At 40.2% G+C, this 72,089-nt stretch overlaps 3 protein-coding genes and 1 long non-coding RNA gene across 5 annotated transcripts in view; 2 read left to right on the top strand and 2 right to left on the bottom strand.

Moving 5' to 3' along the window:
• Window positions 1–5,836: 5,836 nt before the first annotated feature.
• LOC129855633 (regulator of G-protein signaling 5-like) lies at window positions 5,837–8,592 on the top strand. Of its 2 annotated transcripts, none has more exons than XM_055923500.1 (4): window positions 5,837–5,977; window positions 6,236–6,381; window positions 6,877–7,043; window positions 7,230–8,592. In XM_055923500.1, exons 1-4 carry the CDS (start codon window positions 5,937–5,939, stop codon window positions 7,428–7,430), a joined length of 555 nt encoding a protein of 184 aa, XP_055779475.1. In that variant the 5' UTR covers window positions 5,837–5,936; the 3' UTR covers window positions 7,431–8,592. The 2 variants fall into 2 exon arrangements, with proteins under 2 accessions (XP_055779475.1, XP_055779477.1); XM_055923502.1 differs by having other exon boundaries at window positions 5,844–6,072.
• Window positions 8,593–22,525: 13,933 nt separating this feature from the next.
• Window positions 22,526–39,351, top strand: LOC129855631 (regulator of G-protein signaling 5-like). Its single transcript, XM_055923499.1, has 5 exons — window positions 22,526–22,691; window positions 28,873–28,986; window positions 30,928–30,989; window positions 35,588–35,754; window positions 35,911–39,351. The coding sequence occupies exons 1-5, from the start codon at window positions 22,648–22,650 to the stop codon at window positions 36,070–36,072; spliced, it is 549 nt and encodes a 182-aa protein (XP_055779474.1). The 5' UTR covers window positions 22,526–22,647; the 3' UTR covers window positions 36,073–39,351.
• Window positions 32,365–39,906, bottom strand: LOC129855632 (uncharacterized). Its single transcript, XR_008759528.1, has 3 exons — window positions 39,754–39,906; window positions 35,825–36,060; window positions 32,365–35,046 (listed from the first exon to the last, which is right to left on the bottom strand). It is a non-coding gene; the product is annotated as an uncharacterized LOC129855632 (long non-coding RNA).
• Window positions 39,907–64,638: 24,732 nt separating this feature from the next.
• The window catches only part of LOC129855629 (regulator of G-protein signaling 4-like), an 8,807-nt gene continuing 1,356 nt past the window's right edge, over window positions 64,639–72,089 (bottom strand). The window contains exons 3-5 of the mRNA XM_055923498.1: window positions 70,152–70,213; window positions 68,992–69,155; window positions 64,639–68,593 (exon numbers count right to left, since the gene is read on the bottom strand). Of these exons, the coding sequence (XP_055779473.1) occupies window positions 68,357–68,593; window positions 68,992–69,155; window positions 70,152–70,213 (463 nt within the window). The 3' untranslated portion in view covers window positions 64,639–68,356. The remainder of the gene's footprint in view (window positions 68,594–68,991; window positions 69,156–70,151; window positions 70,214–72,089) is intronic.

The following is a 72,089-nucleotide window of genomic DNA, read 5'->3' as shown; positions in this document are numbered from 1 at the left end:
GCAACACCTCACGGCACAACGCCTCTTCCTATTTGACCTAGATAGTTTGTGTGTATGCATTGATATGTAGGCTACGCGTGCCTTTTAAAAAAGTATGTAGTTCTGTCCTTGAGCAGTTCTTGTTTAATGATGTTCTGCATTATGTCATTCTGTATTATGTTTCATGTTTTGTGTGGACCCAAGGGAGAGTAGCTGCTGCTTTTCCAACAGCTAATGGGGATCCGAATAAAATACCAAATACCAAATAGACTGACCAGGTGAATCCAAGTGAATGCTATGACTCTTTTCGATATCACTTGTTAAATCCTCTTCAATTGGTGTAGATGAAGGGGGAGACAGTTTAAAACCTCTTAAGGATCGTACCCTTTTTTTCAGTTTACGCCTAAAATGACGTACTAAATCAACTCGGCTGGGGGGAGGAGGGGGGGGGGGGGGAAGACTCAACGAGAGACAGAGAGAGACAGATTCTTCACAGCTTCTGGAGAACTTGTTTTGTGCTTCATCTTACACAACAAACACATTATTTCCCTCCTTGAACAGACTCTTCCTCCCTCTCTTCCTAACAGATTGATGGAGGAACAAACAGACCTTAGTGTGTGATGACAGTAGTGTGATGACTGTGTGTCTGTATGTGTGGGTGGGTTCCCCCAGGCCTTTCTAGGGACCAGAGAGACCTTTTATACGCTCGTATTAAATCCTAATCGAATGTTCTTTTGCATCGTGGTTAAGATACTGTGTTGTGGAGCCAGTGGCATCATGCCCATAGGGGGCACAACAACCAATGCCCTCAGATTTAAAAAATAAAAAATAAAATAAAATGTCATTATCATAATTATTTATAAAAAGATCTGTCAGTGGTATTTTGTGGAGGGGGCACACTGTCCAGCCCCCCTTCCCCCTATTCTCCCTAGTAAGTGGTTCCTTCCCAGGTGCACGGAGCAAAGATATGCTAGGCAGGATGCTAGATAGTAGTGTGTGCAGTATCATGAGTGGAAGAGGAGAGAGAGTGCAGACTGACACATACAGTGGTTGATTTGATTTTAGCTGACGGTGATAGGGAGGACTCGCAAGTAGGTATGTTTGTAAATTAATTTGATCAAGCTATATAGCCTATTGATTTCTTTTTGATGAATAATAAAATGAAAACGTTTTGTTGTTTCTCTGTAATACTAGCCACCTAGAAATGTTATGAAGTTGGCTTTAGCTAGACAGCTAGATAGGATCCCAATCTCCCAACCTCATAACTAGCTACCAAGCCATTTCAGACCATCAATCAAATTAAAGTAGCTTGTCTAACTATCTTAGCTGGCATGCCTGCTGGCAAGGCTGTTAGACTTTAGAAAAGCATGCAATTACTAGTATTTTATTATATTTTAATGGCATCCACAATAGCTGATGCTAAAGCAACAGCTACTCTTCCTTGGGTCCACACAAAACATAAAACATGACATAATACATAACATTAATAGACAGAATGACATCAATTTGAAAAAAGTGTACACATTTTCATACATTTATGTCTTCATAATCATGTGATACATACAGTGGTTCCTCCTTTAAAAGTTGCGAGCTTACACCGCGGGACTTAGAGGTACCTAGCGTCACGGCTTCATTGCTCCAGACCACCACCAGGGGGAGTTAGAGCACTCATTTTCAGCATTTGGATGCCAAGGTTTTTATATGACCAATCATATCGAGTGGTTCCAATTAAGAATTTGATGCGAGCCACTCGTCCCTGGTGGCTTCAGCAAAGATGGCTGACAAAACATTATGGTGGAAGCAAATGTAAGTAATTATAACATCATAACAAGTCAAGCAAAAAATGTACAATTGAGAGGAATATGTTAGTTAATGTAGAGACAAACGATAGTGCATATTTTTTTGACAAAAAGTTAATTTATGAAAATCGCTATTTTGCAAGGTTTTTTTCAGTCATATCCAATACAAGGTGTATCAAACTCCATTCTTTGAATGATGTATTACAATTGTACACTTCAACGTTGTTTACCACTCCTGCTCCTGGGACATCAATGATTATACATTGTAACTATGCAATAGACCAGAAACATAATTTAAGTAAAGGCTGATTTGTAATTCATATATACAGAATAAAAAACAGTACATCCTGCCAGCACACCCACAAGCGAGCCACTCAGGCGGAGAATGACGGCAAGGAACGAGATGGGAATAACAATCCAGGCTATTTGCTCTGAGACAGGCATAATAATGCAATGAAACTAGCAGGGAGCAGGTTTCGAACCCTCAACATTATAGCCCGAAGTCTAGCACGCTATTGACTCTGCCCAAATGTATTAATTGGGGTTGTGGCTGGTTGTGGCTAAAAACACTTTATCAATTGGAATCTTTAACGTGGAAAGGGGAAAAGGTATTATTATTAGTTTTTCACAAGCATAGAAGGATGGGCTATTAGCTGAACAATAGACTATTCATCCTTTACTATAGAATTGTCTAATAGCTGAGCTAGGTGTGAAACCCCCTCCCCAACTTGAGCTAGGTTTGAACCCCACCCAACTTACAACAAATCATTTCTGTCTATCTTTCCACATCTACCTACACACGTATCTACCAACACATGGTTAATGTTCTGAAAACATTATATACATACACAGTATATATATTTTGGCCATGGCTTCCAAGTGGCACAGCAGTCTTAGGCACTGCATCTCGGTGCAAGAGGCTTTACTACAGTCCTTGGTTTGAATTCAGGCTGTATCACATCCGACCATGATTGGGAGTGCCATAGGGCAGCTCACAATTGGCCCAGCATCATCCGGGTTTGGCCGGGGTAGGCCGTCATTGTAAATAAGAATTTGTTCTTAACTGACTTGCCTAGTTAAATAAGGGTTCAATTTAAAAAAACAACTAGCGATCAATAGGAGGTGAACAGTGGCTGGTGCTGAAAATAAGGCTAACCTTTTATGCAAGTGTTGCACACCAACAGATGGAAAAACCTACACTCAGGCTCTGAATCCCGGTACACCAAGGGGTCTGGTCCAGAAAGTGTGGTTCGACCGCCAGTTACATCTGGGTCAAAGAGGAAAAGAGGGGAACAGACGATTAAAGCTCAACTCATTCCTTATAAAAACAGACGAGAATGGTCTAAGGTATGTTGTTCATTGCCTGTTTGTGTTATTTCTAAGTTGCACTCATAATTAGGCTACTCGAAAACAAAACTATAACAATGTATTCTCTCTCTCAGATACGCCACTCTCGCATATAACAAGGTCACAAAGAATCGTCTGGGCCCAAGGGAGACACCCGTGCCAATATATCCAACAAACACTGGCTTCTCGGGCATTATCACTTAAGTCAGCTGTCGTGGATAACAAAGGGAATGTATGTTTTCATTTATTAAAATTAATTAAAATGAACATCATGGATTTTGTTTCTTTTGTCTGAACAGTGTCCTGACAAGAGAGCACATTTTTTTCTGCCAGGCAAAGTCACGCATCATAAGTGCATTGCTATGGATGTATCCAAATACATCTTAACTAGAAAACAGCTTAAACAATTGCAAATGCAGCTATTTTGCTGTTATTCAGTATTCACTTTTTGACGTGACAGTAAATTAGCCGTAGTTGGCTAGCTAGCAGGCAAGGGATAAGAACGTTGCCAGTCAGCATGGCAATGGAACATTTAGAACGAACGACTGGGTCGCGTCTATACATACAGAACAAAAAGAACGAACGACTGGGAACGAACGACTGTCCATAGATACAGAACAAAAATAACGATCGACTAGGTCGCGTCTCTAGTAACCCTAGATTTGTGTCGGGATTATATCTTGTGGAAGGATGAACTAGTACAAATAAATTAATACGAAAATTGTTTTTAATGAAAATATGTCGATCATTATTAGGTGATCATTATCCGGTGTTTCATAGATATATTGGCACAGTTTGCCAGCGCTCGACTTCGTCTCGGGCCTAACAACACCCGTGTCAATATAGCCAACAAACACCGGCTTCTCGGTCATTATCACTGATATAACCTATGCAGAGAAATGCACATATTGTTTACATAGAATTAGCCATAATGATTATGGTTCTAGATGGCAGGAAAAAGCTGTTTCAGGTGTTTGAAAAATGCTAAATTCTCCAACTTTCCCCTTCTACATCCTACGTAATTTGTGGCCCCTTCTAAAATAATTGGTGTATGATGCCCCTGTGTGGAGCGTTAGCTAACCCGAATGGTCCCTAGGGTCTATTCTATGAATCATACACTGATGATGCAGGTTGATTCATCCTCATCATCGCTAACTACGCTTTATTAATGTTCTGATTCATTATGTTTGTGTATTGCACAGTCATATGTTTTTTTTTCTCTCATGTAAGAAGGATGGGCAATGAAAATGATGCACCTGTCTCTGATGACATTATGATGATATACTGTACATGCAACTATATGGGCAGAGCTGTTGTGTAGAGAGTTTATTGAAAAGGGGCTCAAAACAATGGGTATGATGATGGGAGTTTCAGTTTCATTGTGGTGTGTGTTTGTGTTATTACATCTGTTTGTGTTGTATTTCCCAAATTAATATTTGTCCTGTGTTTTCTCCTGAATGTGAGGTGCAGGTACAACATTATTTATCTTAAGTGGTTCCTGGTTCCAGTAAACTTTAACATATACAGTATATGTGGCGCCACTGGAATGAGGTGTTTATCTGAGTCATTGTAGATCCTTGATTTTCCTAAAAAAAGGAAAGGTGATAGCATCTGCAGTCATTTACCGGAGATGCTATCAACCTTTCCATTTGTGGAATATCAAGGAGCCGTGTATATCCAATCAAATGTTATAATGATCATTAAACATGACTAAATAATCAAACCACATTTCCTTCCCTGAAACAAGCCCTAGGGCCTCATTTATCAATATTGTGTAGTTATTATAAAATACTACTTACAAATTAAATTTAAAACACATAGAAAAAGTGTGATTTATAAAACTTTCACACATGCCTCTAATTGAACAAATTACTGTACTTAATATGGATTATTATTGTAAAAAATGTGTGCCTGTGCATGATTGATAAATGAGGCACCTGGACTATTTGTATCTACAGTATGAGATCATCTCTGTTATGGGGTTATTACTGTATTCTCATTTTATCTCCCCTGTTGTCTCCTGTGTGTGTGTTTCCAAGCAGTGATCATTATTAACAACAGACAAAGGAAGAGCATCCTTGTCGAGGTGACGTCCAACAGGTGGTGGATATAACAGTGAACATGTTGACACCTCTTCCTTATGGTTAGTAAACACTGCCACACATACACGCATAAACATATGCATACAAACACATCCATGCATGCACACACACACACACACACACACACACACACACACACACACACACACACACACACACACACACACACACACACACACACACACACACACACACACACACACACCCACACCCACACCCACACACACACACACACACACAAACACCCACTGGCCCATGTAAGTGGGAGATTAATTTTGTCCAATCGGACAATAACATGTTTTCAGAGAGCAGAAAGAAAACAAACAACACAAAAGACTTGTTTGATTTCAGGGATGTTGAAAAGTAATTTCACAGCTTCGCCCTCCATCTCTCGCTCTCCTATATTTCCCTCTTTCTTTCTCTCTCTCACACCCTCCCTCCCTTCCTATTTTTCGTGCTCCTTCCCCATCTCTCTCTCTGTATCTCCCTCTCTCACACACGTGTGCGCGCGTGCACACACACACACACACACAGCCTCGAGGCCGTGTCATTGGCTGAGTAGGCTGATGACAAGTCTCAGGCTGGGGGATAAAAGCTCTCTGCTCCCTCACTGCAGACACACTCTGTTGATCTCAGTCCAACTGCTCGCCTCAACTCAAAGGATTTACTTACCTACACTACGTACCGCTTTCTGCCATCCACATCAACTATGTGCAAAGGACTAGCTCTGTCTTTCACCTGCCTAGAAAGGTACATACAACTCTTCACTGTCGCTCTCTCTGGCATTTGGATTAAAGGATTAAAGGGGATTATTATTTGGCTTTCCAGCTTCTGTAATGATGAAGGTGAAGGCGGTTTTAGTGGATTCTAAATTTAGAGCTTGTAGCGAGGAGACGCGTCTCGATTTGTTAATGACTAGTTAGTATCAAAATATTGTACTGAACAAGGACTCAATTCAAGGACTTGTGCATTATTTATCTTACCTATGATATTATTCTCTCTCCTTAGGGCCAAGGAACTGAAATCAAGAATGGTCAACTTTCTGCAAAAACCCAACTGGAGTCTATCAAGCTGCAAAATAGGCAAAACTAGACCTACTCTGGAAGAATGCATGAGGTGGAAAGAGTCTTTCGAAAAGCTGCTGTCCAATAAACGTAAGTAAACCTTACTCTTCACTGCACACACACATATACACACACACACAACTAGTTCTGCAGAGATGCGACGAAAATAAACCTTTAATTCTGCACTTAGGTTAGAGTAGGATATTTTGTCCCATTTAAAAATGTTTATATATATATATATATATATATTGTTTCATTTTAGCCCCAGGTGCTTATAGAGTATTACTGGGAGCTTGCTAATTACGAAGATAAGAGATTTGATCCTCACAACATCACACAGCCGCTGCTGTAGAATACACATGCTGGCACAGTGCTGGGGGTTATTCCACAAGATACAGACAAATGCATACACTTGTACACACATGTAGAGACACACACATGTACACACACACGAATGTACACACACATACCCACACAGTAGGTAATGCAAGGACACAGATGCTGGGATAGCCTACTACATAGCTTCCTTGTTATTGAACTGTATCAATATTAATCTCTCTCTCACTTTCGCTCTCTCTTCATCAGATGGACTGATAGCCTTCACAGATTTCCTGGTGTCAGAGTTCAGTGAGGAAAACATTGCGTTCTACTTTGCCTGTGAGGACTTCAGGAGCACTAAGTCTGCTGCCAAGCTGGCCGCCAAAGCCCAGAGAATCTATGATGAGTTCATCTGCACCGACGCACCCCGAGAGGTATGCATCCCTCAACAGCTTGCTTTATTCTCCCTCACCAATGACATTTCTTTGGCATCATAATTTCAATGATCTTTATTACAACTATAAATTACAACTTTATTACAACGATAAATAAGAAATGACACATCTTCATTCAGACTGCAGCAGCTGACTGACCTCTCTCTCTCCATTCTCTATCTCCAGGTGAACATTGACCACGAGACTCGTGACATCACCAGGGCCAACCTGAAAGATCCATCTACTTCCTGTTTCGACATGGCCCAGCACAGGATCTATCTTCTCATGGCAAAGGACTGCTACCCTCGCTTCCTCCGTTCCCCGGCTTACAAAGACCTGATCAGCCAGCTCTGTGCCAAGTGCACATCCACCTCCAAGAAGGCGTGAACTAGTAGCATTGGACCTAGTGTGGTCATCTAAAGTTTGAACAGAAAAGGAACTTATCGACGTAGAACGTTGACCAGGCGTGAAGCCTTAAGATGGGAATATCTAACGATGGAAAGGGACAGATGTCTCGTCATGAACGGACAAGAGATGGAGAAATTCTGATGCCAGCTATTTTGAAAGATGAAGACTGTCAATCACCATAGAGCTCTGAAGGAGGGAAAGAGAAAGAGAAAAGACAGACGGGGTGATACCCCATATGGAAAGAAGCTGGGACAAGAACCGAGATGGCAATATCACCACATGATGTGGCCTATCATTAGTGAATGTACGGAGATACAGAGTGGGCTGAAGGGAGTGTGCAAAGGATGCATTGACAATGAGTTGAACTTTAACAATCAAAGGTACACTGATATAGTGTCTCATTCTATTGCATCAATGTCTAACTGTGTTCGTAACTAGACATGTTTTCAAGGTTGGGTATGTTACTTTGTAAATGTAATCCATTACAGTTACTTGTCCAAAATTGTAATCAGTAAAGTAACTTTTGGATTACATTTAGATGACTTTCCCCTTAAGAGGCTTTAGAAGAAAACAAAAAGGATCCATCAAACGCATTTGGTGTGTCATCACAGTGGTCCTTGACTTGTGGTCAGACCCACTAAGGTGGAACAATTAAACTTGGCCTTTTTTCAATGCTGAATTGATTGTCATTGAGAAAACAGAAAGGTGTAAATGTATTTTTCCTCAAACATCCTTGCTGAATTTAGACGTAATCTGTGAAGTAATCATCGAGTTCTTACAAAGTACCTGTAATCTGATTATAATAGTTTTGCTGGTAACGTACTGTAACTGATTACAGTTGCAGTTTGTTTTTTTGTAATCAGATTACATGTAATTGATTGCATGTAATCAGTTACTCCTGAACCCTGCATGTTTTCTACATGCAAATGAGTATTTACACTGTTATTTGTTTCTACTCAGTTATGTTGTCTCTATGTGTTAAATAATGTATTTAACAAGACAAAGAGAGGAAGAAAAAACTGTGAAATATATTTCTACTGTTGTCTGATTTCTACTGTTGTCTGATACTGTTGTTGTTTTTAAAGGACAGAAAGAATATGCTAAGTTATTTGAATAAAAAACTAACTTTTGAATATTGAAACTGTGTCTTTGTCTTACTTTTGATTATATCACTTCCATACGCAAATAGTTAATATGAGTCAGTGACGGTCAAAGTTTGAGAAGATTTGCAGACACCCAATATTGATTCGGAAAATGAATAGCAAAGTCGAGATATATGATTTTGACAGTGTAGTACAACACTGTTTAAAAAAATACTAACATTCTCACTGCATAATTCATAAGAAGCATATACAGAATTATCCATTTATTTTAAACGTTTTATCCTTGGATACTAAACAGAGCCTATCCTTAGGAAGCTAGGCAGCATCCATCTCAATGCGATAGGATATCCGACTTCATTTAATAACACTATTTCCTCTCTCCGGATGATGATAGAACATGTTTGCTCATACTCTATCATTACTATGATTTCTATGAGCCTGTGATTATTTTTATTAAGCCCACTCTGCAGTGAGATGAACTAGCAGGTGTCACGCCATACACTGATTGGGTCACCAAGGCAACTGCTTGGCCTGTATTACAAAGCATCAGGAACACTAAATGTTCTTGTCAGCTAACGGACAATGCTTTTGTCCCATTGTGCATTGTATGTGCATTGTGTTGACTATGTGAGCTTTCGTTTCACATGGTTTGAAATGGAAGTTAGTTCTTGGAAACAGGAAATAAAAGGGAGATAGTGTGAGAGCATCTACGTAATAGAGAGTCATAAAGCCTTGTTAGTTATATTTGTTTGGACAAGTCATCGATCTTTGACAATAAAGGACATAAATCAAGCTAGCGTTGTGACAGGGCTGCTACAACCACAGTTGTAGCAGCCCTGTCAACCACAGTATTATCACTATTACATGTCAGCATAGCCCGAAAATAATGTGGGTACTTGTTTAGATTGTTATAGCAATTCTCACATAAAACTTAATTGGGAGGAACGATGTTTAACATGCTTATTACATGGATCACAAAAGAAAATCATGATGAAAGTGGCCATGTTAGGCCCTTTGTAGAGCTATTCATGCCTCCTGTAAGACCCTATCACCGGTGAACCATACATGGTGCAGACAACATCTTATTGTCATTATACTCCTTATAGTGTGCTCTAAAATATGGAGTATTGCTACATTATGGATAAACATTCAACATTAAAAAATATAATTATTAATATCTCAAAAGTACCCTTTTTGATTTTGCTTATTTTTAGACATATTGTTAGGAACAATATACTCTTAAAGCACATCAAACTGCCAGAGTGAGCTCCCTGCACTTTTCAATCAATTATCGATGTTATACATAGAAATTTACATTATAGGTCCTTAGCCAATCACAACCCTCCTACAGAATTGAATATTCAGCAAATCACCAGCAGAGGGAGTTCCCTTTGAATCCATTTTCCCATTGACTGTGTTGGTGGTGCTCATAAAATGTATCATCATTTTAAAAGTAGCAGAGAGCTCACTCTGGAAATTGTATGTACTTGTATAAATTAACAAAATGAAAAAGGGTACTTTTGAGATATTAATAGTTTTAATGTTGAATGAATTAATGTGTCAAATTGTATTTCATAATGTAGTGATACGCCTATTAGGAGTAGGTGTTGTCTGGTTCATGGAGGGGGGCATGTATAAGTCTAAGAAATGGCCTAAAATGGCCACTATCATCATGATTTTCTCAAAAATGGTTTGTGTTACAAATGTAAAAAGCATTTCAAACGTACATCCCAATTAAATTTCTATGTGAGAACTGCCAGACAATCTGAGATACAAAAACATATTTTTGGTATTTGCTTGCATGGAATCGCTCAATTACTTGGTACAAGTAAGTGCAATGTAATAACTATGTTGGTAGCCTACACAGTATTGCAAAGTACCTACTACTAATGTGATGAGGATAGTTCTGATAGATCTGATTTTGACCATGGAAATTTGAAGTTTTCTTTTATTCAGCCAATATCTTAATGATAAGTGTCCTAGTCAGTGATACCAGTTTTGTTATTTAAATGTTATCAGTGAGGAGTGGATCTAGTGCAGGTGGAACTCAGAGCTGCTGAATTTTTATCTCAGTTACATCTGATCTTCTTGGGAACAAAATGCCCATTCATCTCAGCCGATGAGTGTCGATAAAGCTGGTTTGTAAGCATATGCTGTTTGCCGAGACCTGTTCAGTGCAGTTGGGACTGAATATTGGTACTCAGGACAATTTTGATGAAGCCTCTTCAGCATCAACTCATTGTTGGAAATTCCCTTTAGTGGCGCACCAGGCAATGTTCTGACTGGGAAAGCAAGCTTACAAACCAGAGATAACGGTTATTTGACCTTGAAGGCAAATGCAACAAATATAAAAAGCTTGAAGCTTGAAAACTGGGTTGAGAAGAGACCTAAGAGGATTTTGCACCTGTGCAAAGGTTCCAAAATGTCGATCTGTAGGGAGATAGCTTACTTTGTATCTGGCCCTTAAGTATGCAGATGTGTTAGAGCATATGACAGAGCTCATCCGGACCCAGACGAAATGTACTAGTTTGTAGAGTGCTAACAGGTGGTGAGGGAGGAATGTCGAGTGTCCCCAGTCAATTAGGTACTCAAACCATGTTGGAAGTAGTATACTGGAGTAGCAAATTCCAGGTGAGATAGTTTGCCCTGGTTTTGGATAGCTGAATCACAAAGCAACTGTGGTCCACTTTTAGCTAACATATACACTTGCTAAATGTCTTGACTCTGATACTGAAATTAATATGTCGGTGGACATTTCCAATCATATTACACCATTTAAATACCTTGTAATGCTATTATGTGTTTGGAGAGAATACAACATGATTATGATATTTTTCTCTAACAACCCTGAGACACCGCTTTTCATTCTCTACCCTATTACCTCATCCTGTCTACCATCTCATACAGTAAACTGTGGAGGAGGAGGTGGACTGTTATGCAAGCCCACTTCCTCTGTCTGCATGGTAAATCATCTGCAAGATAGTGGAGAGAGAGTGATGCAGACCTCTGCGTCATCAACTTCCTGACACGACTGCCTGGACTTCTCTCAGTAATTTCATGAAAGAAAAATGCTAAATTACTCTGGAATTCATCCCCTGCTGTCTTTATAAAAATCTAAATTGTATAAACAAGAACAGAAAGGTACAATTCATCAGGTTTATAGATATTTACAGTGTGTGGTTCAAATACATTTTACCTTGCACCATTGTAATTCTCTATAGCTTCATTGTGTAACAATAAATGTATTGAGAAAAATATACTTTAAGTTGATATACATCATAGGCTACCTTCTGTACATCAGTGGAGGCTGGTGGGATAAGCAATAGGAGGACGGGCTCATTGTCATGGCTGGAAAGGAATAAATCAAACGGTATCAAACACATCAAACATATGGAAACCACATGTTTGACTCCATTCCATTTATTCCATTCTAGCCATTACAATAAACCCGTTTTATAGCTTCTCCCACCAGCCTCTACTTTTGTACATGTGATTTCTCAATGCCAAACCTCTTATTGCTAACACGTCAGTAGCTAAGCTATATAACCTCCTAGAAACTGCATAAGGCTGACCACTGGGAGAACATTTACAGGAGAGTACTGCCACCATTTGGGGATTAACTGATACAGCATATCCTATCACAGACTCAAGGGCAGGAGTCGCCAACCTTCCTCCTAGAGATGTACAGTGCCTTGTAAAAGAATTCATCCCTTTGGCATTTTTTCTATTTTGTTGCATTACAACCTGTAATTTAAATGGATTCTTATTTGTATTTCATATAAAGGACATACACAAAATAGTCCAAATTGGTATGAAATTAGCAAAATAAAATAAAAATGTAAAACGGGAAAGTAGTGCGTGCATATGTATTCACCTGCTTTGCTATGAAGTCCTTAAATAAGATCTGGTGCAACCAATTACCTTCAGACGTCACATAATTAGTTAAAGAAAGTCCACCAGTGTGCAATCTAAGTGTCACATGATCTGTCACATGATCTCAGTATATATACACCTGTTCTGAAAGCCCCCAGTGTCTACAACACCACTAAGCAAGGGGCACCACCAAGCAAGCGGCACCATGAACACCAAGGAGCTCTCCAAACAGGTCAGAGAAAAAGTTGTGGAGAAGTACAGATTACGGTTAGGTTCTAAAAAAATATCAGAAACTTTGAACATTCCACGGAGCACCATTAAATCCATTAATAAAAAATCAAAAGAATATGGCATCACAACAAACCTGCCAAGAGAGGGCCGCTGACCAAAACTCACAGACCAGGCAAGTAGGGCATTAATCAGAGAGGCAAAAAAGAGACCAAAAATAACCCTGAAGGAGCTGCAAAGCTCCACAGCGGAGATGGGAGTATCTGTCCATAGGACCACATTATACTGTACACTCAACAAAGCTGGGCTTTACGGAAGAGTGTCCAGAAAAAAATCCATTGCTTAAAGAAAAAAATAAGCAAACATGTTCGGTGTTCGCCAAATGACATGTGGGAGACTCCCCAAACACATGGAAGAATGTGCTCTGGTCAGATGAGACTAAAATTGCGCTTTTTGGCCATCAAGGGAAATGCTATGTCTGGCGCAAACCCAACACCTCTCATCACCCTGAAAACACCATCCCCACAGTGAAGCATGGTGGTGGCAGCATCATGCTGTGAGGATGTTTTTCATTGGCAGGGACTGGGAAACTGGTCAGAATTGAAGGAATGATGGATGGCGCTAAATACAGGGACATTCTTGATGGAAACCTGTTTCACTCTCCCAGAGATTTGAGACTGGGACAGAAGTTCACCTTCAAGCAGGACAATGACCCTAATCACACTGCTAAAGCAACACTTGAGTGGTTTAACGGGAAACATGTATTGAAATGTATTGGAATGGCCTAGTCAAAGCCCAGATCTCAATCCAATTGAGAATGTGTGGTATGACTTAAAGATTGCTGTACACCAGTGGAACCCATCCAACTTGAAGGAGCTGGAGCTGTTTTGCCTTGAAGAATTGGCAAAAAATCCCAGTGGCTAGATCTGCCAAGCTTATAGAGACATACCCCAAGAGACTTGCAGCTGTAAATGCTGCAAAAGGTGGCTCTACAAAGTATTTACTTTGGGGGGTGAATAGTTATGCACACTCAAGTTCTTTTTTTGTCTTATTTCTTGTTTGTTTCACAATGCAAAATATTTTGATCTTCAAAGTGGTAGGCATTTTGTGTAAATTAAATGATACAAACCCCTAAAAAATACATCTTAATTCCATGTTGTAAGGCAACAAAATAGGAAAAATGCCAATGGGGGTGAATACCTTCGCAAGCTACTGTACTGGGTGTGCAGACTTAAGGGGTAGTTATGTGAGGGAACCACCAGTGGGCATGCTAGTCTTTTAAATAAAACAGAAGCCTTCTTAACCCAATTCTTTGTCTCCCCTTCTCCTCGAAGTGTCCATTGTCCATTTCACACCGAAGTAGAGGGAAGATTCAACACTTGGAGTACAATGTAATTAAATAAACGCATTTCACTATCGTCAAATTTTTATGTGTTTATTTAATTCCATTGTCCTGAAGGAACAGGTAACATTATTACTTACAAGTATATGTGGTTCCTTGAGAATTACAGTACCAGGTAGTAAGAGAGCCAGTAAATGAATAAGCCTTGTTTTCAGACAAAACTGCAGTTGTCCTCATCCTCTGTAGCCTTGGTTGAAGTGTCAATTGAGTACGTATAGGATAGATGCTCACTCTCAGTACAGCCTGTCTGTTAGAGAAAGGCCAATTAAAAACTGCTGAGGTTTAATGTAGATTTAATTTGGTTACAACATCTAACCTCAACTAGGAAGGGAGAAAAAGAGAGAGGCAACTGCATGTTACACTCGAAGCGTGGGAAATGTCTTGTTGCGTGTCCCTAGCGAAAAGGGAAAACTGTGCTATCCCCTGACCTTGGTCTCCATGGGGTTTAGATGCTTTATCCTCTGTGGATCACAGAGATACCCAGAGAGACCAACTCCTACGTTATATCTCTTTTAGGTCATTCAACTCATCATCAGATACAAAAATATCCTCAAATATGTATTTATGACGTGCTACCCAATGCTTGTTTGTCACAGATACAGTATGTTCCATACACGCCTACTTATAAAATCTGAGACGCAAGAACCTTCTACAACAGTCAAATCAATAACCTTTGTATTTAATAAAAAATAATTAATACAAATTCCTATATTAACTTGAACCTTTTAGATAACCCTATCTCAATCCCCTGGCTCAGTGTTAGATGAAGAGCGGCAGGAGCCTGGACTGCTGTGACCTCAGCAAAGCTTTGACTTGGCCACTCCTCTCTAAGATCAAGTAACTCTCTGATTGAGCCTCCACTTTCATGTTCTCTGCTATTCATCTATTCATCCCCTCCTCTCAACTCTGTACCAGCGTGTGCATTCTGTTCCTTCTCTGAATCGAGGAGGCACCCTTGATGAGGAACACAGTGATGAATATTAAGTCAGAAAATAGTATTTTGCAATATGGTCTAGTAATGTGCCAAATTCTGGCACAGAGTTTATTTAGTTAAATATCTGTTTGATGCGTTCCTCTGTGTGAACTCCCTCCTTCTTCTCCTAGTCAAGCAGCCAAACACTATAGATTACAATGAGGTCCATAGTCTACTGGGTATTTATAATTTTCACAGAGTGGCTGTTACACAAGCATCACTCAGCCTTCCATTCACCTTTCCATCTCCAAGATCATAAAAGTGGTCACCTCAGACTGAAGCTATTTTCCATAATTGACTCAGTGTCATGTTTGGTTAGCCCATTTTTTAGGATACACAGTCTTAGGGTACACAGTTTTGTGACTTTGCTTTCATTAATCTGATGACTGTTATTTATCGAATCAAATAACCATGTTTGATTGTTACCCGATTAAATTATTCATGTAACAATTAACTCATTAGGAATTTGGGGCACCACGAGAGCGGTTGTTTAAAGAGTTACCATTTCCCGAATTTAACTCTAAAGGTCCTTACCTATCGCATCCTTAAAACAGTCTATTTATTAAATCATAACCTCTTATCATATCATCATTCTGAAGAGTCGTAACCTCACGCATCTGCAAAAAACCCAGCGGGGTGGGGGAGAGAGAGAGAGAGAGTCTCCTCTGAACAGTTGATGTTGAGATATGTCTGTTACTTGAACTCTGTGAAGCATTAATTTGGGCTGAAATTTCTGAGGCTGGTAACTCTAATGAACTTATCCTCTGAAGCAGAGCTAACTCTGAGTCTTCCTTTCCTGTGGCAATCTTCATAAGAGCCAGTTTCATCATGGCGCTTGATGGTTTTTGCAATTGCACTTCAAGACACTTTCAAAGTTCTTGAAAATTTCCGCATTGACTGACCTTCATGTCTTAAAGTAATGATGGACTGTCATTTCTCTTTGCTTATTTGAGCTGTTCTTGACATAATATGGACTTGGTCTTTTACCAAATAGGGCAATCTTCTCTATACCACCCCTACCTTGTCACAACACAACTGATTGGCTCAAACGCATTAAGAGGGAAAGAAATTCCACAAATTAACTTTCAAGAAGGCACACCTGTTAATTGAAATGCATTCCAGGTGACTACCTCATGAAGCTGGTTGAGAGAATGCCAAGAGTCGGCAAAGCTGTCATCAAGGCAAAGGGTGGCTACTTTGAAGAATCAAATATAAAATATATTTAGATTTGTTTAACACTTTTTTGGTTACTACATTATTCCATATGTGCTATTTCATAGTTTTTATGTCTTCCCTATTATTCTACAATGTACAAAATAGTAAAAATAAAGAAAAACCTTGAATGAGTATGTGTGTCCAAACTTTGACTTGTACTGTACACACATTATATCTATGGAACAAAGTCGATATTTATCTTACTGACAAATTGATCAAAGGTACAAATCAATCAGTGCCTAATGGCATCTATAAAATACGTACAATAAAAAGGCTTTTATAATAGACCCACTTATAATTCTTTAGACTGGTGATGTCATTTCATGTGTGGTGGAAACGAATTTCTCTCAATGAGGATTAATTTACTTCTCTAAGGAGAGGAATGATAAATAATATATATATTTATCCCCTGGCTTGTATATAGCTCCAGCTACAGTTGCATAATGGAAAAGAGAAATAGGCATTGTAATTCAAAAGCAAATCATTTCTGCAATTCTTTTTTTCCACTTAAAGCAGGCACGTTCTCCAGAAAAGCCTTTGCAAATAAACCTCCTTTATGTAAGCAATTAGTGGTGCTGTGGGAAAATACATTTAATTTCCACTCTCTTCTGGCCTGTGAAAGCGTTCTGGAGAAACAGGACAACTTCATAAGAATCCATCAAGGACTGTTCTGTCTATCCCGTGTCCTGGGTCAAGTCCAGTCCAGTTTGGAACAGTTTGGAAGTGTGGCTATGGCACTGGAGATAAGTCTCCATTGCCTGCCAAATGGAGGGTGAGGGAGAACTTTGTATGCATTTTGTGTGTGTGTGTGTGTGTGTAGTAAAAGAGGTCTAAAGTTATTTTTCCTCTGGTTGCACATGTGACATGCTGGTAGAAATGAGGTAAAACGGATTTAACTTCTTATGGCTGCAGGGGCAGTATTGAGTAGCTTGGATGAAAGGTGCCCAGAGGTGCCCATAGTAAACTGCCTGCTCCTCAGTCCCAGTTGCTAATATATGCATATTATTATTAGTATTGGATAGAAAACACTCTGAAGTTTCTAAAACTGTTTGAATGATGTCTGTGAGTATAACAGAACTCATATGGCAGGGAAAAACCTGAGAAGAAATCCAAACAGGGAGTGGGAAGTCTGAGGTTGGTTGATTTTCAACCCAGCCCCTATATCAAATCAAATCAAATTTTATTTGTCACATACACATGGTTAGCAGATGTTAATAAGAGTGTAGCGAAATGCTTGTGCTTCTAGTTCTGACAATGCAGTAATAACCAATGAGTAATCTAACCTAACAATTCCACAACTACTACCTTATACACACAAGTGCAAAGGGATAAAGAATATGTACATAAAGATATATGAATAAGTGATGGTACAGAACGGCATAGGCAAGATGCAGTAGATGGTATCGAGTACAGTATATACATATGAGATGAGTAATGTAGGGTATGTAAACATAAAAGTGGCATAGTTTAACTTCTCTAGGGTAGGGAGCAGCATTTTCACATTTGGATGAAAAGCATACCCAAATTCAACTGCCAGTTACTCATCCCCAGGAGATAAGATATGCATATCATCAGTAGATTTGGATAGAAAACACTCTGAAGATTCTAAAACTGTTTGAATCATGTCTGTGAGTATAACAGAACTTATTTAGCAGGCGAAACCCAGAGAACAAACGATTCAGATTTTTTTTTTTTTAGGTCACTGTCTTTTCAATGAGGTTTCATTGGGAAACCAGATTTCTAAGCGAATTGCTTGCAGTTCCTATGGCTTCCACTAGATGTCAACAGTCATGAGAAATAGGTTGAGGTTATTCCTTTGTGTAATGAAGAAATATATATATATATATATATCTTGAAGTCGAGGAACTCCAGGTGTCCTGGACATGCGCTTCAATCAAACAGAAGGCACGCAACATTTTGTTTTAATCCTATATTGAACACATATCATCCCGTCTTCAATTTTATCGATTATTAACGTTAAAAAATACCTAAAGTTGTATTACAAAAGTAGTTTGAAATTTTTTGGCAATGTTTACAGGTAACCTTTGAGATATTTTGTCGTCAAGTTTGAGCAATTTGGAACCGGTGTTTTTCTGGATCAAACACGCCAAATAAATTGACATTTTGGATATATATCGACGGAATTAATCGAACAAAAGGACCATTTGTGATGTTTATGGGACATATTGGAGTGCCAACAACAGAAGCTCGTCAAAAGTAAGGCATGAATTATATTTTTATTTCTGCGTTTTGTGTCGCTCCTGCAGGGTTGAAATGTTTTCTCTCTTTTGTTTACTATGGTGCTATGCTCAGATAATAGCATCATATGCTTTCGCTGAAAGGCCTATTTGAATTCTGACATATTCGCTGCATTCACAACCAGTGTAGCTTTAATTTGTTATCTTTCAAGTGTGATTTAATGAAAGTTTGATTTTATAGTAATTTTCATAGTAATTAATTTTAATTTGGCGCTCTGCATTTTCTCAGGCTTTTTTGCCAAGTGATAGAGTAGCGTCTTGCCTAAACTCAGATTTTGGATATAAATATGAACTTTACCGAACAAAAAATAACACGAAGTCCTATGAGTGTCATCTGATGAAGATTATCAAAGGTTAGTGATTCATTTTATCTCTATTTCTGCTTTTTGTTACTGCTCTCTTTAGCTGGAAAATGGCTGTCTTTTTCTGTGACTTGGCTCATACCTACCATAATCGTTTGGTGTGCTTTCGTCGTAAAACCTTTTTGAAATCGGACACTTTGGCTGGATTTACAACAAGTGTAGCTTTAAAATGGTGTAAAATACTTGTATGTTTGAGGAATTTAAATTATGAGATTTCTGTTGTTTGAATTTGGCGCCCTGCAATTTCACTGGCTGTTGGCGAGGTGGGACGCTAGCGTCCCGAACGATCCCAGAGTTAAGATACAGTACCAGTCAAAAGTGTTGACACACCTACTCATTCAAGGTTTTTCTTGATGTTTTACTATTTTCTACGTTGTTGAGAGAATGCCAAGAGTATGCAAAGCTGTCATCAAGGCAAAGGGTGGCTACTTGAAGAATCTCAAATATATTTGATTTGTTTAACACTTTTTTGGTTACTACATGATTACATATATTGACTACGACTTCAGTATGCTGCATATTGGCAACTAAACCTTTCAAATGCCAGTACCATGATCCAACCAATCATGCTTATGCCAGTCATGGTACAGTTGAAGTTTACATACACTTTGGAACTTGTTTTAACAAGAAAACTTAATAAAACTTCAAATTTCAAATATAAAATTAAATCCTCACAGGGGCGACGTATACAGTTGAAGTTGAAAGTTTACATACACTTAGGTTGGAGTCATTAAAATTAGTTTTTCAACCACTCCACACATTTCTTGTTAACAAACTATAGTTTTGGCAAGTCGGTTAGGACATCTACTTTGTGCATGACAGAAGTAATTTTTCCAACAATTGTTTACAGACAGATTATTTCACTTATAACTCACTGTATCCAATTCCAGTGGGTAAGACGTTTACATACACTAAATTGACTGCATTTAAACCTGCTTGGAAAATTCCAGAAAATTATGTCATGGCTTTAGAAACTTCTGATAGGCTAATTGACATAATTTGAGTCAATTGGAGGTGTACCTGTGGATGTATTTCAAGGCCTACCTTCAAACTCAGGCTTGACATCATGGGAAAATCAAAAGAAATCAGCCTCATAAAAAAATTGTAGACCTCCACAAGTCTGGTTCATCCTTGGGAGAAATTTCCAAACACCTGAAGGTACCACGTTCATCTGTACAAACAATAGTATGCAAGTATAAACACCATGGGACCATGCAACCGTCATACCGCTCAGGAAGGAGACGCTTTCTGTCCCCTAGAGATGAACGTACTTTGGTGCGAAAAGTGCAAATCAGTCCCAGAACAACAGCAATGGACCTTGTGAAGATGCTGGAGGAAACGGGTACATAAGTATCTATATCCACAGTAAAACAAGTCCTATTTCGACATAACCTGAAAGGCCGCTCAGCAAGGAAGAAGCCACTGCTCCAAAACCGCCATAAAAAACCCAGACTACAGTTTGCAACTGCACATGGGGACAAAGATCGCACTTTTTGGAGAAATGTCCTCTGGTCTGATGAAACAAAAAAAGAACTGTTTGACCATAATGACCATCATTATGTTTGGAGGAAAACGGGGGAGGCTTGCAAGCCAAAGGACTGGTGCACTTCACAAAATAGATGGCATCATGAGGGAGGAAAATGATGTGGATATATTGAAGCAACATCTCAAGACATCAGTCAGGAAGTTAAAGCTTGGTCGCAAATGGGTCTTCCAAATGGACAATGACCCCAATCATAATTCTAAATTTGTGACAAAATTGCTTAAGGACAACAAAGTCAAGGTATTGGAGTGGCCATCACAAAGCCCTGGCCTCAATCCTATAGAAAAATTCTGAGCAAGGAGGCCTACAATCCTGACTCATTTACACCAGCTCTGTCAGGAGGAATGGGACAAAATTCACCCAATTTATTGTGGGAAGCTTGTGGAAGGCTACCAGAAACATTTGACCCAAATTAAACAATTTAAATGCAATGCTACCAAATACTAATTGAGTGTATGTAAACTTCTGACCCACTGGGAATGTGATGAAAGAAATAAAAGCTGAAATAAATCATTCTCTCTACTATTATTCTGACATTTCACATTCTTAAAATAAAGTGGTGATCCTACCTGACCTAAAACAGGGAATCTTTTCTCGGATTAAATGTCAGGAATTGTGAAAAATTGAATTTAAATGTATTTGGCTAAGGTGTATGTAAACTTCTGACTTCAGCTGTATATAATAAGACTACACGATAGATGGTGTAGACTCTTTTAGAGCAACCTCTAAAACTGTTAATGCGTGTTGAATTGCCTTTATCTGCATGGTTGCATACACATTCGAAAACATGTCACTGTATCTTTCTGTCTTTTCTTTAAGGCTGTCAAAAGACTTCAACTGTAATTATGTGAGAAGTTGTCACAAGTTACATTGCATTAGCTTCATCAGACCAGTGTTTTTAGATTAATGATTACATCACTGAGAATATACACCGTTTATTAAATGCAGGCTTGTTTCACAATCTATCCAAGATAAATGGGAAATACCTCCAAACTCTCAGACAAGCACGTTTTTGAGAAGTCCCACTGTTATCATTGTTATGATTTTGCTTTATAATGATTGATATACAGCAAGTATTACTCTGTACCATCATTAACGAGTGGACCTTATTTAGGGTTGTTGGTGTAGCTACATTATTTACCAGTGTGGTGAACTTTCACATGACAATCAGCTTGAGTTGGCATGGGTATGTGAACCAGTCTTTTTCATGTTTCTGTACATTAGTAACCAATGCTATCAGCTAGATAGGAATGGTAACTTCACATCCCATTGTTCAGGGTTCAAGTCCAAACCTCAGTCTACTGAGACTTGCTAGTGCCAAAGAAAGCTGGAGAGCGTGGGTGTGCACTCTGTCTATGCATACCATTACTCCTCAATGGGGAAATGCAATCATTGTTCACCATTCTTGATTACAGCATGGTCATCACATTTGTCACACTGGCTAATCAACACAATGTTGAAAACATTTCAACATTTCAACTACTTTAATAGCAACTTTTAACATGAGGTCCAGATATCTCTTGTAAGGAGATAAGTGTTGGTCTTTTTGGATAAAAATGAATGGCTCCAACTACCATATAAATTACAAGGTTTGGTCTTTCATTTATTTCCCCTCAACAGCTGTAGACAGGATATCTGTGACTGAACCTTTCCTATTTATAGCTAATGATGTTTGCTTTGTTGATGGTTGAAAAAGCCAAGCATGCATTGCTCACATAGATAATGTTTATCTGAAACATGTTTTTCCAGCTCCGCTGGAGTTCATGCCAGTCCTAGGACCTCCTACTTGCAGTCTATACCTAAAGTTGAATTCACTTCCATGTTTTGTTAATTGAGAAAGATAATCGAAACTAATCTTGATTTGAGTGTTAATAGGCTGTTAAAAGCCTGCTTAATTACTTGACACATTTCTCTCTCACCACCTGACCAATGGTTCGGTTCAGTTCAGTGCAACTTTTTTACCTTTGTAAATTTAACCATCTGATCCCAGATCTGTGGTTAGGGACTAACCTCTAATTCCAGCCATCCCAGTTCTACCAGACCACTTCTCATCCAGCTGACCCTGACTTCTCTTCCTGCAGTCGCAGACCTCCATTTTATTGGCTTATGCTCTTGGCCCTGAGCCAATAGGCTCTATGTATATAAACTCCTCAAGAGTGCTGAAAGACAAAGTCAAAAAGAAAAAGGGAATCTTACGGTGGTGGACTCACTCAACAACACATCAAAAGAAAAACAGAAAATGTGTAGAGGATTAGCTGCATTACCCCAAACATGTCTGGAAAGGTGAGATACCAAAAGAATTATGCTCTCTCTTCTGCTCTCTGAAAGGGTAATCTCTCCTACTGTAGCTTGCCTGAAATAACCCCAGAGATATCACATCACAAGTTTCTGAGGTTGATTTCTTAGTCGGAAAATGTTTGGTCTGTAATTAAAATCAGATTTCTTTATTCATAGATAATTTTTTATGCTGAGCTCTTTTTTAGTATAGTTGAAGTCATTGACATATGCTGTATGATAATGAAGTTAATTGTGAATACAGTTCTTCATTTTTTAAAAATCTACTTTTTGCAAAACATGTACGATAAATGGAAACTTGATTAAATACTCTTCCAAAATCTTTCAATTGTCAAAAAAGTTGAAAGATTCCAGTTGCAGAGATAAAGGTATTGTTCCATGATCTGATAAGATCTTAATGGCTTAATGATAGCATCTTGCTGACTGTATTCCACTACTGCAGTCCATACTCAGCAATTTCTTCCACCTGCAAGACAGGAAGGTTTTGCCAAACTTAAAAGAAAAAAAGAGGTACAGTTTCTGCACTTTGTCATACTCTGGTGATTAACTTATTAAGATGCAGATTAGGCCAAAAAAGCAAAGAGAAATCAGTATGATAAACTGCACTGGCCTGTTTCTGGCACAAGGGAGGATTATTACATCCCAGTATCATGCATACATGATTTATAACTTGTATATTGAGTTATGCATATTCATTTCTTAAATCAAACTATTACTTGGAGCAGTATTTTTTGATAAAGGAAGTTCATATATAACTGGCAAATAAAGCAATAGAACTCATTGGCTGTTTTTCCAATATGCATTCCCTGAAAACTGTTCATCAATCAAAGCAATTAGACAACAGCTACTAGTTGATAAAAAATCCTGGATTTAAGATATATTTTATTTTCATAGGGGATTAACACCATTACTTAAAATTGCACGTCATTACTTGGAGATTTTTTAAATGTTCATCTGCTTTATGGGCTCTTGGTCAACCTCTTAATTGCAGCCCTGGTTAGATTGGATATTCTGTAGAAACCAATGGAAACATGCGGCCTAGCTTAGTTGAGTGTCATCCCCGGTCAGGAACAACAAGGTCTATCCTGTTAACAAGAAGCTGCACGTATGTATGCACGTGTGGCTGTTGTTTTAGTTTAGCCCATCTACTGATCGCTGACTATAGGGATAGATGAAAGTAATAAAGAGGAATCAACTACCTGCAGTTCACCATATTATTCGTTATTGATCAGACTTTGTCTTGTTTCGTTGTCTGCCGTTTTTTTTTACATGAGTGAGGTGAGCTCTAAGTAATGATAAACTTGGTTATTCTATTCAAAGTCTCTTTGATTTACTCACTAAAAAGTTATCTTTGTATTAAATAATTTTGATTATTGCGTTTTTGGAAATAGCAAGTCAAATTGTTAGTGTGTCATTGTGTCCACAAAGTATTGTGTCCAGCCTCCTTTCTCTTTTTTTACTTTTAGTTTAGTTTGAGATGGTTAAAAGTAGGTATTTTGGTAATTAGAAATTACGGTTAACATATTTAGTTGATTGATGATTAAAAGGAAAATGAAAAATCAGTTAGAAAAAATATATGTTTTATCCCTTTTAAATGTAAATTATTACACGGGTCATTATAGTGTACATTATAGTGTATTGACACTGTGCCATTGAAAACAAAGGCTACATCACATGACCTCTAATGGGCCTGATTCACCTGAGGTGGGGTTGTGTTATCCTGGGTCTAAACTAGGGCAGTGTCGGTCATTAAATTTTGTCAGCCGGTGATTGTCAAGCAAATAACTTCCGGTCTCACAGTAATTGACCATTGATTAACAAACACATTTAGCATCTCCTGGCTTCCACTAATTCATACCTTTGGAACATCTACATTTTAAAAAGTATAATAAATCCATTATTTATTTTAGGCAGGTCTAAAGAAACATGAAATGAAGAAAATGTAGTATATTTCAGAAGAACAGAATAGCATACTCTGAGTCCTTATGTTAGGCCCTGATCTGGCTATGCCATTATGGCTATGGGCTACACTAGTTCATTTAGCTGACACGATTTGCTTAGAATTTTATAGTGTGAAGAATACAATTAAACATAGCTGAATAAAATATAAAGGATATTTTCTCCAAACTATTTGAGGGCGTGAGCACATGTGGCTATTCTGTGTTGAGCGATTAACAAAGAAAAAGGTAATCAAACATGCTTAATTTAAAGTTTTTATTTATGTAACTTTAGTCGTGATACAAACGTTGGGCTACATGTTTTGATTTTTAATGCATTCTAAGGTTACATGATCCGACTCCAATGATGATTTGAAAAAAGTCGCATGAAAGGCATGAGTTCTGCTTGTTTTTTACTGCACAGGCTGTACACGATTCATCATTCTCTCATTCACAATTTGACAAGCACTTGATAATGCCGAGAATTTCCAGGCAGCATCCCCTTTGTGTGGCCATAATGCCACCTAAAAATACCTTTTGCGTTCAGTGGCCGTTGTGGCCTTGGGCTGAATATTATATCTATAATTCCCTTCTCCCGGCTGGGCACTCCGAAGCACCTATCACTCACATGGCTCTCCGTCACGTGATCGGGTCTTTCTCACAGGCTACAAGTGAAGACAGACTCATCGGGGACACAACTGCATGCATCCGTATCCAATTCCGAGGTGCATATTGAAGATATTGGAAGAACTGTCCACATTAACTTTTTGTCAGCCAACAAGCCCAACGAACAGCAAAAGCACTAGTCTATGTCAATCTACTATCCCCCATAGTACAAAAACTGATGCAATTAATCAGAATGTTTAGCTTCAAATGTTGATAAACTATTAGACTATTTCTTCACATTATAAGCACAAAAATGCGCACACAGCAGTAGGTTATAAGGAAAACGTTCCATTAGCAGGAAAACACAATTCTCAAAAGTGACCGCATTTGCGATTATGCATGTAATGCTTTTATTATAAAGGTGCATTTTTATGGTTAATATTATCTTCCCCAAACTTGAAACTCACATGCTGCATATTTATGCCAGTTAGGCTCTACACCATTTGTAAAGTGGATTAATCTGTTTAATTTTAAGTTATTTTAAGTTATTTGGCCACTTTAGTTGTGATATAAACCTTATCAAAACATACAGTACCAGTCAAAAGTTTGGACACAGCTACTCATTCAAGGGTTTTTCTTTATTTTATGATTTTCTACATTGTAGAATAATAGTGAAAACATGAAATAACACATATGGAATCAAGTAGTAACCAAAAAAGTGTTAAACACATCAAAATATATTTTATATTTGAGATTCTTCAAAGTAGCCACACTTTGCCTTGATGACAGCTTTTCACACTCTTGGCATTCTCTCAACCAGCTTCATGAGGAATGCTGTTCCAACATTCTTGAGGGAGTTCCCACATATGCTGAGCACTTGTTGGCTGCTTTTCCTTTACTCTGCGGTCCAACTCATCCCAAACCATCTCAATTGGCTTGAGGTCGGGTGATTGTTGAGGCCTGGTCATCTGATGCATCTTGGTCAAATAGCCCTTACACAGCCTGGAGGTCTGTTTTGGGTCATTGTCAAAACAAATGATAGCGCAAACAAGATGCGCAAACAAGATGAGCAAACAAGATGAGATGTGTCTGTTACTTGAACTCTGTGAAGCATTTATTTGTGCTGCAATATGAGGTGCAGTTTACTCTAATGAACTTACCCTCTGCAGTAGAGATAAATCTGGGTCTTTCTTACCTGTGGCGGTCCTCATGAGAGCCAGTTTCATCATAGCACTTGATGTTTTTTGTTACTGCACTTGAAGAAACTGTAAAAGTTCTTGACATTTTCCGGATTTACTGACCTTTATGTCTTGAAGTAATGACGGACTGTCGTTTATCTTTGCTTATTTGAGCTGTTCTTGCCATAATATGGACTTGGTATTTTACCAAATAGGGCTATCTTCTTTGAAGAATTGTCACGTTCCTGACCTTATTTCCTTTGTTTTGTCTTTGTTTAGTTGGTCAGGACGTGAGCTGGGTGGGCATTCTATGTTATGTGTTTCTATGTTTGGGTTCTTTGCATTAGCCTGATATGGTTCTCAATCAGGGGCAGGTGTTTTACGTTTCCTCTGATTGAGAACCATATTAAGGTAGTCTGTTTCTCACTGTTTGTTTGTGGGTGATTGTTCCTGTGTTAGTGTTTGTACCACACGGGACTGTTTCGTTTTCGTTCGTGTGTGTGTTCGTTCCTGTTCGTGCGTTTTGTTCTCAAGTTCAGGTCTGTTCACGTCGTTTGTTATTTTGTAGTTTTATCAAGTGTTCTTTGTGCTCGTCTTGATTAAATAAATTCATCATGTATTCAACCCACGCTTCATATTGGTCCAATCCTTGCTCCTCCTCAGACGAGGAGGAAGACGAACGTTACAAGAATCTAAAATCTAAAATATATTTAGATTTGTTTAACACTTTTTTGGTTGCTATATGATTACTATATGATATTATATGATATGTTATTTCATTGTTTTGATGTCTTCACTATTATTCTACAATGTGGAAAATAGTAAAAAAAAATAAAGAAAAACCCTTGAATGAGTAGGTGTGTCCAAACTTTTGACTGGCACTATATAGGCCTATGGGCTAGTCTACATGAGGTGTGCGACTATGATTTGAAAAAGTCAACAACAAAAAAAAAGGTATTCACTGTTTCTTGCCTTAAGCTTGGCATCATTCACAAGTGATAATATATCATTCAGAAGTGATAGGCCAATATTGTAGCAAACGGAGCTATTCCTGTGTTTCATTTTCATGCAAGCCAGATAGGTTATACTCCTGTTTTAAAGAAAAACAATGTGCTTAATTATAGGAAAGTTGAGAAATAAATATGGTAGACCTAGCCTATAAAATACTGTAACATTATGGAACAATGTTTTTTAAATGAATCAAATGGTTAGCAGGAGAGGCAAAATGGACAATCCTGGCCTAAAAAACGATGATTTATGTCACGCAGATGAGAGCCAAGTGAACCGAATCACACAGGGTTGTAACACCTAAGGAAGACACTCTTTCCCAGTGTTTTTGCCATTCATGCTCTCCCCATTGAGTAGAATATATCACGGTGACATCTAGATGCCTACCAATATTAGTTATTTCTTGTGTAGGATGCTATTCTACTTGAAATACTGTATAATCCTGGCAGGGGAAAATCCGCCACGTTACTAGATTCCATCGCCAACACTGTTGGTCACACTGCACAGGTCGGCCGGCACCTCGATACAATACGGTGCACAGGTCATTTGCATCAGCTTTAGCGGATCACGAGTATGGCCCATAACACGGATTATGTGTAAAATGCAGCCCGTCAATCCCCCAAAATATGGGTCATCTTTTGAACTGCTAGAAACAACCAATTTTCTCTGTATTAATGGTGGAAACGGTCACGAATCTGTGCTCAGTATTCTCTATTGCACTCAGAGTGACAGTGATGTTTTTCTAGGTCACACAGCTAGATATCTACAGGAATTTAGAGCGAGACAAAATGGCTTTTGTCAACTTGAGGTAGGTAGCTAGCAAACGTTAGCCAGCTTTCTAGCTAGGCTAGCTAAGGAAACATACAGTAATTCAACGTTGGCTAGCAATAAATATGCTTATAAACAAGGCAAGGTACCTACCCAGCAGCTGCTGAAAATAATCTTCCACTTCACAGCCGCTTCAAGATTATATTTATTAAAATAGCCGGAGCTTCAAGTCTCACCCAACAGCATGAAGATGGCACCTGAAACGGATCATTTGAATCTACAGTAAGCATAAGCTATTACTGTAAAAAAAAAAAAAAAAACTATGTTAGAGTAATTTTTACATGAGGCTTCCTAATTACAGTTAATAACAGTATTTTTCAGCATTTTACCCATAATGCAGTGGTAAACTGTGTATCTTACAGTGTTTTACTGTTGAAATTACAGAAAAGTCTTACAGTGTACTGTAGGTCTTCTGCTCTGTTGCTAATTGATTTTCAGCTTGTATTGTATCGAACTTCACTGATTGGTTATAGCTATCTGTGCTCACTTGGTTTTCCTGACAACAATCTGCATTAGCCAAAGCCATTACTATGGTCATTATACTGTTCTCCTGAATGTGTGTAATTTAAAAAAAATTACAGCCCTCATTTCCTCATGTGTTTCCTTTCTCAGGGCTAAAGAGATCAAGTCTAAGTTGGGGGTTCTCCTCCAGAAGCCTGAGAATGGCATTGACCTGATTATCCCCTACCCCGAGAAACCAGAGAAGAAGCCAGAGAAGCTTCAGAAGTGAGTACTGTAGCTTTCTCCTTCCCTCAGACAGCCCTCACACACACAAACATGAACACAAACACGTACTCTCTCTCTCGCACACACACTCCCGCAAACACCTTAGAACAGCATGGCTACAGAGTGCATCAGTTACATCCCTGTGCTCCTCAAAGGAAGGAAACATATAGAAACTGCTCTGCTTCAAACAGTGTCAATTGACATTTGTAAATGTGACTTCTGAAGGTAATTGTGGGTGAATACATATGCACGCACCACATTTCTGTTTTTCATTTTAATATATTTTTTGAAACAAGTTATTTGTTTCATTTCACCAATTTGGACTATTTTGTGTGTGTCCATCACATGAAATCCAAATAAAAATCTATTTAAATTACAGGTTGTAATGCAACAAAATAGGAAAATGCAAAGGGGATGAATACTTTTTCAAGGCACTGTATGTAAACATCATTATTAAAGTGGCATTAATAAAGTGACTAGTGATCCATTTGTTAGAGTGGCCAATGATTTCAAGTATGTATGTAAGCAGCAGCCTCTCTGTGTTAGTGATGGCTGTTTAACAGTCTGATGGCCTTGAAATGTTGTGGGGCCCCAGTGTTGAGGATCAGCGAAGTGGAGATGTTGTTTCCTACCTTCACCACCTGGGGCGGCCCGTCAGGAAGTCCAGGACCCAATTGCACAGGGTTGGGTTGAGACCCAGGGCCTCAAGCTTAAGATGAGCTAGGAGGGTACTATGGTTTTGACTGCTGCGCTGTAGTCAATGAACAGCTTTCTTCCATAGGTATTCCTCTTGTCCAGATGGGATAGGGCAATGTGCAGTGTGATGGCGATTGTATCGTGTGTGGACTTATTGGGGTGGTATGCAAATTGCATTGGGTCTAGGGTGACAGGTAAGGTGGAGGTGATATGATCCTTGACTAGTCTCTCGAAGCACTTCATGATGACAGAAGTGAGTGCTACGGGGCGATAGTCATTTAGTTCAGTTACCTTTGCCTTTTTGGGTACAGGACCAATGGTGGCCATCCTGAAGCATGTGGGGACAGCAGACTGGGATAGGGAGAGATTGAATATGTCCGTAAACACACCAGCCAGCTGGTCTGCGCATGCTCTGAGGACGCGGCATGGGTTAACACGTTTAAATGTCTTACTCACGTCAGCCACGGAGAAGGAGAGCGCACAGTCCTTGGTAGCGGGCCACGTTGGTAGCACTGTATTATCCTCAAAGCAGGCAAAGGTGTTTAGACGTCGGTGTCTGTAACGTGGCTGTTTTTTTTTTGTAGTATGTGATTGTCAGGAGTCCCTGCCTCATACGTCTTGTGTGTGAGCCGTTGAATTGCGACTCCACTTTATCCCTATACTGATGTTTCGCTTGTTTGATTGCCTTTCGGAGGCAATAACTACACTGTATTCGGCCATATACCAGTAACTGAAACGTAGCTGGTTTGAATCCCTGAGCTGACAAGGTGAAAAATATTTTGATGTTCCCTTGAGCAAGGCACTTAACCCTAATTGCACCTGTAATTCACTCTGGATAAAATATGAGAATGAGAGAGATCATCCACTTACTTGTGGAACCTCTTACATAATGGCTATTTCCCCCACTAGCTCAGTAGTACAGCCATCAATTAAGGTTAGATGCTGCAGGGCTCTCTCTCGCACTAGTGTGTGTGTGTGTGTGTGTGTGTGTGTGTGTGTGTGTGTGTGTGTGTGTGTGTGTGTGTGTGTGTGTGTGTGTGTGTGTGTGTGTGTGTGTGTGTGTGTGTGTGTGTGTGTGTGTGTGTGTGTGTGTGTGTGTTTGTATTAGGGGCAGAACAATCGAGGACCTCTAAACCTCAATGACCTTACAGGGTGCTGTATTAATAGGCCGTGGGTGACAAACTGTTTAATCAAAGGTAAAGTGCGTGTTGTTTAACTGTAATATTGTGTTTGTGTGTTGAACAGGCCCATTCCTGAAGAGGCTGCTCAGTGGCGTGAGTCCCTCGACCATGTGCTGACCAACAGCTGTAAGTACGCCCAGAAATACACACACACACACACCAAATAGGTCCTTGTGAAAAGCCATGATGTCTTCAAGAAAACCATATGTTTCTTAACCCAATCATATGATACTTTATGAGTGATGCCAAATACTGAGCAGACTTAGAATTAACACTAACTCTGATGGTATTCATTATGCAGAGAGATCTCCTGGGAGAACTAACATTTTATAATCCATCTGTGAACATAAAGTCTATATTATGTAAAAAATGACACCTGGGTCTGAATTGAAACAGCTGGAAAATACTGAATGCTTTTAAGGGTCTGGTCTCAATCTTCTAGTGTTGCATTCCCCAAGGCTGTGGTGTGTGTGTGTGTGTGTGTGTGTGTGTGTGTGTGTGTGTGTGTGTGTGTGTGTGTGTGTGTGTGTGTGTGTGTGTGTGTGTGTGTGTGTGTGTGTGTGTGTGTGTGTGTGTGTGTGTGTGTGTGTGTGTGTGTCATTATCGTCCAGGTCGTGTGAATGACCAGACACAGTGCTTAAGCCAGATTGTTTATGTTTGCGTCAGAAGCCTCATATACTCAGAGCTGGCTGGAGAGATGATGAGCTCAGTCACACACACACACACACACACACACACACACACACACACACACACACACACACACACACACACACACACACTGGGAAGCATGATTTACTAAGAACTGGTTTGAGTAATGTTGTGCTGGTGGTGATATGTGTAAACTGCTCTGCACCCAGAAGATTCCTGATGCCGACACAACAGACAAAGCAACATGCTGCCATTAATGATGCTTAAATGTATGCAATCACTTTCCCAAAAATGATAAGATGGCATTATGCCAGGAATCTCTCCTCACTTACAACATACATGTGTAAATCATATAGTTATCTGTGATCAGATATGTACTGTACATACATAAATTCTTACGTACATAAGTACATGATTTAGGCTAGTGGGTTGTATTGGTACCACATGCTGTGATCTTAGTGTATGGTAGTAGCCTACTGCATCTCCGGTTTACTAACCACCGGTCCTGGCAACCCATCATTACGCACACCTGGCAACCCTCATTACGCACACCTGCCCCCCATCCTGAGGCACACCATCACTACCCTGATTACTCCCTCTTTATCTAGCACTCCCTAACATCACTCTTCAGGTAGTATTGGTTCTGTGTTCATGTCCAGACACTGTGCTTGTTTTGTATTGTGCTATGTTCTTTATTATTAATACTCACCACCTGACTCCCAGCGTCATAGTTACACCTACCCTTACGAAAAAAACATGTCAAATTTGCAGTGTCACATTCGGAAAAATGCAATTTCAAATGGGAAACCATATTCTCACATTTATAAAATGTTGAGTTCACATGTTAAAACCACCTTTTCACATGTGAGAAGATTAACATGTTTTCACTTCACATGTGAAAACACATTTTCTGTTTCATATTAAATCCAAATGTTAGATGCTACCACCCTCCTCTAAATCAAAACCAAACATGAATTTCATGTTGTGTTCTCATTTTCTGCGCACACTTGTCTGTGTTTCACACCTGTTTGTCCTAGCTAATCAGCGTCGCAATACAGGCACCATGCTGCCGGACAGGAAGTAAAACGGAGAGTGTGCGAGCAAACATTGACATCTACAGTATGTTTGGTTTTGATTTGGAGGTGGGTGTGGTAGCATCTAACAATTGCATTAAATTATTTCCTGGGAACTGCTCCACACTGCAAAAAAAAACACTTTCAATCAGAACCGTCTATTGAATACAGATACACTACATGACCAAAAATATGTGGACACCTGCTCGTTGAACATCACATTCCAAAATCATGGGAATTAATTGGGAGTTGGTGCCCCCTTTGCTGCTATAACAATGTCCTTTCTTCTGGGAAGGCTTTCCACAAGATGTTGGATTATTGCTGCGAGAACTTGATTCCATTCAGCCACAAGAGCATTAGTGAGGTCGGGCACTGAGGTTGGGCGATTAGGCCTGGCTTTCAGTCGGTGTTCCAATTCATCCCAAATGTGTTTGATGGGGTTAAGGTCAGAGCTCTGTGCAGGCCAGTCAAGTTCTTGAACACCGATCTCAACAAAACATTTCTGTATAGACCTCGCTTTGTGCACAGGGGCAATGTCATGCTGAAACAGGAAAGGGCCTTCCCCAAAATGTTGCTACAAAGTTGAAAGCACAGAATCGTCTAGAATGTCATTGTATGCTGTAGCGTTAAGATTCCCTTCACTGGAACTAAGGGGCCTAGCCCGAACCATGAAAAACAGCCCCAGACCATTATTCCTCATCCACCAAACTTTACAGTTTGCACTATGCATTCAAGTAGTTAGCGTTCACCTGGCATCTGCCAAACCCAGATTCATCCTTCAGACTGCCAGATGGTGAAACGTGATTCATCACTCCAGAGAACACATTTCCACTGCTCCAGAGTCCAATGGCAGTTTGCTTTGGCATTGCACATGGTGATCTTATGCTTGTGTGAGGCTGCTTGGCCTCCAAATGAACAGTTATTGTGCTGACATTGTTTCCAGAGGCAGTTTGGAACTCGGTAGTGAGTGTTGCAACCGAGGACAGATGATTTTTACACTCTATGCGCTTCAGCTCTCGGCAATCCCGTTCTGTGAGTTTGTGTGGGCTACCACTTCGCGGCTGAGCCGTTGTTGCTCATAGACATTTCCACTTCAAAAAACAGCACTTACAGTTGACCGGGGCAACTCTAGCAGAGCAGAAATTTGACAAACTTACTTGTTGGAAAGGTGGCATCCTATGAGGGTGCCACATTAAAAGTCATTGACCTCTTCAGAAAGGCCATTCTACTGCCAATGGTCCTATGGAGATTGCATGGCGGTGTGCTCGATTCTATAAAACTGTCAGCAACGAATGTGGCTGAAATAGCCAAATCCACTAATTTGAAGGGGTGTCCACATAAATGTTTATATATAGTGTAATATGGAACATTGATTTAACAGAAATAAAGTTTGTTAGGAAACCTGAACAAACAGGTAGCATGGGGAAAGTGGTGAAGATTGTGGTGAATTGGTGAAGATTATGTTCTGTAATGTTATTATGTTGGTGTGTAGCAGTGTGATTCAATAGCCTACTAAATGCCACAAGTGAAGTTTCAATCCAAGAAAAATAAAATAGTTCACTACAGTTCAATTCAATGTTCTTCTCCAGAAGAAATTTGATCATCCATAGGGTTTTGTGTCATTTGATTTCAGATTGCTGCGTTTTATTGCCTCTCTGTGTAACACATTGTCTCAAAGTGGCCATTTAGATGGGGGGGAAAAGCCAGAGATATAACATCAGAGGTAGACAATAGGACACGCATCCACGACCTTTGTGTTTCTGCAGTAATGTTCACTATAGTAGAGTCCCTGGATAGATGAAAGCAAAGAGTGTTTTTTCTTTTTTCTGAGTCAAGGGAAGTTGTTGGATCAGGGTTCTGGTTATTTATTTATACTAAACAAAAATATAAAAGCAACATGCAACAATTTCAACAAATGTCTGAGTCACAGTTCATATAAGGAAATCAGTTAATTGAAAAAAATGTATTAGGCCCTAATTCATGAATTTCACATGACTGGGCAAGGGCGCAGCCATAGGTGGGCCTGGGAGGGCATAGGCCAATGAGTTTTTCCCTACAAAAATGGCTTTATAACAGACATAAGTACTCCTCAGTTTCATCAGCTGTCCGGGTGGCTGGTCTCAGACAATCCCGCAGGTGAAGAAGCCGGATGTGTAGGTCCTGGGCTGGCGTGGTTACACGTGGTCTGTGGCTGTGAGGCCGGTTGGACGTACTGCCAAATTCTCTAAAACGATGTTGGAGGTGGCTTATGGTAAAATGAACATTAAATTATCTGGCAACAGCTCTGGTGGACATTCCTGCAGTCAGCATGCCAATTGCACGCTCCCTCAAAACTTGAGACATCTGTGGCATTGTGTTGTGTGACAAAACTGCAAATCTTAGTGTTCTTTTATTGTCCCCAGCACAAGGTACACCTATGCATGATCATGTGGTTTAATCAACTTCTTGATATGCCACACCTGTCAGGAGAAAGGGCAAAGGAGAAATGCTCACTAACAGGGATTTAACACATTTGTAAACAACATTTGAGAGAAATAAGCTTTCTGTGCTTATGGAACATTTCTGGGATCTTTTATTTTAGCTTATGAAACATGAGACCAACAATTTACATGTTATCTTATATGTTTGATCAGTGTACTGTATATACAGTCAGGCCCATTATGTTTTCACTTCAGCAACACATATTGAGGATTAGCGGGGCATGTAAGAATCCAACCCCCAACTCTGATAGTGTAAACACTCAGCCATCGGAGCTTATCATAATCCTATCATAACAGAGGCACAGTGGCAGCATGTCTCTGGAATTCAGGACTCAGGGGAGATCTTGGAGGATTGGCCAAATGCCCTCTGTGTTAAAATATGGGAACAACTCACTGTCTCTACTTTCTCTCTCTTTGCTTCTTCTTTGTTCTTTGCTCTCTGCTTTGTTTCCCTCTCCCCCCACTCTCTCTCTCTCTGATCATTTAATATTCCCATCTCCTCTATCTTTCTGTCTCCCAGATGGCCTGGCCATGTTCCGTGGCTTCCTGCGCTCTGAGTTCAGTGAGGAGAACATTGAGTTCTGGGTGGCCTGTGAGAACTTCAAAAAGATCAAGTCTCCCATGAAGATGACTGTGATAGCCAGAAAGATCTATGAGGACTTCATCCAGACCGAGGGACCCAGAGAGGTGACAGAAAATAAGTCATGCAAATGTGTACTATTGTATTTTTGTATTTGTTGTCCAAGCCCAGACTTACCTTATCCTTCCTGTCTCCGTCTCTCTCTGTCTCTCTCTCTCTGACTCTTTCCTCCCTCCCATCCTTCTCACTTTTCCTCCCTTAAGGTGAACATTGATCATTACACCAAGGATGTGACCCTGAGGAACCTGGTTGACCTTTCCTCCACAACCTTTGACCTGGCCCAGAAGAGAATTTATGCTCTGATGGAGAAGGACTCCTTCGGCCGCTTCCTGAGATCCGAGAAGTACCAGGAGCTGGTTAAATAAGAAGATGATTGCAGAGTAAGGGTAAATTCCAAACCAATTGGTTATCATTTGAAGTGGAATTAGGCCTTTAAAATGATTTGATGGAACTGACTCAAGCAAGACTGCAGGTTTGATAACTAATGACAAACATAAAGATAGATCTCATTCTAAACCACCTTGACTCCATATTTCAAATGACTAATTACTACTATATTTGTCTTATATACCTGTAGCCAATCAAAATTGTACGAGAATTAAAAAAGTAAAGAGTGTGGAAATACAATATGACAATATGACATTATTTGTTAAATGCTTACTCCAACTGAGAGACAAACAAACCACCAATCAATTATACAGTGATTTAAACAAATACATTTGAACATCACCATTTCTTAGAAAGATAAACCAAAGGTCATAATTATTGCAGACAAAATAGTCTGCAATGATTTTGTCCCATAGACTAAATAAAAAGTCTAAATAAATAGTCTAAATAATTAGATCCTAGACAGACAGACAGATAGACAGACCATATTTGTACAACAACTTTCCCAGGAATAAAATACCATTGGCTTTCAGAGTTTCTGGGGAGGAGAATATGACCTCTGCCTTGAGACTCTTAGTGACACATCCAGTACCCATCAAGTGTTCTAAATGGGGGAGAAAGGGTGAAGGACTTCTTGGAACCGGACACTCTAGCGTTCCCACAGCCAAGTAGTAAACAGTCTAAGAAGAAAAGACATACAGTAGAAACCAGGTGCCTTGAGAAGCTGTGAGAATTTCTCCCCAACCATGCTCTCATGCAATCCTTGGGACAAGTGGTAGGCAGTTTGTTCAGTGGTTTACGGACCACTGTATTGTACGTTGATAAGATGGGAATACCGAGTAAGAGTGGATCTCATAAAAGAATAGAACTCAGTATTTTCTCCAAATATTTTTTTGGGGGGGTGAACTAATTGAAAGTCAGTCATTTCACCTAAAGATAGCAATGAAGCATAGGAGATGAGCAAAGGACACATACCCAATAAATCAACATCATAAAGTTTTGTGACTTTTCTACCATAACAAAATAGAAATATATGCACTCCATTATTGATTGACTAATCTTATCAAGTATTTTTATACAGCTTTTAGCATTTCTGTTTATCACTCACCATTCCCTATAATAACTAGTCTTCACACCTTTCATGGTCTGAAAAGCAGATGGTTTTAAAGAGTGGAGGTGTATCAGTATGAAAAGGTTATTGTAGTAGGCTATCTCAGTCTAGTGTAGCAATTATATAAATACCTTACATTGTGTTTCTATTATGCACTTGCATGTTTTTATATATTTTAAGGGTGCAGCTGTCATGGCTATAACATTGAAGTATTATTACACAGAAACTCAGTACCTATACAAGTCCTTATTGTTGCCCCATACACACAATTCAACTTGCTGGAACACTGCAGGTCAGGAGTTGACAATATGGTCATTGTAATTAATTGATTGTCCAATAATAAATGTCACTTGAAGTTAAAATGTTAGATCACATACTTTGCAATCACTTGACATGGTACACTAATAGAGTTTAGTAACGATAAGGCAATTCCACGTTAACAGAATGATGCTAAGACTCAGATTTTTCACTTTAAAATGTATGTCAAACAAAAACAATGACTGCAAAGTTCAACCATACAACTCTATGTTCAAGGACTACTTTAAACAATTTCCACTGACGCGTTTACTTGAAGAACAGTGCAGATGCAAAGTTTGGTAACAGAATGACGGTTTGTCCTGTCTGTGCCATCCTTCTTTTACTAAACTTTTTGAAACGTTTCAGTGTTTTTGTAATATTTTCAGTGGAAATTGTTAAACATCGTCCTAATGCATAGAGTTGTATCTTTGTATTCTCTTACTGTGGAATTTCCCAATACTAACACAAACAGTATGTTTCTGATGTGGTATTGATAAGTGTATCTGGTTAAATAGATTGGCCAATCTACTGCTATTGCTCAAGATGTGCCTTCACTGAAAACACTTATGGACTTATGACTTATGGAGTGCTAAGTTAATATCTGACACATGTATTATTTGGAGTCAACCACATAAAAGACATCAGTACATTAAATTCCTAAAGATGTAGTTATTTTTCTATGTAAATATCTACCAGTATTTAGTAGTATTTGTGTTGATTAAGTTGACTACCCCACTGGACTGAATGGGAGTTGTGACCAAGAGAGGACTGATTGAAGAGTATCCAGGAGAGAACCATGTATTTTAACTGTCATAAAAAAGAAAACATCTGACTATCTATTGTCACTCTGTTTCATTATGCAATATCCATGTATTTTTTACTCTTTTTGTGATCACAAGTTTATCGTTTACGAAAGAACATCTCTCAACATAGTACCCAAGAGAAGGCCTACACAAGGTTTTTTTGCACACCAAGTGTTTCATAATAAGTAATTATTTGTTTGTGTGATGACATAAGGGATCAATATTACACAGATCCATAAGGGAGAGTGGGGTAAGTTGAGCCAAATGGGTAAGTTGAGCCATCCATGTTTCTAGGAAACCATAAAATCCTCCCATAAATAACAATTTTGTGAACTAACACTCGCACTTTACTTTCCCCCCCTTTACTAGCTCTGACTTTGCTTATAGCTACTTTATTGAACACATATACTTACTGTGACTGTGATATGTGGTTGTCCCACCTACAGTAGATATGAATGCACAAACTGTGAGTCACACTGGATAAGAGTGTGTGCTAAATTACTAAAATGAAAATGTAAAAATGTTGACCATATATTTAAAAAGAGTTCATCATTTTATGGAGTTTGTGAAGGAAGAAACCACATGGAAAAAGTGGTAAGCAAGTTTGGTCCAAAAAACGGATTTTCACCATGTCAAATGAATTTACTGTGTTAGAGGTATCATGATGCTTGTATCTAAACCAAAGTAGATAATTTTAAGATTGTTCTATAAATCAGTTGGGGGTCTTTATAAGCTTAAATATAAGGTCCTAAACCTAGCATGAAAGTGCATCCTTGTAGCTGTGTGGGCTAATATAGACAAAATATTTGCCTTGGGGTAAGTTGAGCCAATAGTCATGGGGTACATTGAGCCAATGGTTGACCCAATGGCAAGTTGAGCAAATTGAAGTGTTTTCTTCCAAGGCATAATGCAAGGGATTATCACTGGGATACAAGGTAAAAAACAGGGCCTGGCCTATATTAAAAGTGTAGGAAAAAATACAGTGTTTGTTAGGTGTTAAGGCTGTGTTAAAATATGCTTAAAATAATAAAAATACAAAAAATTGATTGTGATTGTGTTTGAAAAATAAAGATAAAAGTAGTGGTCATTTTTCATTCAGCACAGAAATGCGTGTCGGTTTAACTTGTGCGGTCCTGCGGCTCAATTGACGTGAATTCGGATTATTTCCAGGGATATACAACATTCTGAAATATATGTAAATATCTTTGCTAGAAATAATACTATATTTCCCTTGCGGGAGTAATGCTGAATGGAAAAAATGCCACAACTCACAACTCTCCCCTACATACAGTACACAAAATGAATAACCCCAAAAATAACAATTTAAGACAGAGGGGAGATGATGATAAATCCCATCTAAAATACACACCCGCTATGATATTGTACATTAACAAACACACAGCTTCCTGAGGCAGAGTTAGCTAACCTCCAGACTCACGACTACTCACATGAAGAGAGAGGTTGTTTTTCTTCTAATTAACATAGTGCGTACATTGGACCCAGGAGGAGAGCATCATTTTCCTGCGAGCGAATGAAAACGTCAGAGTAGCGAGTGGAAAACAAAGAGGAAGCTGATGCACAAACAGTGTCACAGCCTAAAATGTAGGCTTCGCACTCCTTATTTCTGTCATGGTTCCTAGAATCACATGGAGGGTTGTGATGTCCCCTTGTGGTCATCTGTGAACCTGACAAAAACGTCTCGTTGGTCTTCTCTCTTCCCTTTTACATGCGTTCACTTCACACACTAGCGGGTTCTGTCGTATGTGTTGAGATTTACACAACCCAAATGGGCAAAAACTGGTTGAACCAATATTGTTTCCACATCACTTCAACCCCCAAAAATCTATGCGATGATGTTGAATCAACGTGGAAAACAAATTGGATTTGCAAAAAGTCATCAACATAAGGTTTGTTTTTTTCACCCAACTTTTAACCTAAATTCAATAACATGGTGACATTTGTTGTTGATTTCATGTTGAATTCATGTTAGTTGAATTCTAGATGAATTCTAGATGAATTCTAGAAACTAGATGTTAAACTGACATCAGTGCCCAGTGGGAAGGCTGTGTCATTGGAACAGGATAAAGAATATCAGTCATCCAGGTAAATCTTTATAATATACATTTTATGAACAAATACTATTAAAAGCCAGACATGACAACATGACTTCATAATCTTAAAAAATATCCTACATCTCTTTTTACTCTCTGGCCAATCAACACCATTACCACTCCATGAACCATATTGGTCCCCAGCCATGTGTCCAATTATATACCATGAGAGTACACACAGCACTGGGCTGGAGATAAAACCCCACACACTGTGGAGATGGGCAGATAACACCTCAATTCTTCTTTTAGCATGAAGAGATGGAGGATTATGATGAAAACTAGGATTACAGAAACATCAAGGTTGCTTATTTACAAAGGGCTTCACCTTCTCTCCTCATATGAACTTTTCACTTCAACTGCTCCTCGTCTCTTAGTCCATAGAAGCACAGGCTGTCTCATCCTACAGTAAGGAAGCTTCTCAGGTGAATTTGCTCATCTGTCATGGAATATCGCCATCAAGACTTGGGAAAGGAAACTAAATAGTACTCCCTATAGTCTCTAAGTTTAGAGCCCATTGATGGATAGTGGCCATGAACCTCCATGTAATATTATTCATGTTTACAGTAGCTTCATAAAAGGCAGAGGGCTTACGGACTGAAGAGTCTTTCTGGAACCATTGTGAGCTGGGCATTTCCATGAGCACCAACGTGTAATTCAAAGGAGCATGTCAAAATGAGTGTCAAATTAAAGCTAACAGTCTATATTTTTAGACATTAAGGGAAATATACATTTTTACCATTTTCCATCCCACAAATTTGGAATAAGCAAAGGCTTTGACTTCTGGTCAAACAGATGGAAAAAGGGATCTTAGGCAACATCTACCAGAAAAAATCTTAAAAGGTATTAGAAATACATCAAAACGCAAAAATGCTGGAGTAAAGTAACAAGTTAAGGTAGCTCTACCAATTAGTTTGTGTTTTTATTCATATCAAGTTTGTTTATGAAATATGGGCAGGCAGGTAGCCTAACAGTTAAGAGCAATGGGTCAGTAACCGAAAGATTGCTGGTTCGAAGCCTGAGTCGTCTAAGTGAAAAGTCGCTCTGGATAAGACCATCTGCTTAATAACAAAAATGAAAACTAGTAAATCGGTAAAGGAATTACTGAAAAATCCTTTCGAACAGATATATTCCAATTTAGTTGGATACAAGGGGATGCCATAGTTGTCACCTGCTACTGTCCTCCTTTCCGCTGGCATACGGTTATGTTCAGCTGATAACTATTTTCTTTCTCTTTCTGTCATCTGGTGGTAAAAGCAAGACTGTGAAAGTCTGGACAACCCCTCCCTCTCACTCTCCTCCTCTCTCTCTCTATCTCCAATTAATGTCACCTCTCCCGGCTCTTAATGAAACCTTCCATGACGCCTACCACCTTCCCTCTTCCCATTAACTGTTAAAAGCATCCTCACACACTGAGCACCGACCGACACCAGATATCCCTTGACATTGAAAAGTAGCTTGGTCAGTCCACCCTGGACCTAACCTGAACCAATCATAGACGTCTATGTTTCACAAGTTTGGACAACACAGTAGAGCACAGTACAGAACTGTAAGTAAGTAGAGTACAGTAAGATGTACTGTATTGTACTATACATGTCTACTTTACTGTACTCTACTGTTTTGTACTGTACACTGTGCTCCTGATGGAGTACAGTGCTCCTGGTGGAGTACAGTGCTCCTGGTGGAGTAAAACGTGATCTTATAAGCCCATTCATTGCACAACAATTCTAAATGCAATCCCTTGTTAAAAACTGTTTTAGTGCATGATTAAAAATAGCTACTATTTCTATTTTTCAACTGGTAATTGAAGCGTGCCTCCCATTCACCATTCAAGTTCAGGCAACAGGCTATCAGCGCATTACCCACCACTTAACAATGTGAGCTGGTGGCAGTATGCATTTTGAAAACATGCTCAATTGTTTGAAACATTCATGTTTTATTTTATATTATGAGGCATGTCTTACCTTGCTTTTAAAGTAGCCTTTAGGCAAAATCCAACCATGGAAAAATGGAGGCAATTCATTTATAAAAACTTCATAGATGACGCGTGACTTTCAAGTTTGGGGAAGCTTACAACTATCTTACCATTTCTACAATTCTGCGTGCCAGTTATGGTTTTCATATGCTCATTTTCGTGGAACAGTTTTATTTCTATAATAATGTTTTCGTTTCTCAAAATCATTGTCATGTGGTTAATCATAAAATCTGAATTAAAATGATAAAAAACTAAAAGGTAAAAGTAAACTAATGCGAGATCACCAGTGTCTGCCATATGGACACATTGATACACCGTGATCCATTGGTGGCTAAAGAAATGAGTGCATGGATCACCTAGCCTATAGGCCAATGCAGCAGTAGGCCTATAACTTCCAGTGCTCTTTCACACTGTTGCGGTGGAGAACAGGGTTTCTTATGTACCATATTCCAGGCCAAGAGTCTACCTCTCTGTATTTGACACCCCCCTTTCAAGCCTATCACAAGACAAATCAACTGCTCCCTTTACGACTCTAAATGGACTGAGGAGGACAAGAGACAAAGAACAGGCCGTCTTTTATGACTTACATGTGATAAGACTGTTGGGTTATTAGAGATCTTAGGGCACCAGAGCCAAATTTCTCCTCTCACTCTATGTAATGAAGATAAAAATGGAGATAAGAGGGCTAAAATTCAATTAAAGATGTTTTCTTCACTGTGTTGGAACTGTTGGACTCAAGATGTTGACATACAGTGCCTTCGGAAAGAATTCAGACTCCTTGACTTTATCCACACGTGACCCGATTCAGGAAACTAGGCGCATGTCGCAAGTCACGAATTAACAGGAGAGCTGTTTTTTTTAGCAAAATTAGTTTTTTTGGCAGAAATGCCTACTCGGACATCTGAACTTTCACGTGCCTTAATATCAAACTTGTATGCCATCTGTATATACAAATAAAATTGTTAAATTACAAGGCCAGTTGGTTTAGCCATAGAAAAAGTGAGCAACCTTCCCGCTAGCCACTGAGATAATGAGTGGGCTGGACATGCCGAGAGATGAGTTTGGATTGGTCTGCCATATAGCAGGCGTCTGTCTATTGGAGCTGGTCAGTATGCCTAGGTAATCGTGTCAAACTTGGCTTTTTTAAATGTATTGTGTAGTAAAACTGCATAAACCTAATGTCAAGTTAAAGTGTACTGTTAGCTATCTAACGTTAGCTGGCTGTCTGGCTAGCTAACGTTATGTGTATGCGCTCCATTTTCTGGGAATTCGAGTGTGATCGCTAAAGAGCTGGAGAAAACACGTCTGGATTACATCGTGCATGGCATCAGACAAGAGACGCATCCAACCATGATGTATACTGGTAAAATAGTCTTGCTAGCTACATTTTCAGATATTACACATTTCTAATTTTGACAGAAAGTGGTTTAATTTCAAGTGTACTGTTAGCTAGGTAACATTAGCTGGCTGGGTCTCTCGCTAACGTTATGTGTATGATCTTATTCTTCGTATCTCAGACACATTTGCATGACTAGTTATAGCCATAGAACCTGGTTGTTTAGCTACCTGCAGATTCATGCAGGGTAGTAATGTCATGAGTTGTGATTATGTTCCATTGTTTAGCTAGCTAGCTACATGTCTTAACAAAAGACTCCACTCTAATTTTGACAAAGTATTTTCATTTCAAGTTGGTGTAAGCTAACGTTAGCTAATGTTAGCTGGCTGGCTGGCTCGCTAACTAACATTATGTCATGCGTTGGGATTCATTGTTTACCTAGCTAGCTATCTAGCTACATTTCTTAACAAAATACTCCCGTCTTAGTGTGCCAGAGCGCAGAATAGCTGATACAATTTTGAACGCTCAACACCCATACGTCCGGTGTCAGTAAACGTCGGCAACAAAGCTTAATTCAATTGTTGCCAGCAGCAGTGTTACAGTCACCAATGCTGTGGATAACATGACAACTGCCTAACCAGCTCTGCTAGGGGGAGTGAAATGGTCAGTGTGGTGTTCTCTCATTATGTGAATGGAAGTAGCTAGCCAATGGTAGCCAGTTAGCTTGGGTGCTTGACTGTCGTTGTGAGGTCGGAGCTTTCAGGAGCAACCCTACTTATTGGCCAGAGAGTCCAGTGTGCGCTCTGAACGCGAAACGCAAAACGCTCTGCATTTACAAACGGAAAATCTGACAGCACAGTTGCAGTCACCAACGCTCTGGATAACATACTGTAACAGCATGAGCTCTACGGACAATTCCTTCGACCTCATGGCTTGGTTTTTGCTCTGACATGCACTGTCAACTGTGTGACCTGATATACACAGGTGTGTGCCTTTCCAAATCATGTCCAATCAATTGAATTTACCACAGGTGAACTCTAATCAAGTTGTTGAAACATCTCAAGGATGATCAATGGAAACAGGATTTACCTGAGCACAATTTCGAGTCTCATTGCAAAGGGTCTGAATACTTATGTAAATAAGGTATTTCTGTTTTTGTTTTTTTAATAAATGTGCAAATAATTCTAAACCTGTTTTTGCTTGGTCATTATGGGGTGTTGTGTGTAGATTACTGAGGATGTTTTGTTATTTAGGGCGGGATAATCCATGGTTTTCTTCTGACCTGTCTTGTATTATTCACAACCGTAATCTAGCCTGGGCTAAAGCAAGGAAATCATGTTCCGATGCTGATTGGCTTATTTTTAGGCAGTTACGAAACAAGTGTTCTTTTCTTCTCAGGAAGGCCAAGTCTGAAAATGTTATGTCTGTTACCACTGATAACCTGAATGATCCTAGAATGCTTTGGAAGGCTATGTCTGGTAACAGTAATGTTAATGAATTACCGTCATGTGTTGTGAAGGACTCTGTTGCTGTATATGACAAAACTGAAATGCTGAATTGTTTCAATGAGCACTTCGTATCATCTGGTAGGCTGTCTTATTCCGTGTCCTCTGTCTCTGTACAACCCTATGTGGATGAACCAGTGTCCTCTGTCTCTGTACAACCCTGTGTGGATGAACCAGTATCCTCTGTCTCTGTACAACCCTGTGTGGATGAACCAGTGAGAGCTGGTCAAACTTTTAGCTTTTTGACATTTTCAGTGCAGGTGGTACATAAAGCCCTGAAATCCTTAGATCAGAGAAAGCTTTCAGGTCCTGACCTTTTGGATCCCTGCTTTTTAAATCTGGCGGCTGATTTCATAGCTGAACCACTTACATATCTGTTCAATCTAACCCCGGAATGTAATGAAATCCCGAAAATCTGGAAATCAGCATTTGTCCTACCACTTTTAAAAGGGGGAGATCCAACTCTTTTAAATAATTATAGGCCAATCTCAAAGCTGTCACCCCTGGTGAAAATACGTGAAACCCTTGTGAGTGAACAGCTAAAATAGTTTTTATTTACTAACTCTATTTTATCAATGTACCAATGGGCTTCAGGAAGAAGCATAGCACAATTACAGCAGCCATGAAGATTTTAAATGATATCACTGAAGCCCTTGACAAAAAACAGCTCTGTGTCTCACTTTTTATCTATTTAGCCTTTGATCTCTCTAAGGCTTTTGAAAAGTTGATCATGATATACTAAGGCAGAGATTGTCGAGTGTAGGTCTTTCAGAGCATGTAGTTGCATGGTTCGCTAACTATCTGTCTGATAGAACTCAGTGCACTCAATTTGATGGGCTTATGTCTGTTAAATTGTCTGTCTTTAATGGTGTGCCCCAAGGCTCTGTACTTGGTCCTCTCTTATTCACTATTTATATAAATTATTTAGACAAAAATGTCCAAAATGTGCAACTTCATTTTTATGCTGATGATACTGTTATTTACTGTTGTGCCTCGTCTCTTACAAAAGCTTCCCAGAACTTCAAACTGCTTTTTATACTGTTCAACATACCTTGTGTAAATTGAAGTTTATCCTCAATACTGACCAAACTAAACTAATGGTGTTTTCTAAAGCAAGAAATAGACCTCTGAACCTTTCACCTATTACTACCTGTCAGGGCAAGGTGATTGAGGTTGTAACCTCATAAAATATCTTGGAATTTTAATTGATGATGGCCTCTCTTTTAAATTGAATATTCAACAACTTACAAAAAATGTTTAACTGAAATTGGGATTGTATTTTAGGAATAAGGCCTGTTTTTCTTTTGAAGCCAGAAGGAGGCTAGTATCAGCTACATTTATGCCTTTACTAGACTATGGGGATATTTTATATATGAATGCTTCCGCTCAGTGTTTGAGAGCAATTGACACTCTTTACCATGGCACTTTGAGATTCATTTTAAACTGCATAACCCTTACGCACCACTGCACTTTGTATACCAGGGTTGGCTGGCCTTCTCTAGTCACTCGTAGGCTCAGTCACTGGTATACTTTTATTTATAAAGCCATTTTGGGTTTACTACCTTTTTATTTGGGCATTTTTATTTTTCAGAAATGTGGTGGGTACTCTCTTCGTTCGCTGGACTTTATCCTGCTAACTGTTCCAAATGTCCGAACTGAATTTGGTAAAAGGGCTTTTATGTACAAAAAACTTTTAAACTGGAAGAACTTGTCCCGATTGGTATTTTTAAATCACTGATGAATGATCTTGAGACTGATTCCCTAACCTGTCAATGTTTTTAATTTGCTGTTTTGATTTTTGTTATACTCTTGTGAATTCTATGGTTTTTACTAGATTACTTGTAGTTCTTCATGTTGTTTGTCTGTAATTTTTGTAATGACTTGGTGCTGCCTATCTTGGCCAGGACGCGCTTGAAAAATAGATTTTAAATCTCAGTGAGCTCTTCCTGGTTAAATAAAGGTTAAATAAAAAAATAAAATAAAAAATGTAATACTTTTTAGAATAAGGCTGTAGCGTAACAAAATGTGGAAAAAGTCAAGGGGTCTTAATACTTTCCTTAGGCACTGTAACGTGAGTATGCATTGTTACTTTTCTTCTCATTTTCCATGTTATTAAAAGAGTAATAGGTCTTTCACTGTAACATAAAATGTATGGATGTTATCATAGTCATATTTGCACTCTACAGACTACATATTTCCTTATTCAAAACACATTTTAACATTCTATGAACACTTGTGAGACAATTTCAGGTTTTGTCCCAATATTTGCATGCCCTATGGTAAACGCGAAGGCGTGACTGGGCAGTCTTCGTGACACTTCCTTGGTGACCCCCCCACAGTATGAGTAGTGAGACTCGTACTACAAAAAACAAGGAGATCAGGTACCGCGGGCGAGGCCACGCCAATGGACAGAGTGATCCATCTCCTTGGAAACCAAAATGTCTCTGTGAGAAACGTACACAACGTTGACTTGCACCATCCTGCTCAAACAGAAGAATCACTTGAGAGGATCCCGCATCTCTGCTCAGTCAAAACAAACTGCTGAGTTTAATCGCTCCAAAAAGGGGACCCGAAGCAGCATTGTATTGCACCCTGTGCCTTAACAGGCTTTGTCTCTTTGGACTGAACAAATTGAGAACTGAACCGAGAAAGAACGACAACCCTATGCGTGAGCCCCGACGAGGGACTTGATTCTTTCGACCATAAGCTCCAACGCCTGGGCCAGGAACCCGAGACCTTTCTCTGTCTACCACTCTGTCATCACGAAAACTCAACTGAACCAGACGACACTTAGATTCACGTAAATACCTTGTTGCATTGAATTTCCATTTTGTGTGATACTGTTTCTGTGTAATAGTGGTGGCAGTAACTTATTATTGTAAGGCTGTTTGTCCTTGTTACATATCATGATTAATACTGTCACTGCATTGTCTACATTCGGATGTGAATGGATAGCCTAGCCACTGGTGACGCCTGGTGGATGAGCCTAGAGTTTCACGGCTGTAAAAACGTACTGATGTAGCCTTTGCTTCCTGTTTCCACAAATAAGAATATAGAACTCTTCAAAGTCCTGTTAAAGTGTTGTCATATCTGCCGATTAATCCTTTGTTGCATTGAAGTTCTTAAATGAGCGATTGGATTCTTTAAGTCTGAGACCTCGACAACCTTTCAGAATGAGAATAGAGGAAATTGACTATTGAATGAGACTACTGATGATATACAGTATGTATTAATGGTATAGCGGTTAATGATAACTATTGATAGAATTAATTCAATGGGCCTCTTTATATCAAAACCCTTAATGGTGCCCCTACTTTATTCATTTGGATAGGATAACCAAATGAATTACTATAAATTAGATAAATTAATTATTCTAGTAATTAATCAATAAATGATCTTGAATATCCATAGCCAAAGTCACAACAACACAGAGGATTGATGATTATTGAGGGGGCGATTGTTAGAGATATTTTTCAAATAGCTTACTGTGAGGAACGATAGTTTAACATATCATTCGCAATGGATGTTAAAAACAACAACTTTCCTACGTTTCTGTGCAGCAGTCCAGGTGCTTCTACGCATACTCAGGTACACGCACTCGCTCAACATTATCAGGACAGAGAAACAAGACGCATGCTCATTGCTCACATGGAGCACTCTAAACAAAACACCAATGTAAAAATGGACAAATCTCATGATGGTTATGAAATAAATCAAAACTTGTTTCTCACAAGTGTAGCTGGTGGTGAACAACGTTTCCACCCCGATAATGAGAACGGAAATTTACTGTAGTTAATGCATTCATTAATATAAATAAATGTCACCAAATGATGGGGACCAAATGAACGGTACATTTACTACTGGTGACATATGAAATGGGGAATTGATAAAAAATAATCAAAGGGTGAACAATTCACACAATAATTCAATGAATGCACAAGAATTGGCAGGATACAGCTGAGCCATTCTGGAGAGAGACTCACCTTTATCTTTGCCACATACGCCTCCCCTTCTTCTTGTCTCAACATTTAAAATTATACTCAAAACACATTATTTTCACACATATTTTAGATGCTCTCCACTGACAGCCACAGCTCAATTGTCACATCTACTCCCGCTCCTCCTCTCTGGCGCTCGTTGTCGCCAGTTTACTCATTATTACATCTGTCACCATCGTAATGTGCACCTACACCTCATGAGAATCACCTGGACTCCATCACCTTCCTGATTACCTCCTATATCTGTCACTCCCTTTGGTTCTTTCCTCAGGCGTTATTGTTTCTGTTTATATGTTTCATGTTTCACTACTCGTGTTTCTTGTTTTGTCTATGTTGGTTTATTTATTAAATTCACTCCCTGTACTTGCTTCCCGATTATTAGTGTACACGTTACATCAATAATCAACTAGGCCTATTGGCACACATGCTGCCCAAATTGCGGGCTTTCCAAATAGGCATAGACCTACGAGCTTGTGATTTGAAACAATCCACAGCAAATCTTTAAAGAAGCTAATGATCCTGGATTCTTCAGTGGCTAAGTCATGCTTTCTGGTGAATCATTTTGAATTCTTTTATTTTGGTAAAGACAGAAGTAATTATATAATTTTGGCAAATTGATTTCCATTTACTTCCTTATTGGACCTACCACTATGACATTTCTCTCCTGTTCCATTGGTTTTTATAACAACTTTCTTTCATTTTCCAGAAGCCAAAGGCACAAGCCTAGTCAAATTACAGTAGCAACCCATTCTAGTTATTGCATCTTTAGAATCCCCCTCTTTCCATCTCTGTCCCACATGAGACCGCTATCAGGTCAGCTGTTTAGAATGGTGTTTTCCCACAAAATGGCATTTTGGCAAATGTTTGAAAATGACGTTTTATTGGCTGCTTCATTACATGAGTTGCATGTCCTGTTAAAATGCATTACCATAGCTTTCTGTCATTCTGAGCACCTTGGGTGAACACCCTTGTAATGGTCTGGGTGTAGCTGGTGCAGAGGAGTCAGGCGCAGGACAGCAGAGATGAGTAGCACGAATAACTTTACTCAAATATTCCAATAATATGTCGTAAATACCGAGCCCACAATAACGGAGCGAAAAAAAATAAAACAATCACGCACAAAACCATGGGGAAAACAGAGGGTTAAACAATGAACATGTAATTGGGGAATTGAAACCAGGTGTGTAAAAAAAGACAAAGCAAATGGAAAATGAAAAGTGGATCGGCGATGGCTAGAAGGCCGGTGACGTCGACCGCCGAACGCCGCCCGAACAAGGAGAGGGACCGACTTCGGCGGCAGTCGTGACAACCCTAATGGTTATGCACCCAATGCATATGGGTCTGGTAAATATCTCAAATAGCCGGTAAATTGAAGTCTTCCCAGTCACAATGTACGGAGCCACATTTTCCTAATGGAAATCCTGGTCCGGACCAACCAAATATTGTCTTGTTTGGGAGCGGAGCTCATTAGAGTAATAGTCCATTTGTAGAATAATATCCATACATCACATACATCACAATTAAGAGAATAATATTAGTATCCATAATTATGCATTTCTGTATAGTACAGATCAGAGACCCATGATGTAATTATGTTACTATAATTATGTTACCGGATGTAAATCCACTACACTACACTACACTACACTTCAATAACCAAAATAATATTTTTTTAAGTCAAGGTGTCATGTCATAGCTGGAATTATGTTACCAAACTTGCATCCACACAGTTCTTCCAGTAAATGTGTTTCTGTAAATTGTTCTCAGTGGAAATAAAAAGTAATTTTGCATAGAGTATGGTTTGTTAAACTTCTGAGTCTCTGTTACTGTGGAATTACCCAGATTCTTACTCCCTTGGCTCCTGAAATATTCTGTCCCTGTCACAGACATAGGCTGTAACACACACACACACACACACACACACACACACACACACACACACACACACACACACACACACACACACACACACACACACACACACACACACACATGCACATGAAGGTCATTAATACCAGATAACGCTGTGACTCAAGAACTTTCTCGTGAATGCTCAGAAAAAAAGTTTTGGGTTAAACACAGCAATAAATTATTTATATGACAGATGAAAGACAGAACAAACAGTACATTTGAACTTCATACTGGTTTGTTCAGATCCATATTGGCAAGAACGACACTTCCGCCTCTCCACACAAAACAAAACACAACACAAAACAATCATATACATTTACAGACGCACAAATGCTTCCCAAACAAAGTTTGTAAACTTGATTATATTCTAAAAATAGCCATCTGAAACACAATCAGTGTGAGATGTTTCAATGGAACTGCAGTTCCTCTCCTCCCAGAGCAGGGATCCAGAGCTCCAGAGATGCAGGGCTACAGCCTAGGGGACTGAGTGTGATGACATTAGTAACATTACTCCTTAATGACCCGGCCTGCATGGCTCCTGTCCTGCCTGCAGCTGCAAAGACACAGAGAGGAGAGGAATCAGTGGGATAGAGAGAACAGAGTGAGAGAGAGGGAAGAGAGAAAGAGAACAGGGGAACAGAGGAAGAGAAAGAGAGAACAAAGGAGCAGAAGGAGAGAAAGAGGAAACATAAGAAGAGATAAAACAGGTTATGGAGATTATCCATGCATCCACAGCCCAACAAAGCACTATGCTACTCTGTCACATCCTCATTATTGATGCATCCACTAACGAATATCACAAACACATATAAACACCCCATCCATCCACTAAAAACAAACATCCACCAGCAATGGTGAAATGATCTGTCACACCCTGACCTTAGAGAGCCTTTGTATGTCTCTATTTGGTTTGGTCAGGGTGTGATTTGGGGTGGGCATTCTATGTTTTGTTTTCTATGATTTTGTGTTTCTATGTTTTGGCCGGGTATGGTTCTCAATCAGGGACAGCTGTCTATCGTTGTCTCTGATTGGGAACCATACTTAGGTAGCCCTTTTTCCCTCCTTTCGTTGTGGGTAGTTGTCTTTGTTGGTGGCACTATAGCCCTTAAGCTTCACGGTCATTTTTGTATTGTTTATTGTTTTTGTTGGCGTCATTTCAAATAAAAAGGAATATGTACGCTCACCACACTGCACCTTGGTCCACTTCCTTTGACGGCCGTGACATGATCCTAATGATTTAATACAAATATATTCTCCAGCATTGAAATGCTATGTTTTTGTTCTCATCCAATGAGAGGAAGAGTTCAGTACCAGAGATGTCATCCCCATGTTTTTATTTTTTTCAGATGTAAAATGATTTACTAAACTTAGTTTTTAAGCCCACGTTTTATCATAATTATTTATAAAAAGTATTTTGCGGGAAGGGCACACTGACTGGAACAGGCAAAGTGTAGCCCCCCACCCCATTCTCCCTCGTAAGTGATTCCTTCCAAGGTGCACCACGGAGCAAAGATATGCTAGGCAGGATGCTAGATACTCTAGTAGTGCGTACAGATAGTATCGTCAGTGGTGGAGGAGAGAGAGTGTAGAGTGACACACACACAGTGTATAATTTGATTTCAGCTGTCGGTGATGGGCAGGACTCACAGGAGGTGTGTTTGTAAATCAATTTGACCCAGCTATGTAGCCTATTGATTACTTATTGATTAATAAATAAAACAAAAGTGTTTGTTTGTTTCTCTGTAGTACTAGTCACCTAGTAATTTTATGAAATTGACTTTAGCTAGCCAGCTGTAGGTCCCTCTCTCAACCTCATAACTACTGTAGCTACCAAGCCATTTCAGGCTATCAATCAATTTACAGTAGCTTGTCTAACTATCTTAGCTGGCATGCCTGCTGGCAAGGTCGCTAGACTTTAGAAAAACAAGCAATTACTAAATGTACTGAATAAGACTCACATTCCTTTCAATCTTTTACACAGATTTATTTTGTTAAGAACCATCAGTCAGGAAGATACAGACAGCTCAAGAGGTATGCTTTAGATATGCTGAAAAGTACTTGGTTTAAATGTAATCTGACACTATAATTATGCCATGATATGTGCAAAGTTATGATTTTTTTGTGGGTTCGAGAGTCTGTGTGGGCTTGGTGATGCGTCAGAGACTTGTTGTAGTGTGTTAGTGTGCTAATGTTGAGGTTACTGTATCTGGATCAGTGAATGCAGACCTGATAGGCAGGTAGGCACACAGCTAGAATGGTTAACAGGGCTGACAGGACAAGGGTTGCATCTTTTCTGTTCAGATCTGGTGACCAATGAATGTGTGTGTGTGGATCATAATCATAATCTCCTGTGGAAACCAGACCTCTCCAATCAACTGCTTTTCTCCCTAATCAGATTCAGTCCATCCAGACCATGAGTCACCCCAGTGGTTTCTAAATGGAGTCTGCCTCTTTGACATCAGAAACACAGATACTGTCAGAGCACCAACTAACCACTTTTCACTATGGTCGTGTTACAGAGACATGATCAGGAATGTAACAGAGGCGCTTTCTATTTTATGTATACAATGCAATTATACGTTACCATATCTATCCTTTTCACTGTCTGACAAACTAAACTGGTACAACGAGCAGGCCAATAAATGTCTACAGTCTGGAACGCATTTTGTGGTCTCATGAGAAGGGAACTAGCTGGCTACCACCTCGTTACTCAACCCTGCTGCCCTATATAATAGACATGGAATCACTGGTCACATTAATAATGCAACATTAGTCACTTTAATACATGTTTACATACTGCTTTACTCATGTCATATACTGTATTCTATTTTAGTCAATGCCACGCAGACATTGCTCGTCCTAATATTTATATATTTCTTAATTCCATTATTTTACTTTTAAATGTGTATTGTTAGAAACTACTGTACTGTTGGAGCAAGGAACACAAGCATTTCTGTGATGATGGGGCGGTGAGTCGGAAGCAGGTGCAAAGTTTTAATAAAACAAAACCAAGAACATGACACTAACATAAGGCAGTACACAAGAACAATACCAAATGGTGAGTGAACATGGGAGAGTGACATATTAAGGGGAGGAAATATGAAGGTAATGGAGTCCAGGTGTGAATCATGATGAATCCCAGGACCGGTGGTTAGTACTCTGGTGACATTGTACGCGAGGAGCAGGAGCAGCCATGACAGTACCCCCCTCCCTGACGTGCGGCTCCAGCTATAGGACGACGCTGACCAGGGGGACAACCCCGAGGAGTGGGTCAGTCCGGGCGGCAAAGGTAGAAATCACGGATGATGTTGGGGTCCAGATTGTCCTCCACCGCAACCCAACACCAGTCCTCTGGGCCATACCCCGCCGAGTCCACCACATACTGGAGCCGACCCCTACGACGTCTGGAGTACAGTAGGGATCTGACAGCTTAAACCGGGGGGGGGGGGGAGGGGGTGGAGGCGTGTCATAGGGGACAGCATCAGCTAGGGGACCAGGAACCACCGGCCTAAGAGAGTAGTGAGATACGGTAGTGACTGGGTAATTGTAACCTGCATGTCACCTCATCAAACCCTTGGTTTGAGCATACACGGAACACGAGTTGACATACTGCGTAACATCCTGCACCAAGGTGGGCCACCAGTATTTCTCAGTGATGGAATGGATGGTGCGAGAATTACCTGAATGTCCAGTGACGACAGCTGTATGTGCCCAGGTCAGTAGCCGATCCCTTATCCCTGTGGGAACGTAGATGCGTGCGGGAGGACAATTCCGGGGTGTGGACTCCCTCTCTAGACCTGGCAGTCCACGTCTACGTCACAAACCACTGGACCCACGACTCGGGATTTTTGTTGCCTTCTGGACAGGAGCCTCTCCCGAATCGTAGATACGGGACAGGGTATCGGCCTTGATGTTCTTAGAACCTGGCCGATAGATCATTGTGAAGTCGAACCTGGTGAAGAGGGCCCACCTGGCTTGGCGCGGATTCAATCTCCTCACTGGCTGTATGTACTCAAAGTTCCGATGGTCGGTGAGGATGACTAATGGTTCCTTGGCACCATCCAGCCAGTGTCTCCACTCATTCCAACTTCACCGCCAAGAGATCCTGATCGCCGACGTTGTAATTCCTATCTGCAGGGGACAGTTTCTTGGAGAAGAAAGCGCAAGGATACAATTTTAGTGGGTCCCCATCTTTGTGACAACTGCTCCCACACCCACCGCCGATGCGTCTACTTCAACCACAAAAAGTAGCGTGGGATCTGGGTGTTTTAACAAGGGGTCGGAGGTGAAACACCCCTTGAGGAGACGAAAGGCCTCGTCGGCTGCTGTAGACCAAACCAACCTATGAGGCCCACCCTTAAGGGGGGAAGTGAGAGGGGCTGCGACGGCACTGAAGTTCCTGATGAAGCGGCGGTAAAAGTTGGCAAACCACAAAAAACGTTGTAAACCCTTGATGATGGTTGGGACTGGCCATGACTTTACCGCATTTACCTTCTTGTCCTCCATCCTCACTCCATGCGGGCTGATTTGGTAGCCCAAGAAGGAGACAGCCCTCTGGTGGCATTGGCACTTTTCCACCTTGACGAACAGGTTGTTAGCCAAGAGGCGTTCCAGGACTTCTCGAACGTGAGTGATGTGATCTTCCAGGTTGGTCGAGAAGATCTGGATGTCATTGATGTACACAATCACCTGCCATCCGAGCATGTCCCTGAACACCTTGTTGTCGAATGCCTGGAACAGTGATGAAGCATTGGCTGTGCCAAAGGGAATAACCAAGTATTCGTAGTAATCAGACATGATGCTGAACGTCATCTTGCACTCATCCGCCTCCCGGATGCAAATGAGATTGTAGGCACTCCAGTTTGGTGAAGAACTGGGCCCCGCGGAGCTGCTCGATGGCTGACGGCACCAGCGGCAGAGGGTACCGATACTTTGTGGTGATGTCATTGAGTCCACGATAATCGATACAAGGGCGTAATCCTCCCTCCTTATTGGCCACGAAGAAGAAACCAGCCGACGCAGGGAATGTGGACCTGCAGACAAAACCCTGTTGGGGCGCCTCTTGAATGTACTCCTCCATGGCCTGGGTCTCAGCCACCGACAGAGGGTAGGTGCATCTGCATGGAGGTGTAGCACCGGAAAATAGGTCAATGGCACAGTCCCATGGGCGATGAGGGAGACAGGTAGTTCGGGTCTTGGAGAATACCTCCCTTAGATCCTGATATTCCTCCGGGATGTTGGGCTGGAGGGCAACCACAGGACTCTCAACCGACATGGAACCACAGGGGACAGGAAAGCAGATCTTCCAGCATTCAGGTGACCAGTTGGTGATTCTCATCCTCTACCATAAGATGGTACTGTTGTGGTGCTGAAGCCAAGGTAGGCCGAGGATGATCTTGTGAACTGGTGCACTGATGAAGGGGATGTCTTTTCTCCACGATGACGGTGAGTGGTTGGGTGATGTGTGTGATGGTTCCGGATCCTAGAGGACGACAGTCGAGACCTTGAACCGGAAAAGGAAAGGAGAGCAGGTAGGTAGTAATATTGAGAGAGGAGGCAAGGGTCTGATCCATAAAATTCCCTGCAGTGCCGGAATCCACTAAAGCTGTAGACAAAGGGCATGAGGGACAGTCAGCCAGAGTGATGGGTACTAAAAAGAGTCTAACAGGAAGAGCAGTAGATGGAATACTCACTCCTTTTCCAGGGGATGTAACATCACATGACCACCCCTCTGCTCTAGTGGATCCCAGATTCTGAAATAACGGACACCGCTGGCGCTTGTGCCCTCCCTGGCCACAGTGCAGACACAGCCCCAGCTGTATCCGTCTGCATCGTTCCTCCGGGGGAAGACGTGTAACCCCTACCTTCAGGCTCTGATCCCGAACACTGGCCCGAAGGAGAGAGAGAAGCAATGGAGATGGCGATGCTCCCGGAGGAGGTTATCCAGATGGATGGCCATCACAATGAGTGCATCCAGGGTGAGGTTGTCATCTCGGCAGGCCAGTTCCATCTGGACCTCCTCGCGTAGACCTCTTCTAAATAACGTGATGAGCACCGGCTCCTTCCATCCACTGAAAGCTGCTACTGTCCGGAAGGTAAGCGCATACTCAGCAGCCGTCTGATTCTCCTGCTGGAGCTGAAGCAGACACTCACCTCCCTCTCTGCCCTCCACGGGATGATCGAAAATACATTTAAAACAGAGCCATGAACCCCTCATAAGACTCGAGCTCCTCTTCTCTCTCCGATGGCCGTAGCTCTTCCAATGCTCGCCCAGTCAGCCGTGGCAACATTAGACCTCTCATTGATGAGAGTTCCCAGCTGATGTGCGAAAGAGAGGGAGCACTGAAGGAGAAAGCCAAGGCATTTGGCTGGTGTCCCGTCATATTTCTCCGGGAGGGATAGACGGGCATCGCTGACCTGAGCGGGTTGCTGAATGGGCTGGTGTGCTGACTCGTTGGGTAGACTGTCTCAAGAATATCCTCCGCTGTTGAGACGTTGTAGACTGCGGAGAACAGCTTCCATGGCCGTCCCCAGTTGATCACGGTGTTGACGAAGAAGGCCACCTTGTTCATTGATTGTCTGGGAGATGTCTGGTTGTCCTTTCTGCTTCCATATTTTGAGTTGGTATTCTGTAATGATGGGGTGGTGAGTCAGAAGCAGGTGAAACATTTTAATAAGACAAGAAAATGATACTAACATAAGGCAATACGCCAATACACAAGAACAATACCAACTGGTGAGTGAACATGGGAGAGTGACAAATAAAGGGGAGGAAATTATGAAGGTAATGGAGTCCAGGTGTGAATGATAATGATAATGATTCACAGGTGCGCGTAATGATGAATCCCAGGACCGGTGGTTAGTACTCTGGCGACCTTGTATGCAGGAGGAAAGGAGCAGGAGCAGACGTGACACTTTCGCTACACCCACAATAACATATGCTAAATATGTGTATGTGACCAATAAAATGTGATTTGATTTGACTAAATATCAGAATTAGGTTTTTAAAACTGAGAAATGGGTTTCTGGTCCTCCATATAGGGACAAGGATCCTTTAATCAAGGATTGTAGGTCATTTTGCGTTTTTCAAAACTGGATTTAGAAAGGTGAAAAGCACTATAACCAAGAAATTGTAAATAAGGTGAGGAGGTTTAAGAAAACGTTCTTACAGTTGAAGTCGGAAGTTTGCATACACTTAGGTTTTAGTCATTAAAACTTGCTTTTAAACCACTCCGCAAATTTCTTGTTGCAAACTATAGTTTTGGCAAGTCGGTTAGGACATCTACTTTGTCCATGACACAAGTAATTTTTCCAACAATTGTTTACAGACACTTATAACTCACTGTATCACAATTCCAGTGGGTCAAAAGTTTACATACACTATGTTGACTGTGCCTTTTAACAGCTTGGAAAATTTCAGAAAATAATGTAATGGCTTTAGAAGCTTCTGATAGGGTAATTGACATCCTCTGAGTCATGTGGTTGTATTTCAAGGCCTACCTTCAAACTCAGTGCCTCTTTGCTTGACATCATGGGAAAATCAAAAGAAATCAGCCAAGACCTCAAAAAACAATTGTAGACCTGGTTCTGGTTCATCCTTGGGAGCAATTTCCAAATGCTTGAAGATACCACATTCATCTTTACAAACAATAGTACGAAATTATAAACACCATGGGACCACGCTGCCATCATGCCGCTCAAGAAAGAGACGCGTTCTGTCTACTTGAAATGAACGTGCTTTGGTGGAAAAAGTGCAAATCAATCCCAGAACAACAGCAAAGGACCTTGTGAAGATGCTGGCGGAAACGGGTACGAAAGTATCTATATCCACAGTAAAACGAGTCCTATATCAACATAACCTGAAAGGCCTGGGGAATAGTTACAGGGGAGAGGAGGCAGAATGAACGAGCTAATTGGAAACTGGGGATGATTAGGTGACCATGATGGTATTAGGGGCCTGATCAGGACACCCGTTTAACGTCCCATCCGAAACACGGCTGGGACGAATAGACCAGACCCAGCAGCTATCGCATAGGTGTCTATGGGAGAGCCACCCCTTATGTAGCCCGGAACTGTGACCATTTTTTCAATGGTAAACTGCCTGAGGAAGACATCTTCATTTATCCACCATGTTTAGCTCTTGGTGCACAGATCCACAAAACTATCGGTAATTCTACATAGAATATCTCAGCCTACCATATTATTTATTGACGATTGGCTGTAAAAATAGATTTAAACTCATTATCATGTCAAAGCGCAAGGCAGATGATCTCAAGCCCAGAAAGACAGCATACTATGAATGTAAAGCTAGGTTCTAAAATAAATCTTCAATGGACAGTTGAATGGCAAGACACAGACACCTTTCTAGAGGAATTGCCATTGCAGCAAGAACAGAGCAAGGAGTTATTTTGCCAGAATGAACAAAAAACTGAAATAAGACATTTACATGAGTAGTCAGTACTTTGTTGAAGCACCTTTGGCAACGATTACAGCCTTGACTCTTCTTGGGTATGATGCTACAAGCTTAGCACACCTATATTTGGGGAGTATCGCCCATTCCTCTCTGCAGTTCGTCTCAAACTCTGTCCGGTAAGACGGGGAGCGTCGCTGCACAGCTATTTTCAGGTCTCTCCAGAGATGTTCGATCGGATTCAAGTCCAGGCTCTGGCTTGGCCACTCAAGGACATTCAGAGACTGGTCCCGAAGCCACTTCTGCATTGTCTTGGCTGTGTGCTTTGGGTCGTTGTCTTGTTGAAAGGTGAACCTTCACATCAGTCTGAGATCCTGAGTGGTCTGAAACAGGCTTCACCAAGCATCTCTCTGTACTTTGCTCCGTTAATATTTTCCTCGATCCTGACTAGTGTCCCAGTCCCTGCCGCTGAAAAACATCTCCACAGCATGATGCTGCCAGCACAATGCTTCAACGTAGGGATGATGCCAGGTTACCTCCAGACGTGACGCTTGGCATTCAGGCCAAAGAGTTCAAGCCTGGTTTCATAAGAACAGAGAATCTTATTTCTCATGGTCTGAGAGTCCTTTAGGTGCCTTTTGGCAAACTCCAAGTGGGCTGTCATGTGCCTTTTACTGAGGAGTGGTTTCAGTCTGGCCCCTACCTTAAAAATAACTGATTGGTGGAGTGCTGCAGAGATGGTTGTAATTCTGGAAGGTTCTTCCATCCCCACAGAGGAACTCTGGAGCTCTGTCAGAGTGACAATCGGGTTCTTGTTCATCTCCCAGACCAAGCCCCTTCTCCTCCGATTGCTCAGTTTGGCCGGGCGGACAGCTCTAGGAATCAATTTGATTTCAAGCCCCCTGTTGAGGTTTGGGGAAAGGCATTGGAATCTGTATCAGATGCACAGTTTATTCTAGTTCAGAGAATTATGAAGAGCTGTGCATATTGCCGCTATAAAGTGCAATTTGCCAGGACTACAGAGACAGTAACTGTGGTAGCACCAGTTTCAAGCAGGGCTGCTTATTAGGCATTAGGGTACTTGGAGGTGTGAAACTATGTGAAATCAAGGGGCTGAGCATTGGGAAAGGGAAAGCAAAGTTACTGTTTTCTTAAATTGTATAGGTAAATAACTTTTGATTGTTCATTATTTATGCTTATTTTATAAAGTGTATCATACTTTATATTTGTTTTATTATCTGTTTTTATATGGAACTTTGCATTGTACTGTGAAACTGCTTTAGGTGTTAAAATCCCATTTGTTAACCAGCCTTTTTAGCTTGGCCTTTCATTTTTTATTTATTTATTTATTTAACCTTTATTTAACCAGGTAGGCAAATTGAGAACACGTTCTCATTTACAATTGCGACCTGGCCAAGATAAAGCAAAGCAGTTCGACACATACAACAACACATAGTTACACATGGAGTAAAAACAAACATATAGTCAATAATACAGTGAAAAAAAATAAGTCTATATACAATGTGAGCAAGTGAGGTGAGATAAGGGAGGTGAAGGCAAACAGATATATGTATAAATAAATAAAATATAAAAAGGCCATGGAGGCGAAGTGAGTACAACACAGCAAGTAAAATAAAAACTAAAAAACACTGGAATGGTTGGTTTGCATTGGAAGAAAGTGCAAAGTAGAGACAGAAATAATGGGGTGCAAAGGAGCAAAATAAATTAATAAATAAATACAGTAGGTAAAGAGGTAGTTGTTTGGGCTAAATTGTAGATGGGTTATGTACAGGTGCAGTAATCTATGAGCTGCTCTGACAGCTGGTGCTTAAAGCTAGTGAGGGAGATAGGTGTTTCCAGTTTCAGAGATTTTTGTAGTTCGTTCCAGTCATTGGCAGCAGAGAACTGGAAGGAGAGGCGTCCAAAGGAAGAATTGGTTTTGGGGGTGACTAGAGAGATATACCTGCTGGAGCGCGTGCTACAGGTAGGTGCTGCTATGGTGACCAGCGAGCTGAGATAAGGGGGGACTTTACCTAGCAGGGTCTTGTAGATGACCTGGAACCAGTGGGTTTGGCGACGAGTATGAAGCGAGGGCCAGCCAACGAGAGTGTACAGGTCGCAGTGGTGGGTAGTATATGGGGCTTTGGTGACAAAACGGATGGCACTGTGATAGACTGCATCCAATTTATTGAGTAGGGTTTTGGAGGCTATTTTGTAAATGACATCACCGAAGTCGAGGATTGGTAGGATGGTCAGTTTTACAAGGGTATGTTTGGCAGCATGAGTAAAGGATGCTTTGTTGCGGAATAGGAAGCCAATTCTAGATTTGACTTTGGATTGGAGATGTTTGATGTGGGTCTGGAAGGAGAGTTTACAGTCTAACCAGACACCTAGGTATTTGTAGTTGTCCACATATTCTAAGTCAGAGCCGTCCAAAGTAGTGATGTTGGACAGGCGGGCAGGAGCAGGCAGCGATCGGTTGAAGAGCATGCATTTGGTTTTACTTGTATTTAAGAGCAGTTGGAGGCCACGGAAGGAGAGTTGTATGGCATTGAAGCTCGCCTGGAGGGTTGTTAACACAGTGTCAAAAGAAGGGCCAGAAGTATACAGAATAGTGTCGTCTGCGTAGAGGTGGATCAGAGAATCACCAGCAGCAAGAGCGACATCATTGATGTAAACAGAGAAGAGGGTCGGTCCAAGAATTGAACCCTGTGGCACCCCCATAGAGACTGCCAGAGGCCCGGACAACAGACCCTCCGATTTGACACACTGAACTCTATCAGAGAAGTAGTTGGTGAACCAGGCGAGGCAATCATTAGAGAAACCAAGGCTGTCGAGTCTGCCAATGAGGATGTGGTGATTGACAGAGTCAAAAGCCTTGGCCAGGTCAATGAATACGGCTGCACAGTATTGTTTCCTATCGATGGCGGTTACGATATCGTTTATGACCTTGAGCGTGGCTGAGGTGCACCCATGACCAGCTCTGAAACCAGATTGCATAGCGGAGAAGGTGTGGTGTGATTCGAAATGGTCGGTAATCTGTTTGTTGACTTGGCTTTCGAAGACCTTAGAAAGGCAGGGTAGGATAGATATAGGTCTGTAGCAGTTAGGGTCAAGGGTGTCCCCCCCTTTGAAGAGGGGGATAACCGCAGCTGCTTTCCAATCTTTGGGGATCTCAGACGACACGAAAGAGAGGTTGAAGAGGCTAGTAATAGGGGTGGCAACAATTTCAGCAGATAGTTTTAGAAAGAAAGGGTCCAGATTATCTAGCCCGGCTGATTTGTAAGGGTCAATCAATGACGCCTTTGTGTTTGATGTTCTTTGATGTCTTTTATTGCCAAATCTTTTATTTTAGGGGCTCCCGAGTGGCACAGGGTCTAAGTGGCACAGCATCTCAGTGCAAAAGGCGTCACTACAGTCCCTGGTTTGAATCCATGCTGTATCACATCTGGCTATGATTGGGAGTCCCATAGGGCGGTGCACAATTGGCCCAGCGTCATCCGGGTTTGGCCGGCGTAGGCTGTCTTTGTAAATAAGAATTTGTTCTTAACTGACATGCCTAGTTAAATAAAAAATAAATTGCCTTGCTGTTTTTAATTTTATTGTTTTAAGTGTTTTAAGTATTCAGAATTTTAAAAGCACTTCAAATAAAGTTTTATTTGATATTGTGGTAATGAACACGAGGGTCAGAGAGCTGGTTTCAAGTGCAGGGTGCAGAAGGTGTTTAATGCAAGGGACCACAGGAGGAGGCAGGTAGCTGGGTCCAGGGGCAGGCAGAAGGTCATACACAGGGGGTCCAAAAGGGCAACAGTACAGGCAGGGAAAAGGCTAGTTTCGCAGTCCAGGAGATCAGACAATGGGTAGTTAACAGGACATCCGATAGGCTAAAGTACAGGCAGGGAATAGGCAAAAGGCGTTGTTGGTGAGGAAGGCAAAAACTCATACACGGGAGGAGTAAATCACAGGAAACCCAGAGCTCTGAAAGATGTGTGTCACTAAACAAACAAGACCTCACAGTGATTGGGTGCAAAGAACTGAACTAAATAGTGTGTGATAGTGACATACAGGTGTGTGAACAGGTGATTGGAATTCAGGTGATAGGGATCTGGAGCGTGAGCTGCGTTCAGGGGATCTAGGTGTTTAAGAGTGTGAGCTGGAAAGTGGGCTGGAAAGTGAGCTGCTTTCAGGGGATCTATGTGTTTGAGGGTGTGAGTTGGAAGCAGACATTACAGAACACTCCTTCTCTGAGATGTTTTATGAATCTGGGCACAGGTAATTTTACAGGAGGTCTACCCGACTGAAATGAATCATGGAAATGTTAATAGTGTTAAATCCTTTTCATAATTTCTCCCATAATGAGCTCGCTCCGAGTTCGCAATCCTAGATGAAGTAGATTCGAACAGCAGAAGTACTCTGATAAATAAACATATATTTACTGTGGCTCTGAACTAACAAGCTTTTATGATCGAAAAACATTTGCATGACTGTTATTGGCACCCACGGGAGCTGTGCAAAAGGTAACCTTCAACATACTTGTCCACTCACTATGGTTTCAGTGACACACAAACAACCTTATAATCGAGGTAATCTGCATCAGGCAGGCCACTGACGTAAAACCATATCTTCCTAATGATGGCTTGTGATAACACGGGTTAGTGACCGCATATATGAGACGATAACAGCGAGCGAACATGGTATTCTTCTCTACACTTGCTTCTTCTATTTTTGTGTAACTCATATGCCAAGCTGTACGTATGCAAATACTGTCTTTTCCACATTAAAGCTGCAGTCTGTGGTAATTAACCAGTAAAAAAATATTGTGTACTCTTCTGTCACTAGCACTGTGACCTCTACAGTGGGAGGTAAGGGCAATATTTATACTGATATCAATCCATAGTTAGAAGCCTAAATAAGTTCAGGAGTATAAATGTGCTTAACAAGTCTGAATACTTTCCAAATGTACTGTATTCAAGGGGTATGAATACTTTCTGAAGGCATGATATGTTTTTAGAATCTGGTAAGTATTACAATAGCAGCCTTTCGTTCATTTTTGGAAGTTTGAAAGTAAGTGACTTAACAGAAAAAACAACTCGGTGAAACAGTTTTTTATTTACAAATACGTTATAAATAATCGTGTCAAGAATAGAAGCAGAAAATAAATATAGAAAGGATTATTACAATTAATATCTAGCTATTTATCATAATTGGAGGGGAGTAGGAGTAATGTGTAAACAAAACTCACAGAACCATATACTGTAACTATATCAATTGCATTACCAATAGTATCCATATCAATGATATATGATAGCCTAAGAAGACACGTTCATCTGCCCTACTTGTCCATTGCCAATAACTTTACAACATAAATCATTCCCAATAAGCAATACAGGGAGATGTTATCAAAATACAATATCAACAAAGCTATAATTGGAACAGTTTTCATAGAATGAACACAAAGCTTACAGCCATGGATATTTAAGCTAAATGTTAATGGTTGAATAAGAAGTGACATAAAGTAGACCAATACATTGAAGTAGACCATTCACATGTATTAAAAGCTATGGAAGAAGTTGCTCAGCACTGCCAGTTGTGCTGTGATTATATCATTCTGTATGGGGGTTGCTACCTTCATGCAGTGGAACGAAGCTGAGGGACAACATCAAAATTGTTCAGATGATGTCCATACAGAGGCCTGGCTGTCTGTGGGTTAACTTTATTTATTTGTTTATTTGGATCCCCATTAGCTTTTGCAAAAGCAGCAGCTTATCTTCCTGGGGTCCACAAAAAACACAAACCATGACAAGTAACAAAACACTGATACATTGATAGACAAGAAAAGTCACAAATAAAAAATGTAATGATAAACAAACACTGCACCTTAAAAATAATACAAACAATACAACAACAAAAATAATGTGTGTGTGTGTCCTCATAGTTTTATTGTTTGCTTGAGAAATTGGAGATGGAAGGGAGTTCCATGCGATCATGGCTCTGTATAAAACGGACTATTGCTGTGAACTGTGGACTTGGGGACTGTGAAGAAACCACTGGTGGCATGTCTTGTGTGATATGTATGGGTGTCTGAGCTGAATCTTATTTTATTATGCAGATAATCTGGAATTTTCATCACAGTAATATCTATCATGAAAACTAGAAGAGAAGCAGTTCTTCTCTCGTCAATCCTCAACCAAGAAAGACTAGCATGCGTGTTGTTGATGTTAGTTCTGTATGTGCAGTTAAGGGCAAGGAACCAGGTCTTCTTCAAGGATTTTTCCTGTGCTTAGCTCCAGTCCTTTACTATTACAAGCATACCCATAACATGATGCAGCCACCACAATGCTTGAAAATATGGAGACTGGTACTCAGTAATGTGTTAAATTGGATTTTCCCCAAACATAACACTTTGTATCCAGGACAAAAATGTCATTGCTTTGCCTATATTTTTGCAGTTTTACTGTAGTGCCTTGTTGAAAACAAGATGCATGTTTTGGAATATGTTTTATTCTGTAAAGGCTTCCTTATTTTCCCTCTGTCAATTAAGTTAATATTGTGTAGTAACTACATGTTATTGATCCATCCTCAGTTTCTTCTATCACAGCCATTCAACTCTGTAACTGTTTTAAAGTCACCATTGGCCTCATGGTGAAATCGCTGAGCGGTTTCCTTTCTCTCCGGCAACTGAGTTAGGAAGGACGCCTGTATCTTTGTAGTGACTGGCTGTATTGATACAGCATCCAAAGTGTAATTCATAACTTCACCATGCTCAAACGGATATTTAATGTCTGTTTTTTTTTACCATAGGAGCCTTTCTTTGTGAGGCATTGGACAAACTCCCTGGTCTTTGTGGTTGAATCTGTGTTTAAAATGCACTGCTCGACTGAGGGACCTTACAGATAATTGTGTGGGGTAAAGAGATGACGTAGTCTTAACAAAATCATGTTAAAAACTATTATTGCACACAGAGTGAGTCCATGCAACTTATGTGACTTGTTAAGCACATTTTTACTCCTGAACTTATTTAGGCTTGCCATAACAAAGGGGTTAAATACTTATTGACTCAAGACATTTCAGCTTTTTATTTTGAATTAATTCGATTTTTTTGTTGAAAAGCATAATTCCACTTTGACATTATGGTGTATTGTGTGTAGGTCACTGACAAAAATCTAAATGTTATCCATTTAAAATTCAGGCTATAACACAACGAAATGTGGAAAATGTCAAAGGGTGTGAATACTTTCTGAAGGCACTGTAGCAAATAGCAGTGGCAATACAGTCTGCTACCGTTCTCGAATAGTTCCCCATCAAGGTTGTCTATACCCAGTGTTTTTTTGATTACTGATTGATAACCATATTTTTTCCACCTCCCCCACACTAAATTGACCATTCAAAACAGCAATCCTTCTCTTTCATTATTAGATCTTTTATACAAAAATATGATGTTTCACTGTTAATTGTTGTCATTTCACTTAAGAGTTTTTCCACTTTACTAGTGAAATAGTCATTGAAATGACTGGCAATATCGAAAGGTTTTCTGCCCACGACATCATTTAAAGGTTCTCCAAAGTATTTTTCCATTGTGTTTAATGTCATTTATCTTTTTTTGGTAATATAATTTTTTCTTCTTTTTGTTAAGTTTACAGTATGTCAACCAATCAGCTGAGAAGCCTGACTTGTTTGCCAACTCTTTTGCATTATTTATTTGAACCATAACAATTTTTAAATTCATCATCAATCCATCGGGCTCTAACAGTTCTCACAGTTTGTTTCTGAACTGGTGCATGCATGCTTGTCAACAATTGGAATTAATAATTAATAAATGACTTTAGGCCCAACCTTTGGCACTTTGGCTTTCCTTGTTATTGCCACAATGTTATGGTCACTACAGCCAATGGAAACTAATATTGCCTTGGAGCAAAGCTCTGCAGCATTAGTGAAGATATAATCAATACAAGTGGATGTCACAGATCCAACACTATTAGTTTGCACTCTCGTTGGTTTAGTGACAACTTGAGTCATATTACAGGCACAGTCACAAGCTTCCTCTTGAGAAGACAGCTAGTTGCTAACCAGTCAATGTTCAGGTCACCCAGAAAGTGGGATAGGGATGGATAGAGAGGTAGTTCCTCATTGTTTTTCCCTGTGTTGTGAAACAAAACATCACCTGGTCATGACTTCATCGGCAGGTTAACAGAGGGCAAGTGAGCTACACCTCAGCAGTGCACAAACTAGCCTAAGGTAAAGTAATGATAGAAAAACAAAAACATCAGTCAGGTGAAAGGAGCTTTTAACACCAATCCAGACATAGTTATCTCATTCATAAACTATTATCTAATTTAACACTCAGTTTGAGGAAGAGCATTTTCAAGTCGGAAAGCATTATTGGCATACATGCATGACTTAGCGTTGAACCCTTGATGAAAGCTAGACAGAGGGGATACAGGGAGCTGACCAGAGTGAAATACCTAAATGCCTATTTGAATCATTTGACTCTTGTTAGAGCTCAGGAAGATATTAAATGGAAAGAAAGTAGACCCTCACAAAACAATGAAAATCAGGAGAAAGAGGATGATATTTCGTCCTGAAAATCACATCTCTGATCGTTTTCTTCTCTCCCTCTCCAAGCATACCCTAGTCTGAAAGATAAGCAATTTGTGATACGTGTTCAAATAGTTATCTTGAACAACGGACAGAAAAAATCTAAATCCACCCAATCATAACAATGTTTTCTCTTCAAGACTACCTACTCGTTCCCTCACAGATTATGACAGAGTGCTTTAATGGTCAATGTTTCACTCTCTCCATCTCTGTCTATGCACCACCGTTCTCAGAACAGCCTCTCATCCCTCCCCTTTTCTCCAGAGCACTGATTTGGGTGGTGTTGGGCAACGGGGACAGATCCTGGATCAGTTTGGAATAGAGGAACCTTCTGTATGAGTCTTTCTCCATCAAAGTGAAGATTTTCTGCTGGGCATTGTCGAAACAGAATGGGCCGGCATTCGACAGGTTCTGTCTGGTCTCCTCTCGCGTTGCTGAGTCCAAGTTCACCTGAGAGGGAGAGGGAAAATGAGATATATAAGTAATGAAATACAACATGGATACTGTATCAACAAAAGGTGCCATAAAAAGCGCTATAAAAATCCAAAATGGCAATCATAAAGGAACCACCACAGGTGCTTTTAGAAAGGGAGGAATCGTTAAAGAGGAAGAAGAGGATACATCAACAGGATGTATGAAGTGTTTTCAGAATCCATGTCAAAGGCATATCAAAAGCTTTTATATTAATGGAGAAAACTGATGTATGGAAAGAGCCAGGTCATTACTCATAAGTGTATTATGACTCCAACAAGTCTGTGTAACACAGAATACTGCCTTTGAATGAAACCATGTTGGGATAGCAGAGATTACCAAGGGAAAGTTTAAGCCAATTTCTATTTCCATTTTACCTCGTTAAGAGCGTCTGCCGCGACGTACTGGTCATAGATCTGTTTGGCTTTACCTGCCATATTTTTGGGGGCTGACATTTTGTATTTCTCACAAGCTTTCCAGAACTCCATGTTCTCCTCGCTGAACTCTGCCTTCAGGAAGGTAGTGAACACCATACGGCCAGCTGATAGACAGACAAAGAGAGAGAGAGAGAAAGAGGAAAGATTAGTCAGGTGCTGGGTTTTACGATTTATATGAAGCTACACACTATTATGCTCCTAATGAAATGCTCCTAAAGAGAGAAACAGAGAGCATCCCTCTGAAGGGAGTCATGGAGGAAGCTATGGAATGTTGGAGGTCAAGGCCAGGATGGTTCTCAGGAGGCTGTTGCTCCTACTCCGTGTCCCCACGGAAAGCCTGACACCACAGGGACCATCAGCTAGCTCACACACACACACACACACATACACACACACACACACACACACACACACACACTATTACAGGGAGAGTGTAGAGCAGCAGGCCCTCAGGGGCCACCCAGCATTGCCTTCAGACACGTAGCACATGACCAGAGCATGAGAACACAGCCATGTAAAGTCCCCATCAACCCACAGCTAACAACCCACAGCCAAGTACCCTACAGCCCACACAGGCGTCATGATAGTCTCTTAAACAGAGATACAGGGGGCAGAGAGACAAGGGAGAGAGAGATATGAATGTCCCTCAAGTTAGTGTTTGTAAACATGTAGTCCTGTATTGTGGTGTAACACTAGTGTTGTGGCTTGGTAGTGGCAGAGTTTTGACAAAGATTTAGGAGTTCTACACAAGGGGCAGGAGAGAGCTTCTTTCAAATGTTTTTTTACAACTTCTTAATTCATAAAACCACCATCCCATTATCGAAGGTGTTTTCACATTTGAGCGCATTTGAGCAAGAATGACTCCCGGATTCTGCATTAGTAGGGCGGCAGGTAGTCTAGTGGTTAAGAACATTGGGCCAGTAGCCAAAAGGTCACTGGTTCGAATTCCCCAACTGACTAGGTGAAATATATGTCAATGTACCTTTGAGCACTTAACCTTAATTCCTTCTGTATGTCGCTCTGGATAAAAGTGTCTGCTACATTACTAAAATGTAAATGTATGTCCATAAGATGTCTCCTTTGATTTGTGACAAACTCACCTTCACTATTCATCAGGTTGTTGAAGGACAGTTTCCATTTTTCCACATCAGCAGGTGAAACTCTAAAACCAGAGAAAGAGCATAATCAGTATATTGGGATTAACAATAATATTTTCAATATTTTGGGCCTCCCGAGTGGCGCAGCGATCTAAGGCATTGCAGTGCTAGCTGCGTCACTACAGATCCTGATTCAATCCCAGGCTGTGTCGCAGCCGGCCGTGACCAGGAGACCCATGAGGCGTCGAACAATTGGCCCAGCGTCATCTGGGTTAGGGGAGGGTTTTGCCAGCCGGGTTGTCCCATCGTGCTCTAGCAATTCCTGTGGCGGATGCTGACACGGTCGCCAGGTATACGGTGTTTCCTCCGACACATTGGTGCGGCTGGCTTCCGGGTTAAGTGAGCATTGTGTCAAGAAGCAGTGCGGCTTGGCGGGGTCGGGTTTCGGAGAACGCACGGCTCTCGACCTTCGCCTCTCCTAAGTCCATACGGGAGTTGATGGGACAAGACTGTAACTACCAATTGGAAATCGCGAAATTGGGGAGGAATATATATATATATATATATATATATATATAATGAATGGGTTTTGTTGTGAAACTCTATATATTATATATATTTTAAAATACTAAAATACAAACTCCCATGCATTTGACCCAGGTATTTGAAATAAGTATTTGAAAGTGGCCTATTTAGAGGAAATAATGGAAAATACCTTCAAATACTTCCAATATAATTAGTTGATTCGGGCCACATTATTGAAAATAATCAAATACACAGAAAATAATTATTTAAAAACACATATTCAAATACACATGTATTTGAACCCAGGTCGGATTTCAGTACATCCGTTGTCTGTTGATATCCCACAGTTCTAGACCTGCAAATTGCTAACAGCCTATATTTTAATGATACAAGCAGATGTCATATCTATCATCTTACATAATGCTCTTTACAACAGGACACTACTGTGTTTTCCATGAGCATCAACCATACCATATACACCTCTTTGAGTTAATGAGTAACCAAGCATACTAAAACATGGCAATTAAGTATTAAAAGTACAATTTACAGTTTTGTCCGTAAGTACATTATTTCACACTAGCTGCAATCAGATTATCAAAGTGTATCAACATTACTGCAGTGGTGGAAAAAGTACCCAAATGTCATACTTGAGTAAAAGTATAGATACCTTAATAGAAAGTTACTAAAGTTACATTTACATTTACATTTAAGTCATTTAGCAGACGCTCTTATCCAGAGCGACTTACAAATTGGTGCATTCACCTTATGACATCCAGTGGAACAGCCACTTTACAATAGTGCATCTAAATCTTTTAAGGGGGGGGGGGGGGGGGGTCAGAAGGATTGCTTTATCCTATCCTAGGTATTCCTTAAAGAGGTGGGGTTTCAGGTGTCTCCGGAAGGTGGAGTAAAAGTAAAAGTGAAAGTCACCCAGTAAAATATTACTTGAGTAAATGTCTAAAAGTATTTGGTTCTAAATATACTTAAGTATCAAAAGTACATTTAATTGCTCAAATATACTTAAGTATTAAAAATAAAAGTAAAACTATAAATTGTTTCGAATTCCTTATATTAACCAAAGCAGACGGCAACATTTTCTTGTTATTAAAATTGACTAACGATGCATTTGTATTTAGTGAGTCTGCCAGATCAGAGCCAGTAGGGATGACCACGTGTTATCTTGATAAGTGCATGAATTGGAGAATTTTCCTGTCCTGCTAAGCATTCATCATGTAACGAGTACTTTTGGGTGTAAGGGAAAATGTATGGAGTAAAAAGTACATTATTTTATTTAGGAATGTAGTGAAGTAAAAGTAAGAAAATATAAAAATAAAAAATAATATATATATATATATATATATATTTTTAATATAAAATAAAAATATATAATTGTAAAGTAAAGTAAAGAAACCCCCA

The sequence above is a fragment of the Salvelinus fontinalis genome, chromosome 5, assembly GCF_029448725.1.
Source record: "Salvelinus fontinalis isolate EN_2023a chromosome 5, ASM2944872v1, whole genome shotgun sequence".
NCBI classification, from domain to species: domain Eukaryota; kingdom Metazoa; phylum Chordata; class Actinopteri; order Salmoniformes; family Salmonidae; genus Salvelinus; species Salvelinus fontinalis.
The sequence above is the reverse complement of the archived record's forward strand: the minus strand, read 5'-3'. Positions and strand labels throughout refer to the sequence as shown.

Excerpts from the sequence above, each read along its gene's own strand:
- LOC129855633 (XM_055923500.1), top strand. The coding sequence starts at position 5,937 with ATGTGCAAAGGACTAGCTCTGTCTTTCACCTGCCTAGAAAG. Across the intron at positions 5,978-6,235 it reads TCTTTCACCTGCCTAGAAAG|GGCCAAGGAACTGAAATCAA; the intron begins GTACATACAACT and ends CTCTCTCCTTAG. Across the intron at positions 7,044-7,229 it reads GCACCGACGCACCCCGAGAG|GTGAACATTGACCACGAGAC; the intron begins GTATGCATCCCT and ends CTCTATCTCCAG.
- LOC129855631 (XM_055923499.1), top strand. The coding sequence starts at position 22,648 with ATGTGTAGAGGATTAGCTGCATTACCCCAAACATGTCTGGAAAG. Across the intron at positions 28,987-30,927 it reads AAGCCAGAGAAGCTTCAGAA|GCCCATTCCTGAAGAGGCTG; the intron begins GTGAGTACTGTA and ends TGTGTTGAACAG. Across the intron at positions 35,755-35,910 it reads AGACCGAGGGACCCAGAGAG|GTGAACATTGATCATTACAC; the intron begins GTGACAGAAAAT and ends TCCTCCCTTAAG.